Genomic DNA, 60,948 nt, shown 5'->3' on the forward strand with positions numbered 1-60,948 from the left:
GAGGGCAGATGGGGAATGTAAGCTGTCGCACAAGAGGCAATAGTTTGTATAAAAGAAGCCGAAGCAGGAGTCAAATAACTTTTCAACACGGGGACCATTAACCGCAGATATACCTAACATCACTTATTCGACGTAACCTCAGTTGACTAAAAGCGAAACGTGGCGCTCTTACATTTTATCAAACACAGCAGTGAAGACAATAACGTGGTCATGACATAAACGTACTTGTTAAACCGCTTACCAACTTACAATAATAAAAAATTAAATTTCGTCTAAAAAATGAACACGACCTTCTTAATAAATATTTATATTTTTAAGCCGCTACGCTTGTTTTTTTTTTCAGCTTTAGCGTAGCATGAATTTACCCTTTCAAGAGTGGGCGTTGTTGCTTCGTAGCCATGTTTGCAGCCAAATCAGCTTAAACTTGTTAAGGGCTTGATCCCAGGCTGAACGGGTGGCTTCAGTAGAGCGGCCTAGCTTGCCAGTAGTGCAAGAATGACTAGAAATATTCACTATATTGTAGACCCCTGTTCTTGCGTGCGCCGTGGCGAGGACTGAGGAGCGCCCCGGTGTTAACCAGGTAGGTGAGGTCGCGTAACCGAACCTTTCAGCGGGGAGCTGCTTGAAAACATGGCGCAGCGTAGTTGTGTTGCGGAAAAATGGACACGAGGACGATGAATTCCCGGAAACGTGCGCCCAGCACCAAACAGCTCTTCATCAGCACCGTATCCAGCAACCACGTATTCTTGCAAACATCGATGGAGTGGAAGAGGAGCTACAACTCGCAGAGAGAATGTGTCGCCGGATCTTGGCAATAACTGCGCGACTTTGCTACAGGCGGCAACAATGGGCATACTAACGAGGGTAGTCCTGGTACGAAACAACTGTGGCACACCTGCCGGACGGTGAATTTAGGGCGTACTTCAGAGTGACCCAAAGCACTTTCAAGTATATTCTGACTGCGTGCGAATTCATGCCGGGTCAAGACATCGACATTCGGAGAGCAGCCCCCTCGTTATCGTGCGACAGCAGGCTTGTATCGGCAGGCGTCGTCTGCGGAGGGAAAAACCATCGCGAACGCTTTTGCCTATACCGGTCGAAAGTCAACGTCATATTTTGGGAATTTTTCGACATCGTTTACTGTGATATGGAGCAAACGTTTAACAGACTCCCCATGAGAAATGAGTTAGTGAAACACCTTCCCAGATTTAGTGTCATGATCGTATTTCCGGCATCCGTGGGTGCCTCGACGGCTTTCAAATTGAGGTATGTCCGCCAGAAGAGCATGCCGCGGATTACGTTAGCTATAAATGGTGGGATAGTGCCATTTCTTTCGAGATCGCCGACCATCGCTACACATTTTTGCATATGAACGTCGGGTCTCCTGGAAGAAATCACAACTCTGGATTATTTGAAAGTCAGGTCTGCCAAGTATACTGACCGGTCCTCTGTTCCAAGCTCAAACAAAAGTTGTTGCAAGAGTGGCGGTGGCAGCCGTCTTGCCTGCGATCAAGGTTCACGTCATGAAGCCATTTCTAAATGCAAGTGCGCCAAACTCATCTGCTGCAGTGCTCAGTGTTTAAAATCAATTTAGGAGGCGAAAACCTCGTTTTCGTAATTTGCTGAAAGTATTCGATTGCAACATAACTGAATCAACCGTTTGACCCGTGAATGTTATGTGGTATGCAATATCTACGAGGGAATCTCTGAGTGCTGTGATGAAAGTTGGTTTGATTAGGCACCAGCTCACATGAAGGCCGGCCTCAGCCATCCTGCATAAATAACCGGGAGGAGTATCAGGTGTTCGAGTTCAGAACCACCTGGCATTTACCTTGCCTCAAGCTGATGTTTGATTGCCGGCGTCATACCTGTTTTTATCTGTGAAAAATGAAGTGGCAGTGCTTTTTATTACTGGTTCAGAAAAGTGAACAGCTCCCCTGTTTCCTGTCCTTGTCAGATATTTTGATCCTTGTCTTTCTGTGCTTTTTGTACTGTCTTACAAAGTTCACTGACGAGTTGTGCTTTCTTCAATCTATGAAATAATGAAAAAACCCAAAGTCGATAATCAGACATGGAAAAGCACGTATATATCGCAGTCATTTACGCGCCTCTTGGAAGGGTCGAAGTCATGTGAATTCTCGGGCAATATCTTGATGTAAACTTGTCTATATCAACACAAGCACATATCAATACTATCACGACTGTTTCTTTTCAGTCAATCAGTCACTTCATCTAAAAGAACAAACAGTACATACACATATCTGTTAAATGTAGGAGGAGGTCCCACAGCCAAAGGCTGCACAGGGGACCTCCTTTTAAAAACTTACAAAAAATCACCATGTACAAACAACAGCGGATAAAATTGAAACACATCATAAAAATCATTTGTAAAACACGTGAAAAAGCAAAAAAGCTGCAACTGTACACGAGACATGAGAAGGGTAAATGTAGTACATAAATGCATAAATAGAGGAGAACAATTCAATTGAGTGCACCGTATCCTCTATGGCAAAAAAAAAGAAAAAAAATTATTTCGATAGAAGAAAAGTACAGAAACTAAGCTTGAAAGTATATGAATGTTACTGACTGCTTCATACTAAATGGTAATTAATTTCACAAAAATGAGGCAGAGAAATTTGCTGTCAATTTTCCGTAGTCAGTTGCATTTATTTATTTTACAGGTACTACCAACCTTATGCAAGGTCTTGGGCAGGAGTGGGTGGCCATGGCCATAGAGAATGCATTCTCGTGACAAGAAAGCGCACTTAAAGATAACAGATAGTCGACAGCGGCAAAATTCGCATGGTTCTTTGTAGAGAGTTCGACGGTGACTGGGGAAAAAAATATCTGTCAAGGGTGTGAGAGGTGAACACGAGGCACAAGGACAGGCTCATAGTAAATTACAATACATTTTGTTTTTTACTCAGGAGTGCATCTGCGAACGCGTCAAGAGTGGAGCATTTAGCAGAATGCTCGAGGCTTCGGAAGTAGGAAATTGTTTTGGCATGAAAAGCGAGTGAAACTTCGTCTAGGAGACTGGATACTATTAATTATCGGAATGGGAAGATATCCTTTCGCGAACTTAAATATGAGAATGCGAAGAAAATAATGAACTATGGATGAGACCCCTACGATTTTATGAGCCTGGAGTAAGGGTGCAGCACTGCATAAATAATTATTGAAGGTAATAAAGCGTATGGGTTGATTTTGTATGTGTTGCAGCGGTGATATATGTGTTCTGTACGTGTGTCCCCAAGAAGAAATACGAGTTGATATAGCTGTGGATGAACGCATATGTACAGTAAAATTAGCGCTTCTAGGTTAGAGTAATTACGTACCTTTTTGAGTACCATTATGCCATATGCTGTTTAATTTGTTAGACTGCTTATGTGCCTATAGAATTTTAAGTGGCAGTGAAGTTCTACACCAAGAAACATCGCATGATCATTAGCAGTGAGTATGTGCGAGGCAAGGGAAATACGCGGAGATTCGGCAATTGTCTTATGGTGGGATGAAAAGATGACAAAGCTAGATTTAGATGCATTAATACACACCATGTTGTTTTGACACCAAGTTGCTAAGTTTGCAGCATCAGCATTTATTTTATGTGTTAAGAAATCTATTGACTTGACAGGTGCTAGTATTGTAGTAGTGTCATCGGCATATAATGTACATTCCGAACAGGTGAGGTAAGATGGCAGATCATTAATATATATTACGAAAAGAAGTGGTCCAAGGATGGAACCCTTAGGAACTGTTTGTGTGGTAGGAAGTGACGGCAGAGAGTTCAGCGTCCAGGCTGCATTGAGCTGCCAATGTATTTCCGCAGCCTCCGTAGACATTCACAGCGCAGTGTCGATACAACTAGCGAACTAAATGGCTGTTCATTTATGTTCGAAAAGTGAAAAGTGTGTCGCGTATTCCTGTTTTAATAAAATATGTTACATGTATGTATTTACATCCTGGTGATTTTAAAGTAAGAAAGGTTTCGATGTAACCTTCACAGCTACTTTCAGCTCATGTGACCGTAACTTGTGATTGGGCTAGCTGGTGGGAAGACACAGTGAAAGAAGTTTTGGGGTCGTCATTTTGGACGCTGCAACCAGTAGTTTTTCATTTATCACATAAAGGCGCTGAAGAAAAAAGCGTATTCATCACTCCGGATACAAAGGTTTCCTGCACAGTTTGCAGGATATTTTTCTGCAATTGCAAGAGCGATTCCTGCTGGATCTTAATGCTGCTGCCTGTGCTGTGGATGCTACAAGTGTTCGCCACTGCTGATGCAGCTTCGTCGAAAGCGGATGCTGAGCTCTCCATCTTTGAACCATCGCTAGTAGCTGCTAAGTCTATTCCGGTTTAATATGTGGCGAAAACTTCACTTTCTTTTGCTGGGAAATCAACTACTTGCAGCTGTGCAAGAGAAGAAAAGAAAGCGTGTAACATCAAAGTAGGTCCCTCAACGCAAAATTAAACAAGAAAAATTTGCGCAAAATTCAACAACCTCTGGCCCCATGCATGTCCAGAAAAAGCACTTATTTCAAAGTTTATGACTTGAAGCATCATGCCAGCAACGTCTTTCTTTGGACATTCACGTTCGAAAAAAATTTGGTCATTTTTAAGTGAAATATAAGGCATTCATGCAAAGCATAAGTGAGTAAAACCATTATTTAGCCTGTCATGCCATGTTGCAGGCCATGGTGGGTGACATTTAACAAATCAGAAAAGAAAAAACAAAGAAGGTGTGTTTACACGCATAGTGGTGTTTAAAAAATTTTCAGTCTAGGGCTGTAGTGACATTACATGCGACCTGGTATGGCATGCTGAAAAGCATGCATGTTTTAAACAAAGAGCCGGCCTATAGCAATAACTGCATCGTGAACAGTTTAGTGTTATGGTGAAAACAGCTGATTACATCCACACGCTGCTCGCCAAGGTATATGTCATTGATTGGCAGTTTTCCGAGGAAAGAATAAAGCTTCCAGTAAAACGGCCATTCAATCCCTTTAGCTCCTGGAGTGCTCAGCTTCCTGCAAAGAACGTTTTCTTCAATCATGAAATTCTGCAGCATGAAAATTTGAAGATATGCAGTGTTTCTTCCTTTATGAACGGCAGAGACGCAAAAAAAAGGCTGCCAAGCCTTCCACGAGTCAGTACTCCGGGCCTGCTGAGATGCCATCCAGTAGACCCTTTTTCATGCGCCGTTGTGCCTTCTATCGACACCGTTCACCTTCGCTGAGACAACGCTACATTTCACCTATGCGCAGTCGCCTCAAATACACAGGATGAAGATTAGGTGCCGCAGTTTCTGAGAACTGCGCCCCCGTCGAACTTTCAAAGGGCTCGTATATCACCTGCTAATCTTATTGAAATTGTTGTGGAGGGCGTTACTGTCTGGTGTTTGTGGACACGGGTTCTGTGATTTCTGCAATGCACGAAAAGTTTTCTCGCTCGCTAAGAAAGGGAAAGACGCCAGTTTCCGTACAATCACTGCGCACGGCCTGGGCTCATCACATCAAGCCGTGTGCCGCGTGTACCGCCCGAACTATAATAGAGGAGTTGCTCTACACGATAGAGTTCGTCGTGTTTCCTTCCTGTTCCCATGCTGTTATTCTGTGCTGGAATTTTCTTTTGTGCCATGAAGCTATTATCGACTGTGCTCGAGCTGAAGTCGCGTTGTCTGCTCTGCCCAATCGTTTGCCGCACGCTACTCCATATGTTTCTTGTGTTAATGCCCTCGCCGCCGAAGACATCGACCTTCCTCCACGTTCTTCCGTTCTGGTTAACCTCTCTTGCGACTCTCCTTGCGAAGACACTGTATCCTTCACAACGACCCCTACTTTCCTGAACCGCAAGTATTTTTCATTGCCGTATGCCGTACTGACTGAATTCGCTGGCCTCTCAGCACCTCTGACCTCTAGCCCATTTTCCTCCCCTACCACTTTGCGCCTTGGTGAATGTCTCGGCAGTATCGAACCCGTCGAGCTTCTGGTTTTCCGATAGGAGAGCGACGATATGGCGCACTTCGCCATGACCGCGCTCAGTCAACCTTTTTAAGCGCCCGATCCATCTTCAGCCGAGGTGTTTCTTGGCTCCATCGACGCCCGTGTTCCCAACCGCAACGGACGCAGTTCTTTACCCTACTTCATAAGTTCCATTCTATCTTTAACTCTCACGAGAGTTTCTTTGGCCAAACAAATATCAACAGTCATCCATCGCTTCAAAACTGATGCCCAAGCACCACTGTGCCAGCGCCCCGGTCGTTTGCCTACAACCGAGCACCAGGCTATTGTAGAGCGAGTTAACCAAATGCTTCAGAACGGCTTAATTAAGCCCTCGAGCAGCCCTTGGGAATCGGCTGAGCTGCTTGTGAAAAAAAAAATTGGCAGTGGCTTAGCTGTGATTACGCCTGGATATACAAGCGAAAAGGTTCAGTTAAGCTTGGTTTGACGTTATGGCTGTCGCAGTTCGCGCACAATGCACTGGGAGCACCGCGATAACGGTGGAGGCGTTCGGCCGTCCACACACTGCCTGTACGGAGGCGGAGGCGGAGACGCGCGTGTAGTGAATGCGGTGCTGTCTTAGAAGGTTGCTTTAGAGACATATACTGCGGTGTCCATTTCTTTCGGGTGTACATCAAGATATGAGAGACAGGCATTTCCTTTCCTTAAAACCAACTTTCATTTCATTTGATAAATTGGTGAATTGCTTTTTGAGGCAGTATCTGTCTCACATATCTCGGCGGACACCTGAACCGCGCCGTAAGGGAAGGGAGGAAACTGGGAGTGAAAGAAGATAGAGAGAAAAAGGTGCCGTAGTGGAGGTATACGGAATAATTTCGACCACCTGGGGATCTTTAACGTGCACTGACATCGCACAGCCCACGGGTGGTGGTGGTGGTGAAAAACATTTTTAATACTCAGAGAAAGTTTGGGGATCAGAAGACCCCGCTACATGGTCGGTGTCCTTAGTCCGGGACACCGCACGACGAGGCCCTGTCTCGCGCCCGCTTTACTAGAGCCCTTTGGGACTCCAGTGTGGAGCAGTTGAGGAGGACAGTCTCCCATGCCTCTCGGGTGGGGGAAGGGGGAAGGTGAGGATTCTGAGTACATGCCCACACCATCTGAAAGATATCGCAGATCTCTCCACAGTGCGGGCAGCGCCCATCTGTGTTCGGGTCGAAGTGTTTTGGCGCCTCTTGCGTTTCGCAAACGCGGCCGCCGCGGTCGGGTTCGAACCCGGGTACATTTTCCTTAAGGCCTTTACGGCGCGGTTCGGGTGTCCACTGAGATATAAGAGTTTCCTGAAGCACTGTTTGTCTTTTATTTTTTTTTTATTTCTGGCAGTTTATTTCCTTCATTTCTTTTTTTATTCTCGTTTCTGTGCTTATTTTTAATTACTTTTTTAAATTACGGAGTGGGCGGCCACCTGCGCTGCGCGTGACGTCACTCGGTTTCCCGCATGCGCAGAAGTGGCAAATCTGGCCTACGGCTCACGCGAAGCGCGGTTTTGACGAGCCTAGTGAAGCTTTTCGCTTCAAAAGTGGCTCCACGCGCTTTTGTGTGGCTTGCCGCCGCCTTAATAAGATCACCCGTAAGAACAACCACCCCCTCCCGCGCAAATACAACCTTCTAGAGTGCTTGCAGTTTATTGGCAAGGCCCCATCAAAGAAGCCAATCACCCCAAAACATTCGTGAGCCTACCATGATGTCTTTCGGCCCCTTTAATCCGCTCCTACTTTCGAAAGGATAATGATAATCACCGGCGTGGACTGAAGTGGAAGATGTGCCTCTGCTAGCTCGACGACACTGTCGTCTTTTACCCCCGTGTTTGACACTCATCTCACTCGCTTGAATTGCGCCGTGACCTGCCTCTCTCACGCCGGCCGGCAGCTCAACTTAAAAGGGTACCGATTTGCTGGAAATCAACTGATAAATTTAGGCCACGTTGTCTCCTAGGTAGGCGTTTGTCCCGACCAAGCCAAACGTCGTGCTGTGGCTGCCTTTCCCAATGCTACATCCATCAGATATCTCCGGAGCTTCCAAGGCCTGCGCTCTTACTTTCGCCGGTTTATTTTGCAAGTTTGCTTCCATTGCTGCGCCTTTAACACAACTTCTGTCCAGAAGTTCCAATTTATCGCTGTGGTCTCCAGTGTGCGAAGACGCCTACAACACCTTGCGCCCCCTCGGCACCGCTCGTTTTACCATTTAAGACATCACTAAAATTACTCGCTTTAAAGGATGTTTTAGTTTTGCATTTTGTTGGCAAGCAGAAGGTTTTTTTTTTATATATAGTGGACTAAATGCAGACTGGTTGTGAGAGAGAGCCATATACAATCAAGCGCATGGAACAGTTCTTTAACACAGACATATCCCAGTAGAAACAATTGAAGCAAGGTTGACGCTATTCAAAAGAGTAAAAAGGAATGAATGGACACTCAGTCGAACACGTTTGTAAGGTTAAAACGCAGCAGTACTAGTTGTTCATGAGTACCACTGTAATACTGCAAGACCGTACGCGCAAATATGTAGATTAGACTGCATTGACTGTTGCCTCAAGCCACATGTTTGATGAGGAACAATTGAAGTAGACATTGACAGCTGTAACCGATTTGAGAGTTCTTCATCGAAAATTTTATAATCACCATTAGAAAACGTGATAGGTCTGTACCGTGTAGTTTCGGTGCTGAGACAATATGACTTGTGGTAAATCACTGTAGCAAAAATTCGATATCAGTAGTTTCAAGACTTTGGAGTAGGACAGGGGATAAAACAGATTTCGCGCGATGCAATTCGGCCGCACTACCTCTTTACCATCGCCGCGGCTGAACATCCCGCGTGCTAAACTGAAAGACTCTCGCACAGTGCTTTGCGCGTCATCGTCTTCATCTTCTTCTATCAGTGCTAAATGCATCCAAAAACCTAAAATGAAGTGGAAAACAATATGCTTGCGGACCGCATTCGCATTTGGAGTAAATACCTCGCTAGCGATAAAGTCGCCTTGTCTAGGGGTTAACTAACAGTTGACAGGTGGCAAAATAGAGAGAGAAATCTCCCCTTTCGCCTCGTAGAGAAGACATGGGAGAGAAAAAAAAAACACAGGATATAAGGACAAAACCCGCTTATAAAGAAATACTTAGATATCATAAAAGTGTTTGATGTGCTCCTTATTACTACTTGAACGGGGCCGAAAGAGCACATGGTTTCGCATTTCCACCGCAATTTACCGCTGTATTTAGTACCATGTTTATCCCCGGCAGCACAATCACAAAGATTAAGGAACATGCATAAACTTAAGCAAAGTGAATTTTATAGAGCAACTACATCGCATATAACGAAGTAAATCCTCATGCTACGTACTCGTCGGCTACTTGCGCGAGCTTGCTTTTAAGCCGAAAGCCTTTAATGACTCATACTGTCGGCCAAACTCCTGTTACACTATAGCTGTCAATCAAACTGATGACGTCATTGGTGGTTCCTACTGCGCATGCGCTTGGCACCTGACAACTTCGAGCCACACATGATGAAACTCAGCGGAGATACATCAGCAGAATGATTCAACCAAATACATTAGAAGAATTATAAGAATTGGCAACAGGAGCGTGGTCTTTCATTCGCAAACAGCGTGCAATCAGCAACAGAGGCGGTCAAATCGGCGCCAAAAGGCGTTTGCCTCGCGCACTTTCGTTCGTCAAAGTGCCCTTCTAACTGTTTGCCATGAGGACACAGTTCCTTTCCCCATTCGCCTCCTTTGTAATGACGGGGCGGTTTCAGAAGAAGAGCGTACAGCACGCGAAGAACAGGTGCTCCGCAGGAATTTGTGAAAGTGAGAACTCCTCCGCTGGCATCACATTGCAAATGTACGGTGTAAGAGTCGCTTTGCGACTGTGGTATGTCGTTGCACACTGGGTGCCTATACCATCCAGAAAGGTGCCATATAACGTCTCTGTGGGAGGTGACATTCGAATGATCGTTTGGTAGTTTGCACGAAAGTCCACGTTCCGTAGTGAGCGCTCCTAATTGCCTGGCGCGTGCAGTGGGTCTGTATGATTGTGCTTAGCGTTGACTGGAGTAAGTGAGATAATTATTTGATAATTATTGCAATTGTGCCGAAGAAACGCTACGACAAACGTGCATTTAGCAGTTATTTGAAGAACACATATGCTCTATATCTCTCTAAATATTTTGAAACGCTTTGATAACAACGAAATCTATCAGATAGTCATTTGCAAACACCAAGTGAATGCTGCCTTGAACATTTACGCTGCACACCTTTCCGAGCACTGAAAATTGCTACTGAATACGATTTTGTACGCACTGAGTTTTTTAAATGCTACGCTGATGGACTACCGCTCTTTTATACTGCTTTATTATTATAGATCAGAAAACAGAATGTTGTACGTCACATGTCATGGCCCTTTACAAAATACCATAAGCTCAGGTTCTATTTATATTTTTGTTAGGCACAGACAATTGGGTGGCTTCAAAAGTAACACCTGCTATTTAATTTGAAACAAGATCAGGCTGAAATACTGCGACATTGCTGCTTTTGACGGGCTTTTGTTTGCTACAGACCACCGCTTTCGACGTAATTGCTTGGCAGTTTTTCACAACAAGTGAAATGGAGATGTCTAGAAACTTCGTAATGAATTACTCATCATGAAAGCTTTCGAGCCTAGCAGGGTGACAGCTCTGGTTGGCGGGATATAAATAGACCAGCAACAATCTGCTGGCACTAGATAACTCCGACAATCACTCCGAGATCACTCTGATCATTCCGAAAGACACAAAATGCTGACCGTGGGCTAAAATTTATTTATTTATTTATTTTGAAGTTAAATCCAGCCTTAGTACCAGGTGTTAGGCAGGAGTGGAGAATACAAATCAGCAAATTCAAAAACAGCAAAATCAGCAAACAAGATGCAGGACACTGAATGATAAGTCAGAACAAAACAAAAACGCATGATACCATTCCCAATATGAATGTCATTTTGATGGGGGGAGGCAGATGTCACTTAGCATTTATGCGCAAGTGTGCAGAGGAATGACAAAACAGCTGTGCAGTCGACCGTGTCGGCGGATAATGCATTTTAATCGCAAATAGTGCTCGGATAAAAATGAATTTTTAAATGCGTTAGTCATGCACGAAAAATCTAGGACTTTTTTTCATGTGATACGAGCACGTAGAGAAACGGTTAGCCGGCAGAATGTATAAGGTTTTGTCTATTCCAATCTGGTTAATATAGAGTAAATAGAGAAAATTTCATCCTATCCTGGTAACGTCTGAATGGGAGGCTTTCGACTTCTGCAGCTCCTAGAAGTAATGATGGGGACGTGCGCAGCGAGAGTTGGGAGAGTTGTTAGTGAAACTGAAAATGTTTCGCCATTCAAAGAAAACAACGTTGCTCAGTTGGCGTTCCTAACCTCTCTAAGGCGATTCCACAGCTGCCCGCCTCTCCACATGTCCGCTGACTGCGGGCCCACGGGGATGACCTGAGGGCAGACAGAGGCATCGGTAGACTGAGCTGCGCCCGCTACGATGACCGATAGGATCAGATATTAGGTTGAAACTACAAAAAACAACTTAGTATATATATATATCTATATATGGTTACGTAGCCGTTGGGGCTCGTAACCGAAAGGCTTTAATTGGGGGTATATATATATATATATATATATATATATATATATATATATATATATATATATATATATATATTGCCAAAAGGAAAGATGCAAAAAATTGCTTGAGATCTCATTAAAAAAACAAGAAAACAGCTACAACAATAATGAAAGAATAGAGCCTGGGAACGTTTAGTAACATAGATGAACGTCTGCACAGGCAGTCGAATGTTCGCAGGGCAAATAAATTAGCGAGTAATGCAATCACTGCCTGACCAAGTAAAAACCGGGGCAATGTTATCATTTCATATCTCTCGAAAATCAAGAGAATAATCCCGTTTTCACCGCACCATGCAATATTCTGAGCATGACGGCTTCAGTGCCAAGCGCAGCATCTCCACCCTTCACTCCCTTAACCCCCCCCCCCCCCCCCCCCCCTTATGCATCGTCTCGCCTGAATGAGACTTTTCAGGCTGAGGCTGCCTTCTTTCTATTCTAGCATCACTCTACAAACTGTTCTCGTAGAATTTTTTTCGAACGGCAGGAATATATGAGTTTTCCCCACGGCACACTACGGCAGGGGGGTGGCTTTTGTCGAAGAGATCGCTCAATTCCCGGCAGTACAGCTGCAAGCCGTATCCCTATGGTAGCTAACAACCTCAACTCGACTCAGTATTGCTCCTATAGACCCATCGCTGGGAAACAAAAATTTATTTATTTATTTATTTATTTATACACAGTACCTACAGCGCCCTCACTGGGGCATTATTGTAGGGGGGAAACATCATAAATAAGAACAAACATCTAGTACAGAATAAATTAGGCAAATGATGCGGTCTACAGAGAAAATACAGAAAACCATTGTAGAAAGGCAAACATACCGTAATCACACACACACACACACAAAAAAGATACATTTTAAAATACAGCACTGCTTAAAGAATAAAGCTTTAGGAATAATCAACTTTGTAAAAATTTCAAAAAAAGCAGCATGATACACTCGGACAAGAATTATTGCACTTATATTGACAGGTGGCTTTGCAAATCGGCCAGAAACGATGTAGGAGGAGCGGTAGCGACCCGAGAAGGGAGACAGTTCCAGTCATGCACTGTTCGTGGGAAAAAACTATATTTGAATACGTTTATACGGCTATTGTACTCGCGCACCTTAAGTGGGTGGTCAGTGCGGGCGGAAATGTAGCTGGGTTCATTAATGTATTTCTCTTTTGGAATTCCAGTTTTATTATTAAGCACATTATAAAAGAAAGAGAGTCTCAAATATTTGCGCCTGTTTTCAAGTAACGGCCATCCCAACTTCTCGCGCAAACCAGAAGAACTTTTTTGGAAATTGTAATCGGCAGACACAAACCTAGCAGCCCGTTTCTGGACGCGCTCCAGCTCCTCAATATTCAGTTTTGTATGCGGGTCCCAAACCGCGCAAGCATACTCAAGTATCGGACGTACAGTAGACATGTATAATGTCTCCTTCAGCGTAAGGGGAGCGTCCTTAAAGTTACGTCTGAGAAAGTTTAATGTGCGGCTGGCTTTAGCAGATATGTAATTTACGTGTGTATTCCATGATAGGTCAGTAGAAAAAAAGACTCCCAAGTACTTATAAGTTGAAACTGTGGATAATTCAGTGCTACCAAGGAAATAGTCTGTTTGGAAGAATTGTTTCTTTTTTGTAAACCGGACCAGATTGCATTTGGAGATATTTAGCGCCATATTCCAGTTGTTGCACCAAGAGAATACAGAGTTGAGGTCATGCTGTAGTGAAATTGCATCTGCTTCAGAATAAATGTTGCGGTAGATACAACAGTCATCAGCATAAAGTCTGATTATACTTGAAATGTTACTAGTGAGGTCATTTATAAAAATGAGAAAAAGAAGAGGGCCCAAAACCGACCCCTGCGGAACACCTGAAGTTACACCCACACTTTCCGAGCTGACACCGTCGATAACCACGCACTGTTTCCTTTCCGCAAGATACGCTTCAATCCAGGATAAGAGTGAGGTAGGAATATTTAATTCTGAAAGTTTCTGTAGCAATAGGTTGTGAGCAACTAAATCGAATGCTTTTCGAAAATCTAAAAATATACAATCTACCTGACCGGCAGAGTTTAAGGAAACAGAAATGTCATGTGTGAATTCCACGAGCTGTGTTTCACATGAGAAGCCGGACCTAAATCCATGTTGTGTCAAACAGAAAAAACTATTGTTTTGTAGATGGCTAATTAACTGAGTATAAATGACATGTTCCAGTGTTTTGCACGACACGCTCGTCAGCGATATGGGCCTATAGTTACATGTTTTAGTTTTGTCACCACCCTTATGAATCGGAACGACATTGGCACTTCTCCAGTCAAGGGGTAAAGAAGAATTCTCTAACGATTTCTGAAATAATGCAACTAGATACGGGGCAACCGAAGCCGCACAATTTTTCAAAACGTAATTGGAAATGTTGTCAGGCCCTGGTGCTGATGTAACTTTAATTTTCTGTAATAAAAGCATGATCCCTCGTTCAGAAATTTCTACGTCATTCATTCTGGTCAGGGTGCTGGAAGATTGAAAATCAGTATGTATATTAATGGGATCGGAAAACACCGATTGGAAATAAAGATTGAAACTTCTCGCTTTACCTTTTGAATCCCTTCCAAAATCAGTTTCGTCTAGTATATCAGGCGCAGAGACCCTGCTGTTTCTCTTATTTTTAACATATTTCCAGACTGCCTTCGGGTTTGTCTTTAGTTGTTGGCCTAGTGTGCTGAAGTATGCCCTTTTTGCTTTACGGATTTCTTTCGATAAGTTGTTAGTTTGCTTTTTCATCTCGGAGTACAAAGTTAGTGCGGGCGTATCACAATATCTGCGAAACAGCCGTTTCCGCCGGTTGATCATTGCCCGCAACTGTCTATTCATCCAATGCATATCGTCACGACGCTTGGCTGAAATCAAGCGGGATGGGATGAAAGTCTGCGTCAGTGACAAAATTTTAGTTTTAAACAAGTTCCAGAAGGAATCGATATCCAGAGATGGCCGATGTGAAAGAAACTCAGGAAAAAATGCGTCGAGATCCCGTGATAGCGAAGCATAATCCCCTTTTTCATAAAAATACACTTTGCGTGGTTGGGTGTAGTGGGTCTTCATAGCATTACAGGATACTTTTGCTAAAACTACATCGTGGTCGCTTATGCCTGGCAGCGTTATGACAGACGAGACTAGGCTAGGGTCATTGCAGAAAAACAAGTCTAATACATTAGCACTGGTAAGGCCGAGTCTGGTAGGGGTTTGAACAAGCTGGAATAATGAGTGAGCACCAATTACTTCACGGAAAGCGGTATACAAGAGCGATGCAGTGCGAATTACTGGTTTAAAAGAAGACCATTCTACGCAGGGCATATTAAAATCACCGGCAAGGATAATATGTGTTGCATCTAAGGCTAATAATGTGTTGCTAAGTTCAAAAAATGGCTGTGCGCAGGTTGAACCGGGCGTCCTATAAAAAGAGCCAATTGCGAAAGAAGTACCATCGCCCAGCTGTACCTTGCACCAGACAGCTTCACAGGAATCGTTTTCTAGGTTAACAGACACGCTTTTCAAACTGCTATGAACGAGGATGAACACACCACCACCGCGTACATTGCGATCCTTCCTATACGTGGTATAGGATGGAGGAAATATTTCACCATCGCTTATGTTGCTGTCCAGCCATGACTCGGTTCCAATCACCACATGTGCGTTTGTCATTTGTAAGAGTGAGGAGAATTGGTCAGTTTTGTTTTTTAGACTGCGACAATTAACAACAATACAGACAAGTTCATTTTTAATAGCAGTCTGTGGGCAAGCTAAAAGCCTCGGTGATGGCTATTGGTTTACGCAAGTGATATCGTCTGTTTCAATGTTGTACATACATATAGGTTTTGTTGTCCAGGTTTAGCTTATTAAACCGCAGTTTCAACTTTCCGCCGCGTGCCTTAGCAAACTGCATGAGCTTTTTTCTTTGTTGCCGTACTTTGGCCGAATAGTCTTCGCTTATCGCCCAGTCAGTATCTTTTAGTTTGGCAGCATTTGAAAGAACACGATTCTTCTCTTTAAAGGACAAGAATTTAACGATCAGGGGTCTGTGCTTGTCAGGCGCATATCTTCCTAGTCTGTGCGCTCTTTCAATAGCAGCGGCGTCAACGGAAAGCTCTAACTTTTCAGCGCAAAAAGAAATAATTTTAGTCTCAGACTGTTCCCACGATTCGGTTTCTTTGTCATGGATGCCGTAGAATATTAAGTTATTTCTTCGTGATTGGTTCTCCAGGTCATCGTGCGATGACTGGAGGGCCGTGCACGCAACAGCAAGTTTCTGGGAACTTTTGATGAAATTTGGAAGCAAAATAGGTTCGAGAAGGATTGAGAACACTGTTGGATTCGACAGTGTCGATGGCCACATGTCCTGTATAGTACAAGTGTACTTGAAAGGTTTCTGTTCAGTTTTTTGAAAGAAAGTTTGCAAAACGAAAGAAGGAAATCTCGCCTGATTTACCGTAGTGCATCGCACCGTGCTGCCCATATGATTGATCTGGGCCACATGTAGAAGCGTTTTTTTTTATTGCCCTCTTCTACAACGAGGTTCCAGCATCATGCCATGAAGGCAAGCATGAACGAGAGTCATTGTGGCAAATGTTTCCCTTTTTTCTTTGAACGAAATTTCTGCTGTGAAGTAAATACGCGAGGTCATGTCGCCGTGAAGTGGATAGACTTAGTGGTCACAGCATGCGATCGTGAAATAAATGAAAACGTCAAGCGCTTTCAGCCTGCATGCCATGCGGATGTGGGCGGCACATGTCAGATCCATCCTATTATAGGGCCGAGTGGTATGGGATTACGGCAGCTTGCTTGCCCAGCGGTAGGATGGCGCGCTTTTTTTCACCTACGTTGGTCACCGCATGTACCTTGCTGCTAGCTTTCCCTCTTGCATCTAGCAAATCAAAGCGCCAGCTCAAACATGATACCGTCGATGCTTTTAAGGTAAGTTAACTGTATCCTTCACTCTTAACAAAAATGTCGGAAAATTCATAACCCCCGTATTCACATACCTAGCTTTTCCTTAACACTAACCTGCAGCTTAACGTGCATCCAATCTCAATTCGTTTCTGCTCAGTATTCCACGAGTTTGTATCGTTTAAATAAATGTACAGCTCGTTTTTACAGCGACAGCTGCTAATCGCTCGTTCCTGGGTTTCGCACTGTAATAGTGTGTCGTTGTGTGCCGTAGTAGACGGCGTTGCTATGAGAACCACTAGGAGAGTGGTTACCGTGCAAGGAAAATGGTATCACGCGTGCAGAGAAATGCGTCACCGGTAACGGTTACTATGGAAGGAGGAAGTTACCGGGAGATGGGAGGAAATCCCAACGAAAGGATGGTTACCCTTGAAGGAGGAGGGCATGGCAAGAGCCTAAGGCGCAGCCTGTCAGTGGTTGCCACGGAAAACACTCGGATGGTAGTTACCCTGGAAGTAAGAGGGTTACCATCGAAGAAGGCTTAATGGTGAGAGCGTGGGAAGCCGTAATCAGAAGATGATCACAACGGTGACCGCCCGGAAGATGGTTACTGTGGAAGAAGGGTGTTTGGTTTCGTTGGGTTTTATAGGCTTTAGCGTCTCGAAGTGTCTCAGGCTATGAGGGACGCTGCAGTGTAGGGCTCCGGATAATTTCCACCACCTGGGGTTCTCTAACGCGCACGGTCAGCGGCCGAGCACCACAACCACTGAGCCACCACGGCGGTTTGGAGGAGGGTGTGGCGAGAATGGGGAAATCCACAACCGGAGGATGATTACAGAGGACACAAAGAGAATATGGTGAATGCGTGAGAAGGCCCACCTAGTACGTAGTTAGCGTGGGAACCAACCGGATGCTACTTACCCTAGAAGGAGAAGGAGGATTGCCGTCGAAGGAAGATACGGCGAGAGGAGGAGGTTATGATGAGAGGGTAGATGGGCGTACCATACTAATCATCCATAACGTGGTAAGCATGGAATTAGGAGGAAGGGTATGAAGAGAGCGCAGGAACTTAGCGCAGTCCATCTGCGAGGGCTGCATGTGAAACGCGCCGCCCGAGGAGAGGACCATCGGCGGCGCAGCGCACCTTGAACAGCGGACTGGAGAAGAGACCTAGTCGAAAAACGACTACGTGCGGAAAACTAAAACAGTTCCCCAGAACTCTACAGACGTGAAGTCGCTCTGATATTCTCTACCATAGCATATCGTGCAGTGTCAATACCTTAAAAGTTGTCACTTAATCTCGCGGTAACGAGTGGCGACCCTGCTGTCATTTTTTTAAAGCGCGTCGTGACAGTATTTCCGCTGTTTCAGAGAAGAAGCACTTTTGTTTACATCGTACCCGTTCTCACATGCAAATAAAACTGCTTTCGCAGCAGTCAATAATTTTGCTACACCCATAGCAACGTAACAAGCCTTCATTCACCTGCGCCCTCACTCACTCACTCACTCACTCACTCACTCACTCACTCACTCACTCACTCACTCACTCACTCACTCACTCACTCACTCACTCACTCACTCACTAACTCACTCACTCACTCACTCACTCAAAGAGATAGCCAAGTTTGCCTTTCTGCACGGATACGAAATGCGTAATCCTTCGTTCTTGATCACAGAGCGCAAAGAACAATGAATATTAAATAAGGCCGTAGAGTTAGGTGGGTACAAGAAGGGCACGGTCACTCCCCCCCCCCCCCCCCCCCCCCCCCCCCCCCATCGCTCCCGCGTGCGCGTCTGCCCTGCCCCCTGGTTACAGTCGTAAAACACCGCTGCTCGGCGCTGCACTGGACAGCGTGGCAACGTCATATTAAAGCCACATAGGCATGCAGCGCTTCCCTGGCGGCGGGAAGGTAACGCACAAGGTGGGAACTGGGCGAGGAACCACTGAGCAGGCACCTGGCTCTTTCTACCGCGCGTGCGCACTGGACTCCAAAACCGAGCCCAGCGGCTAACGTTAGTTGGTGCTGGCTTGCTCTTCAGAACCCCTGAGACATGCTCCAGACCAGGCTGATCACCTAAGTACTCAGAGCGAGCCAGGTATATTTAAAGGAAGGAGCCTGAGGTAGCACATTGTGTTTCAGAAAAAAAATGAATTGCGATGGTTTCATATTATTTGCTTTGGGCAACTAACTCAAGAGCTAGATGTTACCTTTATCAAGTAAAGTTCTTGGAAAACAAGCGAAAATGTGTTCTTTGAAAAAATCGGGGTTTGTCATGTAGACTCAACTCATCGACGTGAAGGAAAAAGAACACTGACTCATATCAAGACCAGAACCACTGTTTATAAACGATGACCAGAACCAAACTGCCGTGCAGTGGCGTCATGTACCGCCGCCCGGCGCTATCTTTGTTCCCCTTTTAAGTGCAATAGTGCCTTCGCCACGGTGTTGCTGTTGGCCTAGGCAAAGCGGCTTGGTATAATCATTTTCTTTATTGCAGAACCGTGCACCTCCCGAAGGCAATAATGCAGGGGGGGGGGGGGGGGGGGGTGACTGACAGCACTTGCAAGTGCTGGTATTGTTAAAAGGCGAAAAGGAGAGGAAAAATACCATCACACAAGTGTACAGGAAAACGTGCAATAAAAGAGGACAACTCAGCACCACAAGTACAATGAATAAAAAGTAAAGAAAGACACGAGCAAAAGAGAACTGCATACCGCGCCACAGGTCTGAAAAAAATGCGCACAGTCGATCATCCGAGCAGCCCTCAGTGACTCCAGGCTGTTCTACTCATTTATCATTAGTGGATAGAATGAGGTTTCATACGCACCTGTCCTTCATTTTATCTCTCGGATCATCCACTGATGATCACAAATAGATAAAAAAATGCGGTTGAAGCAGGTACCATTCTTTGTTTTCGAAAATAAATGCGATACATGACTGGAACTCTGAAGTGCTCTCTTCGGTCAGCTTAACACGCCAACCGAGATAGTATTTTAGAGAGGCGACTTGACAGAAAAACATCCCGATGGGAGAAAAGGGGTCACAGAGAATGATTCGTCCTCCCTGTCGCCATTGCATTAATCATAACTTGATTGAAATGCAAAGCTGTTCTTTTCAGCATTTTGCTGAGTATATGGAATCGCACCGCTGCTAGCAACACTGAAATCCGGCCGCAGTCGGCTGCCTTTTACCGTATGCGGTGCAGCACCGCAAATGTATGTTGTCGTCCCGCAGCGTTGGTGCTTACCGCGCGAAGTTCGCCGTGAAAGGTCGCTCCACGTGGGTCGCTCCCTAGCCGTAGAACCTTAGCTGCGTGGCAGCTGCTTGCGGGGGTCGTCACTCACCATTTTGCATAGACCAAGGAGAGAAGAAAACTGACTTTTGCCCAGAGGAACTGCTTCACTTTGAAGCAAGGCATAAGCTAAACGGCGGCTGCTCAGTTTTTTTTGGCCGCTTCAGTCGCGTCTTGGAGGGCCGCTTTGCGCAATAAAAAGCCACGAAGGAGCCGACGAACGTTTCGGCGAATAAGCGCGAAACCTTGCAAAACATATGGCGACTGTTTGGATAAGTATGGCGCAAGGTTAAAGAAACCCGGCGATGAGGTATCTTTTTCTGGTCTCACACCTCAAGTACCTCTTTGGCCTTTAGACGGTCATACATGGAGTAGACTATGACGTCGTGGATATCAGGTTACGTGATGTACAGTCGTCCACACAGTTGTGTAGAATACTGCAGCGGCCTGCTCTTTGGGCACTTTTACGCATGCGCTGTTTTGTACCTTCCCTCGATCGCTACCCCACCACGAATATATTTTTCAAACAGCTTATTAACACCGAAATTATAGGCGATTTAAACGATGTTCCTGCCCACCCCCTCGACGCATACACATCAACGCGCAAGAAAATAAAAATCAAGAAAACAGCTGGGCAGTGCCACCCTCCGCGCACCGTCAATATAGTCGCATCCCGCCCACACTGATGTGCGCTTCCAATGAGAAAGTTCACCCATGTTTCCCACGGACATCTTCGTCATAGGAACGGCTTAGAATTCAATACGAGGTGTTGCCCTAAGCGGTGTCGAGCTACGCCGAGAATCAGTTTTTTTTATTTATTTGTAATTACAGATTCTATGCAGAGCATTTAAACCTTACTCGGACACTCACAAAGTCCACATCCACAGAGAATATGACCATCAGACTCATTTCACGGCCTCTTTACTGAACGAGGGACCGAGAATGCGCTTCCCAACATGAAAAATGAAGCTGTTGAACTTTGCTATACGTAAGGAAGCAAAAGCAGTGGGGCAACCGATCACGGTGTCCACCTGCAAGAGAAGGCGGGTCCTAAGTCAGCGAAAACCGCCAGGGAGACCAAAAACGCGGCTGGGCTTGGCAAACAGAAATGGGCGAAGGCAGTAGTAGCACGTTCAGTAGCCCACATACTTGCGCAACCAGAATCCGGCGGTCGGCATCATCTAGCTGTAGCGCAATGTACTACGCCTTTCGTGCAGATAATTTCATGCTTCCACGTGCCTTAGACGACAAGAAGGAAAAGAAGGTTTTTATTCGGTTATATGAATTGCACATGAATGAGTATATCGAAGGAAGTCCTCGAGCACGAAGGTTATATCGTGACCTCGCCTATCAAGAGAAATTTCAATTTATTTTTTGAGGAAGACGTTCACAGGAAACAGCTTTACCCTAAAATCTCTTATGCTGAAGTTTAAGCATGGCTGTTAAAGGCGTTCGGAATACGAATGTCGTGTCCTTCTGATAATGAAGCCAGTGCACACAGCGAAATGATAGCTTCATTGTGGGCCAGGAGGGACTGGTTTTCAAGAACGATAACATTGCGCGAGTAGCAGACGACGTATAGGAAAGGTGACCCATACCTTCGCTGGTAGAAACCACAAGCCATATTGCTGGGCGCAGAAATGCATTGGAAAAAGAGTTAAGTCACCCGTGAACTTCGGCATTGAAAAGTTTATGGGGATTTAACGTCTCAAAGCGACTCAGGCTATGAGGGACGCCGTTGAGAACGGCTCCGAAAATACCGACCACCTCGGGTTACACAGGGGCAGAGTACATGGGCCATTAGAATTTCGCCTCCATCTAAATTCGACCGCAGCGGCCGGGTCGAGCCCGCGTATTTCAGATCAGCAGCCGAGTGTCATAACCGCGGAGCGACCGTGGCGGCTGCAGTCAGAAGTTAAAAGATTTTGTATCCAAAAGTGTTGTTGGGACAGGAATAAGAATGGCTAGTTGCGAAGGACGCACGGATTACAAACGTACTGGCACCGTTAGGATGGGCAGAACGATTACCAATGTCTACATGACCATATGATGCTAATTGTACAACAGTCCAAGAACTTATCTGCAACCTCAAGCGAGGTCATTGATTTAATATCGCTGCTGTGAAAGTCAGTAGAAGCGGCTTCCGGGCTTTGCTTAACGAGTTGTCCTGCTATCCTTGCCAGGGCGCTTGAAAGTTTCGAGGGATGAAAAACATCCCTTATTGGAAAGTTTTCAGTAATAACTAAACGGACTTCTCTTCCGTGAAGACAGGAAGCAAACTGAAAGAAACCGGCTAATAATTATTGTCTTCTACTACAATTTAAAACAACCAACCTCAAAATTCGAAGACGAAGGTAAAATAGTTTGTAGTTTGTAATGTTTGTAATGTAGTTTGTAGCTGTGAAAAGCTAAAAAGGGTAGCAAGTGTTTTTTTTCGAAATTTTGGTCTTCGAGCACAAACGCGAGTTTTCTTTTGGTTCATTTTTAAGACGATTCGTATACTTTTCTAATTAAAACGCTGTCGAAGAACCGGAGACTGAAAATGCACCTATGAACGCAGGAAATGTGTTAAGGCATTTGTGTAAGCCATGTATTGTAGAGTGAAAAGCGTGTAAGGAAGTCAGAAAGAGTAAGCAGTCTTGTGCAGGCGAAGCTAGAAACTAGCGTACTTTCTTGTTGCAGAGCCTTGAGAAGTTTCAATACGCCGTAGCTCTCTATGACATCGACCAGGATGGAGATTTGGACTGCCTTAATGCGGTGCGGACGGAATTCGAAATGGAGCCCCCAAGCGCAACTTACATTCTCTCTCTCAAGGGCCTGAAAGGGCAGAAGGCGTATGTATTGAACTGAAGCTGTTCGCACGTATTTTCGATATGCAAACAGCCCGAATATTTATTTCCTCAATACATTTTGCGCATCCGTGTAATCTAGATGCGTCTGTAGTACAAAACTGCCGTCAAGAAAAACATGCTATTAAACGAAACGGAGTCAAACTAAGGCATGCGAAACTAGTGTGTTTTTGGCGGTTTCTTTTTTGCAGGCGTAATGGGGCGTATTTCATGCACGTAAGAAATCCCTCACATAAGTTAGGCCTTCAACTTTCTTCTCCACTTTGCAGAGGAGTGTTTCATGGCATTACGCCACCTCAACGAATACTTATGTCGTGAGGCAGCTTCGCGACCGGAATAGAGAAGTCCGAGATGAGTAGAAGTCGCTTTCTATCAATTAACGCAGTTTGCGCTTTTGGCAGCGCGATGGATATGTAATTTTTTAACAATAAGAGCAGAGAAATAAAAATAAGCTTCAAGGGCATTAGTTTAACTGCCCCTACACTCTTTTCAAGCTGCTTTCATAGTTCGTGACTAATTCATTAGGAACAAACGCATAAACGTTTGTGTCCAGTATAAAATGAACACAAACAAAACGAAGAAATGAAATGAACGGCGGCGCAACAAGGACACTAACAAGAGAGGGGACACCACATGCGCACATGTTAGTGTCCTTGTTGCGCCGCCATTCATTTCATCATGCACCAACTCGCCCCTCAGGCCATTCTTCCGGACAAACAAAACGGTCTGCGAGGCGGTGGATAAAAATATACCGTTCGCGTTGAACTTCAGTGGAGTTGTCCAGGCAAATTACTTTAGGCATAGAGTTGGAGAATGCATTGATAGAGGGAATATCATAAGAAACACGTCGGGCGCACTCAAAGATTTTTTTGTATGTGTCAGTATTATGATAATATTTCCTTGATAGTTTAAGCATGAAATGTTTTTAGCTCTCATTCTTGGTAAACTCAGGCTAGCATATCTTGGCAAACAAGGTGAGTTTGAGGCCAAACAGTCCGAAATTTTATGTCCGTGTGGCGGTCAGCCGAAAAAAAAATGTCTTTTAAAATGCCCTAGCGCCGAGGAGCGTTCGGGCCTTCAGGTTCCGAAATGCAGTTCCCGGTGAAAAACAGCGCAAACTAGATTTAATACTTAAGAGAAAGAAGACACCAACTAGTCGAAACTTCTATTTTGCAGCGGCAAATGGAAACTTCACACTTTACTCCATCACCCGTTTTCTGATTCAAGACTTTTGATTCTTACTGCAGGCGAAACTACACTCACCTTTTGCTGCCTGGACCGACACCTGATAGCAATGTGGTCATTATTGACAACGGTAAATATGAATATGAACAAGCTGCAATAGTTCTCATACCTTGCTCAATAGTGCTAAAAAACAGCCACAATTCTCCGAGGAACAAGAGCGCAGTAATGTAGTTCTCTTACAGAGAACAGATAACGGCACTGACATTAAGCATGCCAGTAATTGAAGAAAAAGTAATGGAAGAATAGCAATAAAAAGATGAGCAGTAATACTAAAGGCCACCGTGCATGAATAGAGGACTAAAGAGTGATGCGTCTATTTTTTTTTTATGGCAGGTGTTTGTTGACTGCGCACTTCTCTTTCTTTGATCCGCTCCAAGTTAGAATTTTTTCCTGTACCACTTTACTGATCTTAAGTCAACCCGCATTTTCAACGAGTGAGATGCCCACTATATTGGCTCTGCATAGATGAACTGCTCAAAAGTACCAGAAATATCACAATCTAACCATATTGTCAAATGGTGCGACAGCAGTCAGAAAAACCGTGGAAAGGGCTTCTGAAAGAAATTTTTTATTGGGTAGATCTGCGCCCACAAAAAAAAAACAGTGATTCAGCGGCAGCGTAGCAACAATCGTGCTCGGTGGTCGTCTAACAGAATGCACGCCGCTCTCGGATGCCCTCAGTTTAAAGCTGACAATGAACCTTCGAGATACGGCGATCAAAGTAACTACAACAGTCTGGAACGACGTAGAATCGGCTCCACCTGGGTGAAATCAATCGAGATCAGTTAGGCTGCATCTTGCATCACAATACGAGCTATGAAGCCACGTACCGGCAGCTTTGAGGAATGAACAACGGCCATTACAAAATTTTGCGTCATCAAATCCCTCTTAAAGAAGCGCCGACCCGATGCTTATTTATATGCTTACTATTACGCTCATTATTACAAGACGCTTCTTCGTTATGGAATAGGTGATCTCAGCCTTTGACAAACACCTGCTTGCGTACGCTATTATTGTCTAGTGACCTTGCTGCTCCTCGATGAGAACGGCGCCTAGCCCCGCAGTGCTTGCGTCGGTATGAATTTCGGTTTCCGCGTTTTCGTAGAAGTGTCCAAGCGCGGGTGGCGACTGTAAGCAACACTTAAGTTGCTGGAATGCTCATTGTTAGCTTCCCACTTCAACAGCACTTCCCACTTCGTTAGGTGCGTCTAAGGTTCGGAAATGCGCGAAAGGTCTTTACAAATCGGCGGCAATACGCGCACATCCACAGGAATAGGCGCACAGTTTTCTTATAGAAGCCCTTTACCCTGCCTTTATCCGTCACCACTATGTGTCGACAGTGGAGCAACTCTGGAGGAATTTACGCAAGAAGATTTTACGATCGAGAAAGACTCGACATCCGGACTCTGCAGTACAACCGCCCAGCTCAAATCTCTGCAATTCAGCCAGACACAATGACCACCACCTGCGTCAACTTGTGGGAAGTAATCCCCAAAATTATCCTCGAGGAACCGTAACGACTGCTGCCATCCTCCCCAAAGCTGCAAGTCGCGAATCTCACGGATACAGTATGGAAAGCGCAACAGGTACTTGGCACCCCAACACCGTCAACCACAGAGTACCAGGCCATGATTTACGCTGCCGTGATGCCCAGCCAAAGACGTCCTGCCACTCTGCGGCAGGAAACCTACGCGTTGTCCCAAAGACTACATACGTTGCAAGCTCTGCCAAAAAGAGCTGACCTCTGGAGGACCTCCGATCAGCTCCGCCTGCTCTGTTTCCATTGTGGTGAACACCCCCCCCCCCCCCCCCCACACACACACACACACATTCTTCGGCACTGCTCCTAAGGAAGAATAGATCTGCGTACCTTCTCAACTGATGCCTTAAAACCCAACCCCAGCCGACAATATGAGATCGACGATTACCTGCGCCGAGAAGATTACATGTCGTCGAGCCGCCCGTATCGCTCACCATCACCGTCCACACCGCGTTTTCTTCTCCCGGCCGCACCTACACAGTGGTTCTGAGCGGAATGTTGCCCAGCCCTCCCATGGGAAACTAAAGAAAGCAACCTCTGGAGGTTAGCTTCCTCACCAAAGAAGTGACACGAAGATTCTCCACAGACCACGCCGCATGAAGACGCCGAACCCGCTACGCCGGCGCCACACACGAATACCAGCTCGACCAGACTTCAGAATGACGGCGCCATCTAGAAAACCCCACTGCATGTCTAACGCCTCACTTCCATGAAATGTCACGTACAGTGATGGTAGTCATAAAGATAGCGGAAAGGGCTTCTAAAAGAAACTCTATTATCCCTCCACAGCTGATGCATCAATCTACTTTATCTTATGTGCAAAAGAAAGCAAGTAGTTATATTGGACCCAAACTCAGCGTTTACGATGTCAGTATTTTTCAGATCATTTGAGCAAAAAGAAAAATCATAGGTGATCAGTGCGCTCGAGTGATACCTTAGAGTATGCGTAAACATTAGCGTTCCCCTCACGCAGCAACCGCTGCAGGTGAGAAGCTCAGTCCGTGCAGGCGGGTGGCGTGACCCAGTCCATCAATCACCTTCTGGCACCCTGTGGTCCAGGCCCACTCTTCCAATCCAGTCCAGCAATGATAGTGTGACACGCTGTACCCAGCTCAACTCTCCCACACACGCAACTCTTCTGCCGTTACCCTCTCTTCGTCTTCCCTTTGTCAGCTTCCCTCTTCCCTGAGAGTGCAGCCAGGGATTTCCATCTATTCACTTTCAACTGAGGCTTCAGACCTCAGAGAGACGGAGGAATAGATTTTTAAATGATTCTAACCTTGACGAATTGAATAAAAATCTCACAGGACCACTACCACTGTGTAACGCGAGATTGAACGATAGCCGCTATTTTCGTTTCGCGATATATTCAGGTAAAGAACTTGAGAGCGACATGCTTATATGTACTTTTATAAATCACTGTTGTTGTTCACACGTACTCGTTTTTTGACTATCACTCGTCTCTTGTCCGCCGCTCCAGGAACTGGGCTTTTCCTCGGGTGGCGGGTTTAGTAGCAGCCGCTGCAGACTGAGCGGGCAGCATTCATTCGCTCTGGCAATAGCCCTACTGTTCCTTTCACGGTAACCAGCTTCTAGGTTCTTCCCGTGCAAACCACCAACCGGTTACGCATTCCTGCGCTCTCGCCATGCCCTCTCCTTCCTCGCTAATCACCCTCCACCTTCCAACACTTTCCGCTTGAGCAATGCCCCGCTCTCGTCATTGCTTGTTAATTTCGCGCTAACTAACCACCTCGTAGTTTCACAGTAACCATCCTCCGGTTGCGCATTCGTCCGCTCCGCTATGCCCTCCTGCTTCTGCGGTAACCACCCACCTGGCGGTTCAGTTGCGACCACCCTTTGGTAGCAAATTCCTCCGATTTCACCATACCCTCCACCTTCGACGGTAACTCTCCTCCTGCTTCTTCTGCGATGACCACTCTCTGCGTGGCTCCCGTGGCAGCCACATTACGTTTCAACAATCCTCCCTTCTCCCCATATCCTCGTTCTCCCCATATCCTCGGGTCGTTTTTGTTGCAGCCTTCATCCTTTCGGGCATTCGTTCGTTGCCGCCAAACCCCCCCATCCTACTTCCCGTGCTTCCCACCCTCCAGTGAAGCCACCTACTACTGCTACCACCACGCCTAGGGAACCGGCCTTTAACTCCTGTAGCTGTAAAAAAAAGTGGAAAGGAAAGGAACGCAGCTGGGCGCATATAAACTGATATTTTCTTGAAGAATTTTCTTCAAACTGCTTCTAGGAAAGTGTTTAAAGTATAAAAACTACATATTCAAACATATTCTATGTGAGGCCAGAATTTCGAAAATGACACTACATGAATGAAGCTGGAGTAAATAAGGAGCCACTTTTTCACGTACATTGAAGCTATAATTTAAAATTCGCCTGCCAGTTTACAAACTGAGGTGCCTTGTGGGGTAGCTTTCGTCAGAGTCATTTTAATGTTTTTTTTGTTCAAAGAATATGAGCATAGAAAAGATTATTTACGGGCTATCTGCTCCTTAAGGATATCTAGTAGAAATATTGTGTCAACCTGGTACTTCGAAAGTTTAGTATTTTATTTAGTCACTGTAACAAATGTGTCATTTAATTATTTTGAAATGTACTCAGAGAAGTTCAGTTTGGTTAGAAAGTTAATTTTCATACCAACGCGGCACCTTCTCCACTGCGTTGAAAACTTCACCCTCCGATCGTTAAACTTTAAAGTGTCGACATTTTTGACCCCAGTGCGCAGAAAAAAAATGCACAACCCAAGTGCTGTGCTGTGCAAAATTTCGTGTTTCTCCTTTACTTTCGGTAATACAAAACTTAGTACTAGACGAACCAGCCAAACTGCATGCAGGTTTTAATTTTATCCATCATTTGACGTATTACCCTTTGCACATAATATCATTTTAGGACTCTTGGAACTACATCGCTTGTTGTATTCTTTACAGATTTTGACCACCCTCTAAGAAACCATTACGTGTACTCAGACTACGAGAACTGCATTGTCATGAACTTTCCACTGGAGGATCGGGAAGGTGAGGCATACTCGAGCAGAATGTTGCGAATATATTTAATGAGGCTTCAATCAATATTTTAAGCTGTTAGCGAGCAAACCCAGCAGGTACGTGTATGTTGGCATGCTCAAATCCAGGGCTTGGGAGAGAGAGATGTGGTAAGAGGGAAGACCAGAGACTTTTCCAGGCTGGTGTCGAGAACGTGGGAAGGAGGCCTGAAAAAGAAAAAAAATGACTAGCAGCAGAATCTCCCATGCAAATGGTGATGATGGTGGCCGTGTAGTGTTTCTAGGATCACGGGGCTTTAAAAAGACGAGGCGTGGACATTTATAGGAAAATTTTACGTGGGGAAAGCAATCATAGCGAAAACGAGGGGAGAACGGCGTACGTTGTCTAGTTCGCGGTGTTGGCTTTAACCAGCGTTCAACTCTGCGGTCCGGAGGCGGGTCGCCGCGGTATTTCTCGTAACACATGAATACGTGTCTGCAGTCTAGAGAGAGTAGAAAGCCTCAATCAGGAGGCACATGCCTTGCGTCCGTGACATGTGGTCAATTCCGAAGAAGTCACTAGAAGACGCAAGCGGGCCGGTTACAGTCGTTAGTGATGGGCCCGACAAAGAGAGCAGGACGACCCCGAAAACCGACGCGCGTCAGAAACTGAACGTGAGCTGCAGAGGCAGATATCATGAGAGTGCGACCAGCCAGCCAAACTGAGGCACAAAGTCAAACCGCTAGATAGGAAAACGCTGCAGCAATTGATGTAGAGCGCCACAAATTGCCCGAACAGCTTCACAAAGTCAATGCGTGTTACTGGCCCAGAACGGTCTGCTGCTCACGGAAAAAAAAATTTACTGCCAACGTGTGCTGTTTCAACAATACGCAGCTGACAAATTTTAGGGCAGAAGAGCTTGGAATGGGCAGGTTCAGCCCTCACGGAAAATGAATCCCAAACAACCCCGGTTTCTTGGATTTGGTGCCTCTCAAGGAGATTTGTAGCGTCGGCTTTCGAAATGCTATATTGACATACTTCACTTATCATAAATCTATGATGTGTGTTCTGCGGTAAAAAATTTCGAGAAGAGAAGGATGTGTTGAGGCAATTTGGCAGGGTTCAGTAGACCTATGTTCAGTAGACCTTGCATTCCATCGGCTCACGTCATTACTCCTTTGCAGCATAGGCAATGTACGCGGATGGAAAAGCAAACGATAATAACACAAATCGTTCTTACAAACTCTCACGAACTCATTTCTTATACATGTATTTTGTATGATAACAGCACGGGCAAATCTGCTTGATATCTGACCGTTTTGTTGTCTTCGCGAAATGTCTGACACTCATCGAGCTGCTGCTGTTATTTCTTATCCGCAGTATTCTCAGTTACAAATAAAACCATGGTGTGCGCTATCACAAAACTCATCAGTGAACTAAAATCACTCCTGCTTTTCTTGCTATCACGTTCCTCCACCAATTGAAAGCCACTGCATTACATTCACGCTCTCATACAAAATTCTATTCATGTCGCTCGCTTGTTTTTGATGTGATTATGAAGCAACCTACTATTGTTTCTGCAGTATGCGTATTATGGGTGTCAAGTGCAGTAAAGGACGACGTCCCTCAAACCTGCGTCGACCAGTTCCAAGAAAACTGCAATGAAGGACCACCGACGTACGACAATGACTCCTGCGGAGAGCTGGTTCATTAGAATTTTACCAAAGCGGTAGTGTCTCTGACAACATAGCAACATGAAGGATGAAATAAAGCTTGATTGCAGTCATCATGTGTGTTGAATATGTATGTTTTCTTCAGTCCCTTTTTCTACGACTCCATTCCTCCCCGCCCATTTTCAATAGGTGGAAATTCACCCCTAAACAAAGAGCGAACCGTTGCGTAATCAGTAGTGCAGCCAGCAACATCGTTAGTAGCGGGCCAGTTGTAGATTCCTCTCACTAAGTATGTTCATAGTAGTTGTTCTATGATGGCATGTCATGTGGCCTCTGAGACTGAGTATTGATACTGAAAAAAAACGTAGGGCAAGGGGTACTGTTTCGTGTGTCTGGCAACTCCATCTACCAGCAAAAATATGTAAGACGATGTGCAACGGCTCCAGGAAGGCACACTAACTTCCACTTCTGAAGAAAAGGAACTCGCCCAACTCGCTGAAATTTCGGCCGCTTCTATGCTCATCATTACATGAAATACGCTCGGGAAGCTATAGCTAATAATGTTTTACACTAGAAATTACTGTACAGCGAATCTGAGTTGGCTGCATGGCGTGTGCAGGATTATCGAGAATTTAACTCGACATCGAAGGTATTGGTCTGGTTAGAAGGACAGGTGAGTCATATTTGTTGTTGAACAACAAGGAACACGATATAGAAAAAGAAAGAGCAGGATTCGCAGCAAACAATGCGACGAAAATATAAATTCCTGAAGCAGAAGAGTTAGAATGTTAATAATAAATCTGGACAGAAATTTTTCTGGCATAAACAGAATATATTTCTGATTTCCCCTTGGATCAATACCAAAAATCTAAAAATGCATGTATTGGCCCCTGTGCTTTTGCTAAAGATTGTTACGTTGTGTTCCTGCACTTTTATCGACTGCTGGAATAAATGACACCCATAGACATAGCTGAAGACTTTGTTAGAGAACAGGTAACTACTGGCTTATTCGGTTGGGTTTTAGAAGAGACATGGGAGACTGCAGTGTCCAAAGTGCTTTCATTCACACACACCTGACATTTACACACTGCCATACAGGTCTGCAAAACATCAGTATCGCCCACTAAATAAGAGTTGTCATATCAATATCTGTGCCACATACGCCAACATTACAATATTTTGTGATGATTCTTTGTTAGTTTCCAGGTGGGATTAACACGAATGTACAAATGTGACATCTAGGTTGACGGCAGATATGCGCCGACAGTCTGTCCTGTTGGGGCCAGATGTGACGATGCCGTTGGAGTGGAAAGTCACAGACGAAGTCACGCAGGACATCTAACATTTCAAAAAGCGTTCTCTGGTCAATGTTCCATCAAAACGAATGGACAATAATGGCCGCGAAGGTAGGCGTCGGCAAGAACCCAAGACTGGGAGCGGGACCCTTCTTTTAATTATAGAGCCAGCTTCCACGACACCAAACAGAACAAGCGCGCCGCGAGAGTCCACCGCCGCTTCGTCGTCGTCTTCGATTCAGCGCGGAGGCCGCGCGGCGCGTTAGGCGCGTGGCATTATTCCCCCCCGCGAAAGGAAACATCGTCTCGATGTGGAATGGGGTATGTACAGTGAGAGGAGGAGGAGCAAAAACAAGAAGAATAGGGGTGAGGTGAACTATACAACTTGCGCTAAATGAAATGCGGCGAGAGTCAAGGTCACACGTGGGGTAAGGGGAAAAAGGTAAGAAACACGGCGTGAACGCAGCGCTCAGTCACGCGAAAAGTACGGCTTTAAGCGCACTACATGCACAATTTCAGGCCGTTGACGCTGAGGGCCGACGATCACAGTTCCATGGGGTACAACTTCGTAGTTGACGCTGTTCAAACGGCGCAGGACTCTGTACGGGCCAAAGTATACTATTTATAAACTTTTCGCACAATCCCTTGCGGCGCACGGGTGTCCACACCCACACGTGGTCGCCGGGCTCGTAGTGCACGTCCCTGTGCCGAAGGTTATAGTGTCGGGCATCGGCGGATTGCTGGTCCTTGATGTGCAAGCGGGCCAGCTGACGGGCCTGCTCTGCTTGCTCCACGAAGTGGCCAGCTTCAGGGGGAAGCTCTGCGTCGCCGTACGGCAGCATGGCGTATAGCATCATGCGGACCTCTCTGCCATACACGAGACGAAACGGGGTGAACTGGGTGGTTTCCTGCGTCGCGGTATTATATGCGAAGGTGACGTACGGAAAGACCTCATCCCAGGTTTTGTGTTCAACGTCCACGTACATCGAGATCATGTCCGCCAATGTTTTGTTGAGCCGTTCCGTTAGACCATTGGTTTGGGCATGATACGCTGTTGTTGGTCGATGAGCAGTATGGCTAAGCACTAAGATGTCACGTAGTAGTCGGGCTGTAAACGCCTTACCTCGGTCAGTAATGATGGCCGATGGGGCGCCTTGTCTAAGCACGATGTCGTGCATAAAGAAGTGGGCAACTTCGGCGGCAGTACCTCGCGCAAGGGCCTTCGTTTCAGCGTAGCGGGTCAAGTAGTCTGTGGCGACTACGATCCACTTGTGGCCGGTAGACGAGAGAGGAAATGGTCCCAGAAGGTACATGCCGACTTTGTCGAATGGTATTTGTGGCGGCTCGATGCACTGAAGCAGTCCAGGAGGCTTGAGCGCGGGTTTTTTTCGCCGCTGGCATTGCCGGCATGTCCGGACATAATGCTTGACACTTGAAGTTAGGTTGGGCCAGTAATAGTTCTGCCGGATTCGGGATAAGGTGCGGGTAACTCCAAGGTGGCCGGAAGTCGGTTCATCATGGCAGGCAAGGAGGACTTCATCCCGCAGATCAGACGGTATGACGAGCAGGTAAGTTGTCGGACTTGAAGTAGAGTTCTTTTTATAAAGCACCCCTCTCCGCAGGCAGAACGACGATAGTCCACGAGCTAGGTATCGTGGTATTTCAGGGCAACCACCTTCGAGATGTTCGATGAGCAGACGGAGCTCAGTGTCGGCACGCTGTCTGGAAACGAGCTCAGATGTGCTGACCGCTCCAAGGAAGCTATCATCGTCGGTGGTGTCTTGCGGAGGAGGTTCGACGGGAGCGCGTGACAAGGTATCAGCGTCGGTGTGTTTCCGGCCTGACTTGTAGGTGACGGTGAAATCGAATTCCTGCAGGCGTAATGCCCAACGTGCTAGGCGGCCGCAAGAGTCCTTTAAATTTTTCAGCCAGCACAGCGAGTGGTGGTCGGTGACGATACAAAACGGTCTGCCATAGAGGTATGGGCGGAACTTGGCGGCGGCCCAGACTACCGCTAAACATTCTTTTTCCGTGGTAGAGTAGTTCAACTCAGCACGCGACAGTGCGCGGCTGGCGTAGGCAATTACTTTGTCGACACCGTTTTGCCGCTGAACTAGAACGGCGCCAAGACCGACGTTGCTCGCATCCGTGTGCACCTCCGTGTCGGCATCTTCGTCGAAATGTGCCAGGATGGGCGGTGATTGGAGTAGGCGTCGTAACTCGTCGAAGGCAGTCTGTTGTTCGTTGCCCCAGGAAAATGACGTGTCATCACGGGTTAGGAGCGTCAGAGGGCTGGCGAGCTGGGCGAAGTTTCTAATGAAGCGGCGATAATAGGAGCACAGGCCCAGAAAACGTCGGACTGCTTTTTTGTGGCAGGGGACCGGAAAGGCAGCAACGGCAGCAAGCTTCTCTGGGTCAGCGCGGATTCCGTCAGCACTAATGACGTGCCCAAGGAACTTCAATTCGGTGAACCCAAAGTGGCATTTTTCTGGTTTGAGGGAGAGGTTGGCGGATCGAACGGCTTTGAGGACAGTCCTGAGGCGGTGCAGATGTTCCGTGAACGTTGCGGAAAAAATGATGACATCGTCAAGAAAAACAAGACAGGTCTGCCACTTCAAACCGGTGAGAACGGTGTCCATCATTCTTTGGAACGTGGCAGGAGCACAGCAGAGCCCGAAAGGGAGGACGCGAAATTCATACAGCCCGTCCGGTGTAATGAAGGCGGTTTTCTCACGGTCCCTCTCATCAACTTCTATCTGCCAATAACCACTTCTGAGGTCGACCGAAGAGAAGTACTTGGCTTGACGAAGTCGGTCGAGGGAGTCGTCGATACGCGGGAGCGGGTACACGTCTTTCTTGGTCACACTGTTCAGCTTCCTGTAGTCGACGCAGAACCGTAGTGTCCCGTCTTTCTTTTTCACGAGGACGACAGGAGACGACCACGGACTGCTTGACGGTTGGATGACGCCGTCTGTGAGCATCTCTTCGACCTGTGTTTGAATAGCATCTCGCTCACGAGGGGACACACGATAGGGCTGCTGATGGATGGGGCGGGCTCCTTCATGCGTGATAATGCGGTGTTTAACTATCGACGTTTGGCGCACTTTAGACGACGACGTGAAACACGCACCAAACTCCCGCAAGAGGTCCTGGAGTTGCCTCTTTTCAGTGGGTGGAAGGCCAGGATTTATGTCTACGCTGGTGACCGCTTCGGCGTCAGCTCCAGGTGTGTCCTCCGCACAAGCAAAGCATTCGGCCACTTCCTGAACATGGTCGACGTAAGCGATGGCTGTGCCACGGAACAGATGTCGATGCTCATTGCAGAAGTTGGTGACAAGGACACCTGTACAACCGTCATGAAGGGATCCAAGGCCCCGTGCCACCGCAACCCCCTTAGTGAGCACGAGGGAGACATTAGGCTCGACAACCCGGAGTCCCCTATGTGGCTCGTCGCAGGTAACTCTAGCGAGAATGCTGGCACGTGGCGGCACCGTAACGTTATCGTCGGCGACTCGCAGGGCGGACCGAGAACCCTGGTGCGCAGGTTCTTCTGTGGCCATTGCGGTAGAAAACGTCACCAAGCGGTTCGGCAGGTCTATGATAGCACCGTGCTCGCGAAGAAAGTCGATGCCAAGGATGACATCGCGAGAACATTCGCGGAGAACGAGAAAAGTGGCAACGAATGTGCAGCCTCGAACCGTAACCCGGGCCGCACACATGCCGAGTGGTGCGACAAGATGTCCGCCTGCCGTGCGTATGTCGGGGCCGTCCCAGGGTGTCGTCACTTTTCTCAGGGCCGTCGCAAGCCGTCCGCTAAGGATAGAGTAATCTGCGCCCGTATCGACCAACGCACTGACCTCCTTTGTGTCGACGAGAACAGGGATATCCAAGGAGACCCTGCCTTCAGCACGGCCCGTCGATGGCTGTTGTGGAGGACTCAGTCGGTGCGGCGGCGGAACCTGGTCGGCGACGTGGATTGCGCTGTCGGGGCGATTCAAGCAGTGCGTCGGGGGAAACTCTTCGGCGATGCGGCGTTCGGCGTCGGGGCGATTGGGTCGGTGCGGCGGCGGAAGCGGGTCGGCGATCGGGGTTGCGGCATCGCGGCGATACGAAAGGCGCGTCGGGGAAAACTGTGCAGCGATGCGGCGTGCGACGTCGGGGCGATTCAGTTGCTGCGGCGGTGGAAGCTTTGCGTCGGAACGGCGTTCGGCGGCCTCGCCTCCAAAGGCCGCCGGAGCTAGTTTTCCCGACGAGGGCTCGAGGAACCACGTTGTCCTGGGGCGAAACGGGACCCAGAGGGCGAAGACCGGCGTGGAGAGGGCGATCGCGACTCGCGGCGCGGAGGAGACGGTGAACTACGCTGGCGGGTGACATACTCAGCGATGTCTTGAGGGCGCTCGCCAGGGCGTGGACGGGAGCTGTCGATGGAAAAACCGCGTAGTCCCATTTCGCGATAGGGGCACCGCCGGTAGAGATGGCCGGCCTCACCACAGTGGTAGCAGAGCGGGCGTTGATCCGAAGTCCGCCAGAGGTCAGTCTTCCGCGGTGCCTGGCGCCGATCCGCCCAGTAAGGAGTCGGCTGGGCAGAGTGCACCGCGACCAATGGTGCGGTGTAAGGCGAAGGCCCAGGAGGTGGGGCCGCGCGGCGCACGACGTCCGCGTACGTGACTGGCTGGACAGGAGTCGGATACGGCGCGGGATCGTATGGGGTCGGTTGCGGCGCCGGCACAGCTGCAGCGTCTTGTGCCCTGAGTGCCTGCCGGACTTCCTCGCGGATGACGTTGGTGACGGAATTGACGCGAGGGGCAAAGGTGGCTTGAAGGTGCTGCAGCTCCTCGCGGACCACGGAACGGATTAGTTCGCGAAGGGAGTCCGGATTCGGCCTGGGTTCATGGTCGAACCGGTCCAACGTTGATAGAGTCGAAGTTTGACGCAGTTGCCGGTCGTACTGATTGGATCTCTGCTGCAGCAATTTCTCCATGTGCACGGCGTCGGCCAGAAACTCCGCGACGGTGTTGGGCGGGTTCCGCACGAGGCCGGAAAAGAGCTGGTCTTTTACGCCGCGCATCAGGTGCCGCAGCTTTTTTTCTTCAGGCATGGCCGGATCGGCGCGATGGCAAAGACGCGTCACATCCTCGACGTACATGGCAACACCCTCATTGGGAAGCTGAATTCGAGAGGACAGTGTACGCTCTGCGCTCTCCCGGCGGTCGCTGTTGGCGTACGTACTCACGAGCTGACGTCGAAAGTCCGGCCACGTACAGAAAGTAGTCTCATGGTTTTCGAACCACGTTCGTGCGGAGTCTTCAAGGCTGAAGTACACGTTACGCAGCTTTGTAGCGTCGTCCCAGCAGTTAAAGGTCGCGACCCGTTCGTACTGAGCCAACCAGTCTTCGGCATCTTCAAACAGGTCACCGTGAAAGGGCTTAGGCGTGCGTGGAGTCTGAAGGGTGAGATAGGTGGGGCTGGCTGCAGGGACGGTTGTAGGCAGGGCGGGCAGTGGCGTCGCCATGAGTGGAATGGTAGTTGAAGGCGCGCTGACAACAGGGAGGGCCTCGGGGGACAGGCCTCGGATCCTCCGGCTGGCACGATGGACGGGGGTGGTCACAAGAGGCGGGCGCGTCGAGTCGTCCTCAGGAGTAGGGAGCATCGGTCGCACCTCCACCAGTGTCACGACCAGAGGAGCCGCGAAGGTAGGCGTCGGCAAGAACCCAAGACTGGGAGCGGGACCCTTCTTTTAATTATAGAGCCAGCTTCCACGACACCAAACAGAACAAGCGCGCCGCGAGAGTCCACCGCCGCTTCGTCGTCGTCTTCGATTCAGCGCGGAGGCCGCGCGGCGCGTTAGGCGCGTGGCAATATAGAAGTCGCAACTCCAAAACCAAACGCTGAAAGACTACTGCACTCGCTGCTGTGAATGCAGCAGCCATTGAGGATTCCTCGCGCCACAGTACTGGTGATTGTTGATATTTACATGAGCATTTAGGGAAATGTTCGCTTCGCCTGACTGAGCAGTGCTATTCAGAGAATAGTATTGTGCTTCTGTCGTTATCAAAATCGAAACAGAGTAGCGGAAGCGGCTTTTGAAATTTCTGTCTTCAAAATATTGGTGTAGTTGCAGGTGATGTGGATAGAGACTTCCGATGTTGAGAACATGCCAAACATTGGCCGGCGAAACTTTGGTCTCAGTGGTCACGGCAGCTGCGTTGGCTTATGAATGCCTGCTATAAAATCCGGCACTGATTATAATCCTGGCTTAGCCCACCCTCTTTCAGCGCTGACTTACCTTTATGGAGGTGCCTATCTCCCTCTGCGAATCGTAGTTGCGGAGTAAAGTCATATTTTGTTGAAACTCTATGCAATGATCCTCACCTCGCATCCATCACAATCATTGACGACCTAATTAGTCGATCGGTGTTAGGGAGAGCTTACGGTTTTTCATTCTAAGCGTGTTTGAGGCCCGAAATCTAGGCACGGTAGCGCGCAATCACATAGAAGTTTTCGAAATTTCGCGTGCGGCAAATATTTAAGCAAATGGAACTCACATATATAGAAGTTACATATCACGCTTCTCTTCACAGTACAACAAAACTGGTAATCGCGCAAGAAACGAGGACACAGAAGGCCCACAAAAGACAGGACTGACACCCAACAGGACTGGCAGGACTGGCGTCAGTCCTGTCTTTTGTGTGCCTTCTGTGCCCTCGTTTCTTCCGCGATTACCAGTTTTTTCTTTTAACATGAACCAACTCACCCAAACTAGAGTTTTACTTCATCACAGTACAAGAGTTCGGTTTTAGAAAGTTTTCCTAGAAATTAGTAATCTAATTATTATTATTCGTCTCATCGAAATTATTAATCAGGTTACAAATTCATTTTGGGCTAATTTTCTAGTTTAACTGTTTTCAAATCATACCGTGACCTGCTCTATGGTGCACTGAACACCGCTGCACTCATTCGACACCCATAGCGCGCATGAACTTTGTGAATGCCTTGGCGACATTTCATGAAACACCCACATAGCGCTGTTATTGGGGCACACCAAAGATCTTAGGTTTTCTCCAGAATCTTGAGGAGCCTTCATACCATGTTGATACACAGCTCAACCATTGTGACAGGAAAAAAAATTAAAAATGTTTTAACGCTGGGCTGTACTTGGCTGATGAAATTTTTGAAAGCTACTAGCATGTAGAGAGTGTTCTGTTCTACACTTTCGATGCCTGCGCATGAAGTCCGACTTAATTCATTGGCAACTCAATGGGAGTGCCTTCAAATGCCTACATACATTTTGCAATGCATTTGTTTTTGGTCTTCTTTAGTAATATCCTGATTGCAGCCAGCTGTAAGTATACCAAAACCCGTACAAGTTAGTGAACAGGTGGTATGACGTCGACAACAAATTGCCACCATGAGATCCCCTTTCCTACTCTCCCTCATAGACAGGAAACATCTCCAACATTTCAGTTATGGCCTAGCAACAGAGCGGATTTTAAGCACACTTACCAAACTTGCCTAACCAAACCGAAACCTCTCTTTCAAGGGGCAATCACAGGTGTGATGAGAGGCAGCGCATCTCACAACGCGAGCTACAGCTTCGCATCATGAGCTGGGCCTTGAAGATCACCGCGGCCCAACAGTGCCCGGTCATCTTGAGCAGCCCGAGGGCCCGCCGCAGTCCTGCTCATCTTACTCCTCCTTCACCCAGCTTGACCTTATTCACTGGTGTGTCTTCAATAAAGTTACCAATCAACCACACGCAAGTTATTTTTGCACAATAAATTGATTACGAAGGCCTAACTACACAGCGATATTACCGATGCTGTGCAAACTTGGTGGTGTTTGCGAGTGAAATGATACATTAAGCTAATTCATAATAGGTCATGCGCGATGTTTGTTTTCGAGCGCACCGGCGAATCTTGATGACGCGGCTCACATAACACGGACGCGCTCTGATGTGTAAGCGGCAGACCGGTACAACGAGTTGGTATTGCAGCATAGCGCAACAAATAAATAGTGTACCGCCAAGATCAATTCGAGTTTAATGACAGTCCCATGGATGCAGTGACAGCACGCAGGCTGCGCCGCCTGATTATCCACAGTGCGACTCCGACGCAGTTTATCTTTACACCATTGGAATGTTTCCAGCTGATGTCACTTCCTTGTCCTACCCTTCCTTCCCACTTTGTCTTTCTCATTATTCCCTGTCTGGTGACCACTTGTAATACTCAAGTACACGCAGCAAAACTAACAGCGGTGTCGTTTGCCCCTGTGCGCTATTGTGGTGTCAAGGCCATGTAAAAAAGAAAAAAAAAAGAAACAGCTGTTTCTCATGGCTAAAATCAGATATATCCGCTCCTTTTTCAATGGTGCCTCTAAAAACCACTTGGCGCAATGCGCCCAAAGCTTGGTACATGCCGCTTACTTTTCTGTGGTTGTTATTTTTCAAGTTACTCTTGACCACATGCAGGTTTACTTGTCAATAGGTCTAAGATGTGTGTGCAGCATCTCATTATATTCTGCGATTTTTCATCAATTACAATAGAAAATATTCACTTCGAATTGCGTGCTCATCGATACTGAAAAGAGACAGGCAGCGCTACAGAACAGGAAAATACCAGGGCGCTAGATGCCCGAGAATGCTGTGCTTGACTGCTGGTGGCAATAAATTTCTGAGCGGCAGCATGCGTGGGGTTTATCGGGACTGTCAAGAAATCAAACACATGCGGTGAATCTTCTGAAACACTGAGCGGAAAACAGCCGCAACAGCGACAATGTCAGTCAGCCTTCCTATTCACGGGCCAGACACCATGGCATGCGCACAGCGTTCCAAACATTCGACATGACTGGGATGAAATTACTACGAGGGCATGAAACGCAGGTGGGGTGACATCGGAGACGACCAATGAGAACGAAACAGATCTTAGTAACGATAGCCGTTACACAGGGAGCGATAGCATCATGATTCATTAATAAAAGTGATGCTCTGCTTTATGAATCATGTTCCATAAAAGGTAAACATAAAAGAAAAAACCCACCTTATTTGATGAGTAGCTAGCGCGGGAATTAATTGGCCTGCGGGTATACACGAGCCAGGCAGTCAAAAAAAAGCGCTAAGGTCAAACGCCAAACAAATGACCACGCCAGGTGTTTCATGTAGCAACAGACATAACAGCATAGCATCTGAATATCTAGTCTATCCCGACAAGTTTCTAAAGTACGCTCATCTCAGTACGCTGTTTTTTGAGAGCTGGAATGGTGCGATTTTTTGCAACAATGCTAGCCAGCGTCTGTAGCTTAGTGCTAGTTTTCCCGCTTGCGTGCTCTAAAGCGAAGCACCAGCTAAAGCCAGATACACCGAATGCTTTCAAGGTATGTTCACTGCCGCCTTCTTTCTGGTCAACTTGGTTTGGACTAAAAAAATCGGCTGGCGACGTGCATATTAGTTTATTTGCGAAGCGTACAAGGACTTAGAGGAGAAATGTTGACAGGTATTTCTGCCAATGGTCAGGCGAGATGAAACTAATGAACACATGTTCAATAGAACAGTTAATTAGGAGTACCGACTGTAGTTGCAGTAGGTTCACTAATTACTTTTCATCCTATAATATAAGAGTCGTCGCTTCTCGCTGAAATACGCATTATAAAGAAGGTTAATTTTAGAAGGGGTCTTCTCGCAAAGAAAAACGAAAGTTCGATAATATAGTCGATTCTCTTATCAAAGGTGACTAATCGCTATCGGTAATCCTAAATCAAGGCCAGCTTACGACATCTCAATAAGGCTTGCGCATTATCTGTTGATGAGGTTTGTGCAGCCGACAATAATTTAGTACTCGTTCGCTTCTTGCCTCTAAGAGAAAGAGTTTATCTTGCGTTAATATAAATGCAACTAGGAAGCAAGAAAAACGATCCAGCTTTTTATAACGTTTTATGCATGCTACTTTGAACACATTCCCCCATTTTGTTCACTGCTCCGTCATAAAATAATTGAACAGGAACACAGAACAGCCTGAAAGACCGGACAAAGGAGGGCCTAAGACAGTACACTCAGTACCAACAATGCGATTTTGTCCTTTTGTACACGATAAGCCGGAATAATAACAGAACTTTATATATAGCAGAGACACCACCGATGTTTCTACTACAACGCGGTAAATAGCTCGCTCACATACTCATTAACGGTCTTCCGAATAATAAACGCTTCGAATACCTTACGCGCTGTTTGTCTTTAGTATTATTTCACAAATTGAAGTTTTTTAGAGAGGCTTGAAACCACGTTATCCGCAAAAACCAATAAAGAGGTTCTTTACCTCTCTTCTGAGGCAGCGGTCTGACTCAAGAAATCTAACATTGAAATAGTCGTGTACATGACTGACTTGGCTACAACATTGTGCATGGCCTTTCAATACCCCCCTTTTAGTAGACTTTCCTGGTTTGCTCTTTAACAAAGTACGAAAAGTTTATTGCGGTTGCAGAACATCATCCCTGCCAGCCACCTTTTGGTGCTGCCTGCCAGCCACCATTTTGTTTTGGGGGACTACCTGGTGCACGTACAGCCTTTTTCAAAAGTTTGGAGCCCAGAGGGTTTTCTTTTCAGCCACACTGTGTCGTTCTTAATGAATCTCTAGCGCTACAAATTTCCTGGACATAAGAATATTTCTGGTACTGCCTCCTGCAATAGGTAGGGCTTCCATGAATGCTCCTGGAGTGCCAGTATAAAGCTTGGAAGTGAACCCCCTGGGCTCTAAACTTTTGACAAAGACTGTACGTAATAACGGCAGTGCGCTTCTTGGGATGGGCTTGTTCATCTTTCAGTTTTCAGTCCGATGGCCATTCTCCGCATTTAGCCGTTCTGTGTTTGTCTATTTCTTGTTTGTGGCTATTTATTAATTAAAAATAAAAATGACAATGAAGCAAAAGATGTTGCTAACCGTGCATCTGCATTCGAAATCTGAAGAACCTGAGCTGCGGCTAGCGGGAATAAAAGGACAGGTAGAGGATAGGGAGAGGGAAAAAAGGGGGAGTTATAGTAAGAAAGGATAGCGGTAGGGCGGCAATATACACTTTGTACAAATGCATGATATAACTGTCCGAAGTAATTTTTGTCGAAGGCTAACTACCTGCCCGGCGGATGGTAGGCAACCTGTCCAGGTATATAGAGTGTGTTTCACCTAAGACTTTACACAATTTTTACAAATATTTTTGAGTTAGAGGGGCGCTTTTTCGCCATAGCATTGTCAGTCGTGTAAAATATCAGAATAGAGACTACAAGTGCTAAGTAGTAGGCTGGTCAACTAATACTGAATAGTTAAGGTTTTCACTTCTACTCTTAGGTTCCGGAATTACTGAGAGGCGTGTAGCACACCGTAAGTAATACCTGTATCAGTTGTTGGACTTCCGAAAACGTGGTTACGCTTAGCGTTGTGGCCTAACAAATGATGGCTAAATCGCTCAAAAATAAATGAGCTTTCGAGAAGCTTGCAGGAAAAGCAACCTCATGAGTGCATGTGACTTGTCAAAACGTACAAAATTTGTTGGGTCACAGCGCCGAGGATGAGCTCGTCTTCGAAATTCTAAAAACTGATATGGTCATTATTTACCATGGGCTACATGCCTCTAAATAATTAGAGCCCAAAAGTAATAATTAAACAGCTAACTATTCAATATTAGTTTTGCAGCCTTCTAGTTAGCTTGTCTTAGCTGTATTTTCATGCACTACACCTCTGACAATGCTATATCGAGAAAAGCCGTCTTCTACCTCAAAAAGCCTATGTTCAAAAATTGTGTAAAATCTTAGGTGGAACGCCTTGTACATAGACATGGTGCTTCACCTAAGACCTCACACAATTTTTAAAAATACTGACGAATTTCTCACATATGGACATTTACCCGTTATGGCTATCCGAACAAATGAAACCGTCAACACTTGAATCTGAACACCGGACGGGAAGGGAAAACCTAAATTTTAGCGCACCTTATTCGCATTTGGCGTAAATGCGCAAATCGAGCATCATTTTATTAAAGCAATACTACTTGCACTTTCACGCCTTTGCCGTGCCGCGGCCGGTGACCACCATCGTGCCGTGGCGGTGACCACCATTGACCTTCATTTAACCTTGATTGCATTAGAGTGGATTAGATTGGATTAGATTAGATTGGATTGGGCTTGATTGGACTGGACTGGAAAGACTGGATTGGTTTGATTTGGTTTCTGGGGTTTAACGTCCCAAAGCGACTAAGGCTATGAGAGACGCCGTAGTGGAGGGCTCCGCAAATTTCGACCACCTGGGGTTCTTTAACGTGCACTGACATCGCACAGCACACGGGCCTGTAGAATTTCTCCTCCAAAGAAATTCAACCGCCGCGGCCGGGATCGAACCCGCGTCTTTCGGGTCAGCAGCCGAGCACCATAACCACTGAGCCACCGCGGCAGCGGATTGGATTGTATTGAATTAGATCAGATTAGATTACATTGGATTAGATTACATTACATTACATTGGATTGGATTGGATTGGATAGGAGTGTATTGGATTGGAGTGGAGTGGATTGAATTGGATTGGATTGGATTGGATTAGATTACATTAGAGTGGAGTGGATTGGATTGTATTGGATTGGAATGGATTGGGTTGGATTTGTTTGCATGGGATTGGATTGGATTATATAACCGATGCATCATCCCCAAGTCTAACCACAAACACCACCACCAGCTACACTACCAGCTGTACCATGGCGTACGTACGGATATCGCTTTCGCAATTACCGGGCTTAACCAAGCTAAGCCACCGCGAATTTTTTCTTGCACCGTGCTTGGATCTCCCACAAAAGCGACTGCGAAACGTTGAATGAAATACTGCTCGAGAAATTGACCGTGAAGTATCCTTTTCACGTGGCCTTGGGAAATGCTATCTAGCGGAGCGTTATCATAGCCGTCACAATAGTTACGATCATTTTCCACTTTGTACACGCATAAAAAGAAGTTTTCCCAATAAATATCACAATGTTGATAGTAAGCACTTCATCATGTCCAGTCGCTTCTCCTTTTCTTCCCACTGTTTTGTGTTCCTTATCGAATATGCACGAAGCCGGCCACGTAACTACGGTTATACACATAAATTAACAGTGAAAACTTTCCTCCTCTCGAAAAAGTTTGAGGCAAGCTACATTGATCGCACGCTCGTGTTTGTACTCTTGTCTCGCCAAATTTAATTTTAATTTCTATATTAGAAGCTACCATCTAAATCCTATTTCATTTGCCCCTGGTTGTCTGGAAATCCTCCGTAGTATGCATTAGACGTTTCCTTTACGGGACCAGCTGCCACAAGAAGAAAAGTAATGTAAGAGAGGAAAAGACTAACTTCAGAAAACATGACTCAGACTTGGTTTTCCTTTGTAAGGGGAGATGCGAACGTGAGTAAAAGAAGCAGTGCGACCAGCGAGAGTTGTTCCCCGGTAATTGGTACTTCAATACAAGGAAGTAATGAATGTTTGCATGCGCTCTAAATTGTATAGCTCTGACGTCACCAGTGCTTTCCGTACGCAGCATACGAAACCTTGAGAGCCAGTAAACTGACAATCAACTTCCTTATGTGACTGGAGCAGAATGTGGGGAATGTAGAATGAAAGCCTAGTGCACTTCGTTTGGCGGTCTATATTAGCAAAAGAAGAGTTTCTTTTCCTCTAAACGGATAAGTGCCTTTTGGATAGATGGCTGAGGGAACCAGGATTTTTTTCTCTGATGTAAGTGATATACTTTTTACCACTCGAAGAAGTAACTGTAGCGCCGCAAACCGCGCACAGCGGTGAGACGAGGTGGTTAGCACACGCTAGCAGGCGCCAGGAAAAGAGCGCGCATGGGCTTTTGCTGAGGGCTTGTGTATCCGTCAGCTTTAGTGCCGGTTGTCTGCTATAGCGGCGGCTGCGAGGTTGAAGAGCAGCCAAAAACAAGAACAGGTGGCACGTGCTCATCGCACAAAGGCAGCTGGGGTCGACACTAAAAAAATAACTCAAAACTATTCCGGAAGCCTGCTGAGTCATACATACTTTCCTGCGCTGCACTGCACGCATTCGCAATCTCTGGAGTGTCAGGGTGTCAAAGTATGTTGCTTGAAAACATTTTTTACTTGACTGTAATAAGGTCGCACCTTCGTTGTGTTTTTGACATATGCACAGCGTCTTCCACTTGTAACATAATCAGTTTGTACAAGACATGTATTTGAAGGCCTCAGTGTTCAAAGCCTCCGCTTGGCATGCAGAAACAGAAATGACAATGTTGTGTCACTGTACGCTTATGTGCAAACGTGTGCATGCAGTCGGCAGAGATGACAGATAAGTAGGTGTGGCTAAACGAAGGTATGTCATTTTTGCTCTCCTCCAGGGCTTGAAAAATTAAGAAAAGTCACTTTTACTCCTGGATTCATTTTGTGTAGGGCGAGCACCAATTACAAGCTTTAGATAAGTTTTGTCTGCTTTGATAATTCTTATAAAAAAAGTGTTTGATTATCAGGAAATAAAAGACATGGTTTAAATTTTTTTGTTTTAAAATGTTTTTTTGGGGGGGGAAGAAATGACGCAGTATCTGTCTCACATATATCTAGGTGGATACCTGAACCACGCCGTAAGGAAAGGGATATAAAGGAGGGATTGAGAGAAGAAAAGAAGGAAGAGGTGCCGTAGTAGAGGGCTCCAAAAGGCAGTGTTACTGTCTCATTTTTTGGCGGACCCCTCAACCACTCCGTGATTGAAGACAGGAAGGTGGAAGTGAGAAAGGAAAAAGAGACAGGTGCCATAATGGAGAGCTCTGGAATAATTTCGACCACCTGTGGATCTTTATCGTGCACTGACATCGTACACAGTGCAGTACACGCTCAGGTGGAAGACATTACATGGCTTTTTGGTACTGTAAGTTTTTCTAGAGCCGAAAACAATACAGCGAAATTAATGATTTTGCGCCTGGAATCAGCCTTTTCCACAGGATGTGCCGTCACCTACAGAAAGCGCTATATTCCTTCCGTAACACAAAACATTGGCTGAAAACAAACACACGTGCATGAGGCTCAGGCACGTCTAAGTTACATGAGACGTCAACTACGCCTGCGAAGTGCTCACAGCGCTTGGCAGCTGCCGGCGTATGTCGCTTGCATCTCTCGCTAACAGGAACTGCTCATGTGCAGAAGAGGCTCGCGATTTGTTTTAACCACTGAAGCTCCAGTAGGAAAGGTGCCTATGCATACAGTGGCCTTGTGAGATAAGCGAAGTAGTGACCGTTTGTGGATGCATAGCGTGTGGCGCAGCAAGCACATCTCTCAAAATAAGAGGATGGTCTACAGAATTGGCCTTGTTTATCCTGTTTAACGTCTGAAAACGACTCAGGCTATGAGATCGCCGTAGTGAAGTCGCAACCGTACTTGCCTTCTAAGCTCGATGACGCAGAGAGATATGTGTGCAATCGATTCGACTCACTGCCTTTTGCGCATAACGAAATAACAAGAGCCGTCGCGTTGGCTCAGTGTCTATGGTCCTATGCTGCTGACCTGAAAGACGCGGGTTCCATCCCGGCCGCGGCGGTCATATTTCGAAGGAGGCGAAATTTCAGAGGGCCATGTACTATGTGATGTGTGTGCACTATAAAGAACGCCAGAACGTGATGTAAGTGTACTATGAAGAGCGCCGTGGTTGAAATTCTCAAACGTCCTCGACTACGGCGTCCCTCAATGCCTGTGTCGCTTTGGATGTCGGGTTTTCTATTGCAGGTTTTCGAGAATTTCCCGTACGCCGTGGCGTTCTTTGACATCGACAAGGATGGAGACCTCGACTGCTTGAGTGTGGAAAGGACAGAATTCAGGAAGGAGCCCGCAAGCGCAACTTACTTTTTTACCCTAAAGGGCCTGAACGGTCATGTTGCGTATGTTCAACTCAACCTCCATGCGGTTCTTTTACGAATGCAATGAAAATAATTTCTGTATTCTTGCGAATAACTAATGGTAAGTTTTATTATCTAAACATGGATAGGCCAGGAAGTGGCGTTTATACGGTCACATGCTATGTTTTGTCGCTAGTGGGTAAAATGAGAACTAGCTGCTGTGAAGTAAAACTTATGACTTATGAGGGCTTTACAGAGAGAGGTGTTAAACTCACGTGTACAGACTTTTTGTCATCGCATGAAACACATGGTCGTATGATGCCGTGAAACATATCAAAACGCCTTCTGCTTTGGACGCTACACGTAGACGGGAAGTCAGAGTATGCAGGCATGTTGTTTCCTGATAAAAAAGTTGCCAGAGTCTCCATGCACCTAACCAGTGCCATAATCATTCCGTAATCATACGATTTCCTTCATGTTCTTTAATAATCCGACAGAAGCGTAAAATCTACCATTGCGGTCATGTGAATTAATACTCTTGCAGCTGCTACGCAACCATGAGAGAAGAAATTGAGTTTTATGTGATTAAATAGAGAATCAGTCATAGCACAATTTGTGCTAGAAAAACGGCGATAGTGAGATATCTTTTTAGCCTCAGGAACTGAAAAAGTACCAGCGCATTCAGTAGTTCGAAATATATTGCATTTCCTTAAGTTGTCAGCATGCTTTTTCAGCAATGCGTTCAGTGCCCCTAAATAATGAAAGCATGAATACTTCTCCTTGTTTTGAAGTGGGTTTAAATGATGCAGCCCTGGTAATTTTTTAAACAAATAAGCTGTTGATGTGACTACGACCGAACGCAAAGTGGTGCACTTTAGTTAATTAAATACTATTTTTTTTTCTTCATGAATTATATATCTGTAAACTGTTCAGTTAGGCCCTGCATTTTCCATTGATAGCCTACCTGATAACTTTCTTGCTAGACGGTTGGTTTAATGAGGGAGTTGCGCTGGGCCGTAGTAAAGTACCACAATGGTAGTACCTCGAGCAAGGACAAATATTCCCTCAGCAGAAAGCTGACTATGCTGAGATGGCTTCTACTTGCAACGTTCTCTTTACATGGCTGTACTTCTCTACGCGCACTCATCACATAGTATGAACAGTTCGTATTTACACGTTGCGCGTTTCAATGCAGGGAAATGAAGGGCTCTGACGCGAAGAGAAGCATCTTTGTTACGAAAGAATAGCCGAGCAGGGCGACATCGTTATTTCAGCCTATGCAGTACTACTACTAGCAATTCTCGCTTCGGCGAGAGCGGGTTATCTGTTCTCGCTTCGGCGAGCGCGCCTTCGGCCGCTTATCTGTTTTTTGAGCAGCGTCCGCTCCGGCGGATGCAGTTGTTGCTGCGACGCGCGTCTTTTCTTTCCTTTTTCTTTTTCCTCTGCTCTTTTAACTCTCCTCTATCTGCACGTGGCAGCGGTGGTGGCTTGGTTCGAGCCAGTAGCAGGCCCGTGCAATTTCCTTTTCATCCTTCTCTCAGTCACAACAACAAGAACTCGACGCAGAAAATCTTTTTGAGCACGGGCTACAACGAAAGGAAACGCAAAGCACGCGCTGGTAGAGAAGCTGCTGGGACAGGACGCTGGACAGGAAAATAAAAAGCGTGTTTAATATTACTACGAAATAAAAAAGACCAGAAAAGGGCGATAAGTAAAAAAATTGTTCCCATAGACACTTTCTCAGAATGATAGAATCTTTATTCACTGCTCGACTCAGTATGGTTCTGGCCTCTTCTACCGCGTATGCAAAAGCACAGAACGCAATTTTTTTAACTACGCATGACTATGAATGTGGTCAGCCTTACGCGGCAGTTGCCCAGCTGTAGATAGCTGGAGTATTTTTATACATGTGCATTCACGAAACACAATAACTCATGAAATTTTGAATAATCCTCTTTTGCTGCCTCGAATGCGTCACCGAGTACGAGAAGGCCGTAAATGCACCCACTTCAGCATGTGGAAGCACTAGAGGTTACGGAGTGTGCAGCTGTATGTTACTGTCCTCTGAACTCGTGCAGTAAAATACAAGAAAGCAAAATTCATTTTTCATTACGTGATTTAATGTTGTTATTACAGCAGTCGATTTTGTTCTCGTTTTTTATTGCTGTCCCGCGGGGTCCACGTGGAGAAGCGGAGCAAGGAATATTGCGCGAAAGAGGCAGCAGTCGTCAGAGGCGTAGTTTAAAATCGAGTAGGAAGCCCTGATATGGAGAAGCCAACGAAGTCACTTCAAAAGCTGCTTGTGAGGCCTTACTGAGGGCGCCAGTACAAGTGAAGCGGCGCAGTTCGTGAAGTGAACAACAAGGGAGAGCTTTATCTGGAACTCCGACGCTAAGACGTTGCAGGACCTTGAGGAACCCTGCCATCCCTGACAAGTTGTTTTGTTTTCACTGCGCCGTAACGTCAGTCAATAACCGTACGAGCAACCTTCGCTAAAGCTGTTTGTGCTGAATTACATGGAACAAAGGCGGCACCGAGGTACATGTCGTTGTCTCTGCGATGTAGGTAGTTCGTGTGTAGCCAACGTCGGTTTCACAAATCGGGACAGCATCAGCCCAATATGGGTAGCCCACGGCTATACCTTGTCAGTGTTATTTTGGAGCGTCATATATAGCCCACGTGTGGCTAGCGTTGTTTTTAAAAGTTGGACCAGCCTGAGCACAACACTGGCGGGTAACTGCGCTTACTAGTTTTTTTTTTGAAGCGATGTTAATTGCCTGAATGCATAACTGCGCATATTATTGGTTGTATACGAGGCAAATCTGCAAAGCGCACGCTGCCTCCTCAAACATAGCACCTGTCAGGCCGTGGACGTGTAGTGTCTGCATTGTAGGAAGCAGGCGTGCTGGCTTCTTAAGGACAGCTTCACCCATTGGCGGGCTGACTGCAGCATTGCGTCAGGGACGCCATTTCGGCTTGCTGAAATTTTTGCTTAGTTTAACGTACGTCCACGAATGTCAATATAACCACCGGTCGCGAGCAAGGTACCAAGGAACCAGTTTAGGTACTACAGTAATTTCAGCCATAGGATTGCACAATCTGTGGTGTCAGGCCTACTGCAGTTCGGCTGTACTGTTCATTTGGGCTTGCCGAACTTCTTCCTGTAAAGTCGGAATATACGTAGCTCGCGCCTACATATAGTTGACAACGCATTGAAGGACAGAGGCATACCAGCTCATTCAAAGAATAACGCAGTTAGTAGGTACGCTGTCGCTGTTGAAGTGATGAAATTTTATTAGAAGAGCATTAGTTCCCTTTCATTTCAAACAGCAAACTTAAACGAGTCTCATGGCTTTCCGGAACCACCGACCTATTATTCGTCCCTTCGATCGTTAATCAGTCAGTCGGTTCCTCCATTCATTTTTTAAAACATTCTTAAGAATTTCCCTGCAGAGTACAACAACAGACAAGCTCCAATCATGATTTTAATGAAACTGTAAGTGGAGCTTATACAAGGGGATTAGTTATTTTAGTGGCCCTATTTTAGCCACTGGCATGATGTTTGATCACTTCTTTCCTTCGCCGCACGGGGTGTGATACCTTACTTGTTTTTCTTGGATGAGAATAGATCAGGGATGCTCACACGAGCATATGCAAAGAGCCATAAAATATTGTCTGGTAGTTAAGAGCTGCAGTGTAAAGGAAAGAGTGGCAATCTTTTTTTTATTGCTTGCAACACACATTTCAAGGATTCTATTAAGGATGGCGCCCAACGATACCAGCTGCCTACGTGCGCCTCTGCTCTAACACTAAAGGAAGTTTCTTTAGAGGCAGAACTGAAATTAGAGGAGGGGGGGGGGGGGGGGCGAAAACACTTATTAGGCTCTAAAGGGACAGGAGATATGCATGGATAAGCCCGTAAGGGACCGGTCTTTAGAAGGAGTTTGCGGATGTCCCTTGTTTGGGACACCAGTGGCTTGTTGGGCATGTAAGCCGTGGCAGCCGAGCAGGGTCGCCTCCCAGTCCTCCCGGGTTGGGTCGGGGATGGCAGGCCCACACCATGTGATACCCCCCCCCCCCCCCCCCCCCCCCCCCAAACAAGCAATAGATAATCGAAATTGCACAGGTCAGGGGATCGCCGCTAGGAGTCCGAAGACATCGCTCTACAGTGCGGGCACCTGTCGTCAAAGGAGCGGTCAAATTATTTTAGTGCTGCCGGGCACAGCAATGTATTGGTAAGAAGGCAGAGAAGGAGCCGCTCATCCGCCTTCTTGATGCCTTTACATGGGCGTGGGTTAAGGGGATGACTGTCTTGGTAGTATGTAACATCTTTGAAGCTAATGACCGGATTAAAATCTGGTTCGTGATCTGGTCGGGAGGAGAAAACAGCCCGCTGAGAGAGCGCGCGGGCGCCTGGTTCTGCTGCCTCGCTTCCTGCCAAGCCCTGATAAGCAGGGGCCTGTACAAGGTTACGGTGTACGGGGTTCGTATCCTGTGAGCAATTTAGATTCGATAGGCTAAGAAGGGAGTTCAGCCTTCTTAGATGTTCCGACAGGCCACTTGCGAGTCGGTGATCATGTATTTTGAAACGCAATCTGAGGCCGCCAGAGCCATCGCGACCTCTTCTGCTTGTGTTACACTGCTGGCTCGGAAGGTGAGGCCGTTAACTGTGTTGCTGTTATGAACTACAGCGAGGAGCCGCAGTTTGGCCAGCCCTGGTTTAAATTCTCAAGCAAAATATCGTGCTGCTGCGCAGTCGTTCTTTCAAAATGTTCAGAACTGTCGGAAAGAATGTAATTATGGCATCCCAGATGTTGCGACCCATTTTTAAATCAAACGCTGGCGAGAGCCAGGATAAGTCTGGTCTCGTTGATTGCAAAGCTTTCATTTTATTGGGGACACACCTTCACTTTATTAAACAGTTGATTTTCGAGCGTTTCCTGCCTGCCGGCTGGACAGTCGTAACTACGCTGTGACCACATTTCGCTGGATGGATACCCACGCCACAAAACATGGAACATCTAAAATCAAACTAAACTAATTCCTGTCGTTTCTGATTGCATCAATACTTGCACCAATATTTGCAACATTTTCTTGCAGCATTACACGCTTCCAGCTCCAGCACCCTTTGTAACAGCGGCAACGTAACGTAACCTGCACACCACGCGTACACTTACCGAATAACATCTGAAGCCTTGTTAACTTTACGACAGGAATTACCGCCTGAAACAGATATATTGCAAATAACTGTAAAGCTCGGGCAATGGCATCTTTATACTAAAACCAGCTGACAACACTTACTAACACTGTCTGGGTTCTCGTTGCAGGCGAAATATCACTCAGCACGTATTTCCTGGACCGACGCCTGATACTACACTGTTTACGACAGAAGGCGGTAAATAAGAATATTTTGAAACTGCATATGTTCACAAAATCAGCAGATACATGCGGAAAGTGGATCAACAAGCGCAACTTTGCAAGAAACAACACATAATTGAAGGGATAGCCGCGGCATTGAGTCACTGGCTATCACGCTCAGCTTCTCGGCGAACGCTCGAAAGACGACGGTAGTGAATTGGTTGAGGTTTGGTTTGGTTTGGTTTACGGGGTTTAACGTCCCAAAGCGACTAAGGCTATGAGAGAAGCCGTAGTGGACGGCTCCGGAAATTTAGACCACCTGGGGTTCTTTAACGTGCACTGACATCGCACAGTACACGGGCCTCTAGAATTTCTCCTCCAAAGAAATTCTAGCCGCCGCGACCGGGATCGAACCCGCGTCTTTTGGGTCAGCAGTCGAGCACCATAACCACTAAGCCATCGCGGCGGCTGAATTGGTAGAGGTGAAATGCAAAATTGCCCGTGTGTTGTGCGATGTCAGTGCATGTTAATGTGCCCGAAGTGCTCAAGATAAATCTGGAGCCCACTTTTTCGGTGTCTCTCAGACCTCATGTGCAGTTTAAAGGCATGGCTGCCAATCACCTACGAGCTTCATCGCGACAGCACGCTTTCGCGTGGTGATGTTGCCTTGTTTCGGCACTAAGACGCATGAGTGTAGACAAATATAGTAATGCGCTAGGACAAATGGCACTTGCTGTTACATGAGATGGTGGGTACACTCATTCACTTACCAGTTGACACACACTTCACCACAACACAATACAGCCGGTTGAAGAGTACGGTTTGTCCCGTTGATCTGCTGTCCCTCGGCTTTTCTGTAGAGTTCCATCCATTTCTAATAACTCATCACTTCTCTGTGGACACCTCAAACGCACCGTGAGGGAATGGAAGGTGGGAGTAAAGAAAGAAAGAGAGATAGAGGCCCTTGAATAGTTTTTTGTTTATTCAGGGTTGGAACCCGACCGCGGCGGCCGCGTTTCGACAGAGGCGAAACGCAAAATGCGCCCGTGTGCTGTGCGTAGTCAGTGCACGTTAAAGAACATAAACACTTGAGTGCAGTGGAATCGTGCGGGGACCCTGGGGCGTGCCCCGAATTACTTGTGCAATAAACTTTTTTTTTCTCTCTCTCTCTCTCTCTCTCGAAATTCTTCCAACGACCTCCATTACGGCGCCTCTTTCTCTCCTTCTTTCACTCACGCCTGCCTTCCTTCCATTATGGTGCGGTTCAGGTGTCCGCCGAGATATGTCAGACAGATACTGCTCCATTTTCCTTTCCTCAAAAACCAATTTACCAAAATCAAACCAATTTTTCACATACCTACCCACAGTGCCCTAACGGGCGCTAGTGTTACTGAGGGGGAGATAGAGGGAAGTAAATATATAAGAGCACAGACGTTAATATGCATTCTGTTCCGAAAGACGACGACAGACGAACAAAAATAGAAAAGCAGGTGTACACAAATGTTCACCATGACGTTTCGAACTTTCAGTCGCACTCTAGCACAGAAACGAACATTTCCTGCCGAAAAAAGCAAAGGTCATAATCACTCCAACCAAACAATTTTCAAATCTGTGATAAAAGACGAAGGGGTCACCGAGAGAATGATTTCTGGCAAATTTTTCCCCTCACGGGCTGTGTTAAGGAAGTAGCTGTTCATGAATGTTAAACCTGAAAGCGATTTCGCGAATTTTCCGGGAGATGGTGTGTACGCGCAAACGCCTGCTTTGTTTTTTTTTAGAGATGTATCTTTGTCGATGCCTTTTCTGGTTTTGAGATCATTATAAAGTAGCGGACAGCGCAACTATTTCCTTTGAATTTCGAACACCAACCACACCAGGCTTTTAGAAATATTTCTAAATTTTTTTTGAAAGTTATAGTTTCCTGGTACAAGGCGAGCAACACGTTTCGTATTGCGTTTAAACCTACTATGTTTGATACAGGTGAATGATCCCAAGCACTGCATACCTACTCAAGGATGTGACTGACATTCGAGATATGGAATGTTCCCGTTAGATTAACCGGTGCCTACTTAAAATTTCGCTGAAAAAGTTTAAAAGTCAGCTAGCCTTCAACGTTATGTGATGTAAGTAAAGGAGAAAAGCATTACAAGTTTGCAAAGAAGTCAGCCCTTAAATATCTACATTCTTTTGTGACAAATAGGCAACTTCCATTCATGAACTAATTGTCAAGCACTAGCTGTTTTTTAGCGGTAAACTTCGTAAGATTACATTTGCATAAATTAAGAGGCATCTTCCGGGAGGTCAAGCAAAATAGAACAAAGTTCAAGTCATTCTGTAAATAAGGCGTCCCTCAGAGCTTGAGTTGATTGGCGACGTTGAACCCTATAAGCCAAACCATTCTGTAAATATGACAGTCCTACGCACTAAACACAGCAGCCATCACCATACAATCTTACACGACTTGTGGTATGACCAGCAAGGTCATTTTTATGAAAAAAGAAAAGCAGACTGCCCAATATAGACCCCTGTAAGACGTCAGATAACACACAAAAAAAATCTCTGCCTCTCCCGTAACCGAGAGTAGAGTAAGCATGAAATGTTAAGAGCGGCCACGGCCGTTTATCTGTTTTTTCAGCCAGCGTCCTTTCCGGCGGACGCGGTTGTTGCTGCTGCGACGCGCTTTTTTTCCTTTCTTTTTCTCTTTCCTCTAAACTTTTAACTCTCCTCTATCTGCACGTGGCAGCGGTGGTGGCTCGGCTTGAGCCAGTTGGCAGGGCCGGGCACTTTCCTTTTCATTCTTCTGTCAGTCACAACAACTATAACAACACACGGACGCCTTTTGCGTTTCGCTTCCATCTAAACGCGGCCGCCGCGGTCGGGCATGAACCTGAATATTCTGGTTCAGTGATGCCACCACGGCCGGAGAAAGGTGGGAATGAAAGAGGATAGAGAGTGAGAAAAATGCCGTAGTGGAGGACTCTACAGTACTTTCCAACACCTGGGGAAATTTAACGTGCACTGACATCGCATATGAAACGGAGGAAGGAAACCTCAAAGATTTGCAGTCCACAAATAAAAGCCCCTTGATAATTTCACCATAGGCAGGTGGCGAAAGCTGCATGATCAGGTGATCGAAATATGACCGCCGCTTCCATTACAGCATGCTACATAACAATGGCTTTGTGTTTTAGTAGTTCGGTAGTTAGTAGTACATTTCTTTATTATTTCTGGAATTATGTTCGAATACATTTAATTGTGCAGGCAATATTTTCTTGTTTTTATTCATTTCGTTTTGAGCTCCAAATAGCAGTCTCTCTATCGGTGGACATGCAGTGCCTGTACAGTAAGCTTTTAGACAGCTAGCAGCAAAATTATTGCGTACCACTGAACAACACTAGCAATTTTGTATGTTGCTAGCTTTAAGTGCAGCGAGCACCTTTCTGTTAAAAGTGCTGAACTTCTAGAAGGGCGTTACGGCATGTTTTGCTATTTGATACAAAAAAGCTACAGACTCATTAAAGAAGAACGTGTTAGTTAACAGAACAAACGTACATGAGACTGGCGCACGTTCAACTTCTGATATCCCGGGATATTGCAGAATATTGCGGGATATTCCAGAAAAATCCCCCGTTGTCTGTGGTTTGCCCATTTTACCAAAATCACTCAGGGGTACTGCAGTTCACTTGCAGTGTTCACTTGCGCATTTATAAGCTAACACAGGGTTGTACTGCAGAGTGATACGAACTTGATGTAGTCCTCTTTTCTAGTGTTGTTTGCTTGCGCGTCGCAGACCGCTGCTCGAAATAACTCCGTTAACTGTTCAGTCCCGGACGAAAAATATTTAATGGTTCTGCTTCGCTCAAAGGCAACAAGAAACACTCATTAAATTGAAGTATGTTGACAAGGGATGTGATCTCAAACGGCCACATGTATATACATCAGCCCTGTTCATTTGCCTTTTGTCGCAGAGCTTGTCTCAGGATGTTACTCATTAGGATGTTTCCAACAAAATGACAGCGGAAGAAAGATATTTCAAGGGAAGACAAATAAAATGTTTAAAATTTTCGGTTTCAGTCTAAATGAGAATTATTCAGGTGCAATACTTGTCTAAAATTTTCCGTTTCAGTCTAAATGAGAATTATTCAGGTGCAATACTTGTCAGATTGATCTTAGTATGTAGACCATTCTGATAAAGCACTGTGTAGATTTAGAACGTTAGAAATGGATAAACTTCTCTAACGTGTTTCTCCAACTACTTCCAGCTGGTGACCTTGTGGAAGAAGCTCATTACGTGTACACAGACTACAAGAATTGCGTTGTGATGGACTTGCCATTAGTCGGTACGCAAGGTGAGCGATGAGGACGTTTATCGTACTCGGGCACAAAGAAAAGATGCGTAAACAAATTATGAGGGAGCCTTTAGAGAACATTATTGCCGCAATGTGTGTTGATGCTGATCTCTAGTTACACTTTAATGCTGATCCCTAGTTACATAATGCTGGTCATTAATGCTGAATTCATAATGCTGATCCCTAGTTACACTTTAAACCGAATCGCAAAAAGGAATTGACAATGACAATCTGGGTTGACAACATCGTCAGTGAGAATAGAGGCTGTCGTCCTTTATCAGAACCGCTGCCTGTTCAAAACAGTTGATGTTAACTACGCGAAAAGTCTTCTGGGTTGTGCGGTAGTGTGAAAGCGGGACGAGCCTAATGGTCACTGCTATGACAATTGCTGGGCCTGCGCATTGTACTAAAACGGCACGGTTTCTTCTACGACTGCCCCAGAAGGCCAGTGCACCATAAAAACCCTTGTCTTCGACTTGCAGTACACTGTTGGCTGCGAATAGCGCTTTACCTATGATCATATCTATATGCCACGGTACTGGCTTCGTTAGTTTCAGGACCTTTTATTTGTTTGCGGAAGCTGGTTTACCTTGCGTTCATTTTGCAAATTTCTGGTGCTTGTACAGAATGCATACTGTGGGTCTCACGTGAAGTAAAAGACGATGTACCGCAAGTCTGCATCGACCAGTACCAAGACCACTGCGATGATGGAGTGACAGCCTACGACAAAGACTCCTGCGCCCAGCTGATCAAGTAGAAGTAGTACCACATCTACTCAGGGTATCAGGCAGGTACTGCTAAATAGGACAAGTTGTAGGGACAATAAAATTTGTCCACATTGAACACTTTTGCCGTGGTAATTTCCCCTACGGTTATTCCAGTTTATTACTGTTAAATAACACCTGACTTTGTCACCAGGATGCAAAAAGCTTATAACACTAATAAAAAGATACAACAGTGTTAACTTACAAATCAGCGCTGTAAATGTGCTCATCTTAAAACCTACCCGGTGATGTACCATCAATTGCTAATGGCTGCGTCTCTACAATCCTTTGTGAAGCTCACTTTCCAATCGGATTCATCATATTTAGCGCCAAAGTACTACACAACGGAAAGAAGGCGAACACTGACTGTCCAGTATTTTCGCGCTGAGCTGAGTAGGAGACACCACTCACAAAGTTCAATTTACTTGCATTTCATTATTTACTTGAATTTTTTTATCCAAATCAGCGTGCACTGAAACACCTACTTTGTATGTGCGCTAGCAGTCTAGTCAACACCAGTGAAAGCTTTGCGCTTTGTTTGTCAGTTTGCTTGTGTTGCCCCTTTTGTAATATTTTCTGATCTCTCCAAGAAAACTACTTTCGATATCGGTGCATATTACGGAAGCATTTCACAATGTGGCATTACGTTCTATGGTGTAACTACCAAATGCCCTGAGATATAAAAGATATTAACAGGCTCTTAACTCTGCAATGATGTCATCACTCTATGGGCGTGAGCGTTGCCTCCATAACATGGCAATTCGGAGATTTGTGCGTTAAGGCAGGAATCTTTTGAGGCGTGCTACTAGCAGAGATGGTTAAACTGGGCAAAATTTCGGGTTTATCCTTAGGAACCTACATCAGTGTCTCTAGGTGAGCTAGGTGCTGGAAGAAAATCTTTAAGACATGAAGAAGCAATTTCGGCAAGTATTTGTGAGTCGAAGAGTCGTTGATCGTCTTCCCCGTGAACACAATAAATGTCGTGCTGTTTCGCATATACGCTATGACAGGTGTTGCTTGTTGTTTTGTTGTATATGTCTGGAATGGAATGCAAAGAAAACGAAATCCAAAATAACCACAGAGAAATTAGGAAATCGCGAGCGTCATACAAGGGGAGAAGAGCGCGCGGTAAAAATTGTCAGCTTTAAGTACACATTGGCTATGGTGATTCGAAGGTAAAACTTGCGCCCACAGCGAAACTAGCTTTGTATAGCTTAGTGAATCTTCCGCTTCAAAAGAAACAATGTCACAACTCGCCCTATGCCTGTAGGGAGCCTCGATGCGTGTGCGACTTGAGCCTGGAGCACACCGCATAGTTGTCTGCGGACACACCCGTATGCCCGCCGCGGTGGCTCAGTGGTTAAGACGCTCGGCTACTGAGCCGAATTACCCGGGTTCAAACCCTACCGCGGCGGCCACATCTCGATGGAGGCGAAACGCAAAAGGCACCCGTGAGCTGTACTATGTCAATCCACGTGAAAAATCTCAAGATGGTAGAAGCTATTCTGGAGACCTGCACTACATCACCTTTCTTTCTTTCTTTCTTTCTTTCTTTCTTTCTTTCTTTCTTTCTTTCTTTCTTTCTTTCTTTCTTTCTTTCTTTCTTCCTTTCTTTCTTTCTTTCTTTCTTTCCTTCTTTCCTTCTTTCTTTCCTTCCTTCTTTCCTTCTTTCCTTCTTGCTTTCTTTCTTTCTTTCTCTCTTTCTCTCTTTCTTTCTTTCTCTCTTTCTTTCTTGCTTTCTTTCTTGCTTTCTTTCTTTCTTTCTTTCTATCTTTCTTCCTTTCTTTCTTTTTTTCTTTCTTTCTTTCTCTCCTAAGTCCCTTTCTTAAACGGCGCGGTTGGGGTGTCCACCGATATATGTCATCCATCATATTACTTTCCCGAAAAACCAAATTTCAATTACACGCTAAAGGAGCGCATGCAGTAACCCAGATTTCTGTCGGTGGTCATTACTATTTCGGAAGAGATTTCTTTTATACGATTATATATTCGAAGACAGGGGAATTTGACCTGAAGATTTTCTTGAACTTGACGGGTTTTTTCCGCCACCAGGCTCGTACCTGGCAAGCATTATGGTAAACGCAAATATTTTTGCCGAATGTGATTCGATGACTGGCTTATTAGACTGTGTCTTTCCTCCTCACGTTGCGGTGACGCCCAGTTACCTCGTAAAATTGTAATAACCGTCATGAGGAGTAACATCTGTGCCGTCATTGTTTGGCTGAATGTCGTGGAGGCTTTGTGAGTTCTAAGCAAGTGTCCGATTTACAAACGTAGTCGCTGCTATGCTTATTAAGACGAGAGACTCGATTTCACAAAGAGAGAGAGAGAGAAAAAAAAACTTTATTTACGCAGGAATTCAAGGCACGCCCCAGGGTCCCCGCACGACCCCACTGCACTAAAGTGTTTATGTTCTTGAGCTCCATAACACTGGCAGCGCGGCCGGTGGCGATGGTCTGCACGGCCGGGTCCTCCGAGCGCAGCAGGGTCTCCCAGTCCTCCCAGGTCTTGAGGTTCCCTAGTTCCCGCGGGGGAGGGTCCGTCGGGCAGAGGGAAAGGATGTGGAGGAAAGAAGCGAAGGGTTCTGGGCATAGGGCACATGCGGGAGTGTGAAAGGATGGATGATAGTGGGCTAGGTTAAGGGGTGAGGGGGGAGTGTGTGTCTTCAGTCTGCGCCAGAGTGTTGCGTGTTTGTTATCTAGGGAGGGGTGGGGCGGGGGGTAGAGCTGGCGTGAGGCTCTGTATGCATGGGTCAGCTCACTGAATGTGTGCATGCGCTCCTTCGTGAATCCTAGATCCGAGGCCACCTGAGCCCGGTTTAAAGAACCTCGGGCTAAAAGGTTGGCAGCCTAGTTTCCGGGATTCCTGGAGTGCGCAGGCACCCATATCAGCTCCACATGGCGGGGCGGGGTGCATCGGGCGAGTCCAGTATGCCAAAAGTAGGGACATGAACTCAGCTTCGAGCAAAATTTAAAATCGCAGTTTTAGAGTCACTTAATATATACCGGGCTTCCGTGCGAGTGATAGCTAGTGCAATGGCGGCTTCCTCTGCAGCCTCTGGGGACATGTCTGGAGGGAGAGGTAGTGTGAGGTGGGTGGATGAAGAGTCCACCAC

At 46.2% G+C, this 60,948-nt stretch overlaps 2 protein-coding genes across 2 annotated transcripts; both read left to right on the forward strand.

Annotated features, from left to right (window-relative positions):
- Nucleotides 1-16,474: 16,474 nt before the first annotated feature.
- On the forward strand, nt 16,475-30,314 carry LOC149343032 (uncharacterized). Its single transcript, XM_089545549.1, has 5 exons — nt 16,475-16,631; nt 22,581-22,732; nt 23,995-24,062; nt 28,484-28,570; nt 30,121-30,314. The coding sequence occupies exons 1-5, from the start codon at nt 16,515-16,517 to the stop codon at nt 30,249-30,251; spliced, it is 555 nt and encodes a 184-aa protein (XP_089401675.1). The 5' UTR covers nt 16,475-16,514; the 3' UTR covers nt 30,252-30,314.
- A 10,443-nt stretch (nt 30,315-40,757) lies between these two features.
- On the forward strand, nt 40,758-57,826 carry LOC149343033 (uncharacterized). Its single transcript, XM_089545552.1, has 5 exons — nt 40,758-40,874; nt 47,253-47,404; nt 52,690-52,757; nt 56,983-57,069; nt 57,696-57,826. Exons 1-5 carry the CDS (start codon nt 40,758-40,760, stop codon nt 57,824-57,826), a joined length of 555 nt encoding a protein of 184 aa, XP_089401678.1.
- Nucleotides 57,827-60,948: the final 3,122 nt, after the last annotated feature.

Source organism: Amblyomma mixtum, chromosome 5, assembly GCF_055824585.1.
Source record: "Amblyomma mixtum isolate Tamu chromosome 5, ASM5582458v1, whole genome shotgun sequence".
Lineage (NCBI taxonomy): Eukaryota > Metazoa > Arthropoda > Arachnida > Ixodida > Ixodidae > Amblyomma > Amblyomma mixtum.

Coding starts and splice junctions, on each gene's coding strand:
- LOC149343032 (XM_089545549.1), top strand. CDS start 16,515: ATGGCGCGCTTTTTTTCACCTACGTTGGTCACCGCATGTACCTTGCTG. Junction 24,063..28,483: donor TGTGGTCATTATTGACAACG/GTAAATATGAAT, acceptor TATTCTTTACAG/ATTTTGACCACCCTCTAAGA. Junction 28,571..30,120: donor TCCACTGGAGGATCGGGAAG/GTGAGGCATACT, acceptor TTGTTTCTGCAG/TATGCGTATTATGGGTGTCA.
- LOC149343033 (XM_089545552.1), top strand. CDS start 40,758: ATGGTGCGATTTTTTGCAACAATGCTAGCCAGCGTCTGTAGCTTAGTG. Junction 52,758..56,982: donor ACTGTTTACGACAGAAGGCG/GTAAATAAGAAT, acceptor AACTACTTCCAG/CTGGTGACCTTGTGGAAGAA. Junction 57,070..57,695: donor GCCATTAGTCGGTACGCAAG/GTGAGCGATGAG, acceptor GTGCTTGTACAG/AATGCATACTGTGGGTCTCA.